General features: G+C 37.9%; 2 protein-coding genes across 2 annotated transcripts in view; one reads left to right on the forward strand and one right to left on the reverse strand.

Annotated features, from left to right (window-relative positions):
- Positions 1 to 10113: 10113 nt before the first annotated feature.
- On the reverse strand, positions 10114 to 36801 carry LOC133869736 (protein FRIGIDA-ESSENTIAL 1). Its single transcript, XM_062306816.1, has 5 exons — positions 36276 to 36801; positions 12477 to 13011; positions 12093 to 12319; positions 10447 to 12008; positions 10114 to 10349 (listed from the first exon to the last, which is right to left on the reverse strand). The coding sequence occupies exons 1-5, from the start codon at positions 36568 to 36570 to the stop codon at positions 10320 to 10322; spliced, it is 2649 nt and encodes an 882-aa protein (XP_062162800.1). The 5' UTR covers positions 36571 to 36801; the 3' UTR covers positions 10114 to 10319.
- A 30716-nt stretch (positions 36802 to 67517) lies between these two features.
- Positions 67518 to 72089, forward strand: part of LOC133869528 (receptor-like protein 4) — an 8453-nt gene continuing 3881 nt past the window's right edge. The window contains exons 1-3 of the mRNA XM_062306556.1: positions 67518 to 67722; positions 68809 to 69864; positions 70766 to 70913. Coding sequence (XP_062162540.1) covers positions 67632 to 67722; positions 68809 to 69864; positions 70766 to 70913 — 1295 coding nt within the window. The 5' untranslated portion in view covers positions 67518 to 67631. The remainder of the gene's footprint in view (positions 67723 to 68808; positions 69865 to 70765; positions 70914 to 72089) is intronic.

Below are 72089 nucleotides of genomic sequence, written 5' to 3' on the forward strand. Positions count from 1 at the left end.
TCTCTTTTTTCAAATAAAAAACTACTCTCATCCTAAACTTCCGGCCCCCCAAAAACTAAGCTAATTACGGCAAAAAGAACAAAAACAAACACAGCAGAACAAATATGTACATCCAAAAAGCAACATCCAGTTTTCTACATATAAAGCTTCCAGGAATCTGGCAAAAGAGTGCCACACAATCAATGGCAACCCACCTGCAAAACAAGATATCTGTGGATGTTGCAGCAGACAAGGGTTCAGCTGACTCGCTCTCCTTTGCTGGCCTCATATGCATTCAAGATCAGCAATCAAAATCACTCCTATTATCAGTACCAACCAAATCAAAGAGGATGACCCAGAATTTGAATTCAGTCATACTCGACCACACTTGACTGCCACTGATCCAATCAAATATTCCCCACCTGATCTGTTGGTCTCCAATGGTCGGAATGAATCTTGCGTCGTTACGCAGTCGTCTCGAGGCTCATTACCAACAACTCGTGGCCGCAGCAGGAGACCAGGTGACAACACAGGTGGCATGAGAGTCACGTTTAAACCAAATCACGAAGTGAAAATCCAGGCAAACAAGGAGCGCACTGCAGCAAGTTCAGGGTTTGGCCGGAAACTATTCCAGTCATTTGTCTCCCCTTGCAGCCAATGCCGTGCAATTACACCAACTACAAAAGCGCATACCGCGCCTCGAGAAAATCTTAAGTGGCATTAAACTGAGGCTCTCTCTTTTCATATGTTTTTTCAACATTTAGTTCCTTGAAAATTCATTTCATTTTGTTGAAATGAAGATTTTTTTTAGAAGGTTGTAGGCTTCAATTCAAATTTCATCCCAAAGAGTTTTGGCTTGTGAAAGGTTTCAATTCAACCTGAGGTATTAAAGTAAGCAGCAGCTTTAGTTATGGGTCTTCTTTCCTAAAATTGAATGACCAAAGCACAAATGACAAGAAAACTACATGATCAATCACCTAATTGTTGCACATTTCGGCATCTAAATTTCTCCTCAGTTTCACATAATTTCAGTTGCATTTCCATATATGGCCCCAGGATTGAACAGTCTAGTGAGAACATCCCCAGACTATAAATCTATATAAGCACTAATACAGGCTTTAGAACAATTCACTGGCACTACACCCTTCACTACCCATTCTTTATCTTACAACGTATTTTGAGTTTTTTCCCTCAAGGTCTTCTTTTTATCCAATCTCAGTTTCTTTTTGCAATACCAGTGGCTTTTTAAAAAGTTTTCATGGACTAAGACAGAGGATCCTTTCTCTCCTTTTCTTTTTTGTGGTTGTCACGGAGACCTTGAGTAGAATGTTGTCTGCAATTGGGGATTAAGGGCCCTTATCAGGATTTTTGGTAGGGTTAAGAATAATAACAAGCTCCTCGTGTCTCATCTCTTTTTTGCAAATAATGCCTTGATCTTTTATGGGTCAAATTCAGATCATCTCTGTCATTTGTGTTGTTTGTTCTAATTATTTGAAGTTGCTTCATGGTTGGAAATTAACTTGGCTAAATCTGAATTAGTCCCTACGGGCCCCATGGAAGATGTTGAAGGTTAAGCTTGTATCATTGGTTGTAGGGTGCCCTCTCTGCCTAAGAAGTATCTAGATCTTCTGTGGGTTGCTTTGTCCAAAGCAAAATCAATCTGGGATGATATTATTGAGAAGATTGAACGTCAGTCGGCAGGTTGGAAGCGGCTTTAGTTATCGAAGGGTGGTAGGATTACTTTGATTAAAAACACTCTTTCAAATTTGCCCACTAATTATTTGTCTCTTTTCTCCATCCTAGCTGGTGTAGCTGATCGAATAGAGAAACTTCTTCGAGATTTCTTATGAGACGGAGTTGGTGACGAATTTAAATTTCATCTTGTTAGTTGGTCTAAGGTTTGTACGGTGTGAGGATCATACTTTAAAGGCGGCCTTTCCAGAGTTGTATAGTATTTCTCGTTTTAAGGAGGTGTCGGTGGAAAGTCATATGCAGATTTCAAAAACAATTCTATACCGTAGAACATTAACTTTAACATATTAGTGCACAATTGGGAGGTGGATTTGATTACCTCATTCTTTGATATGTTGATTCCTTTAGATTGAAATGAGGCGGCGAGGAATCTGTTGGACTTCTTCCAAGAGGAGTGTTTTTTAGGTCAAATCTTTTTACCACGCGCTTAGTCCTCCCACTAGGCCTTCCTATTCTTGGAAGACCATATGGAGAAATAAGGCTCCTTCGAGGGTGACTTTTTTGTAAGGGCAACAACTTTATAAAAAATCTTAACTTTGGATTATCGAAGGAAGAGATAAGTCATGGTGTTGGATTGATGCTGTATGTACAAGAAAAATGGGGAATCTCTTGACCACTTCTTGCTCCATTGCAGAGTAGTCAAGGATTTGTTGGTTTTGATCTTCCGTCATTTTGGGATAAAGGGGGTCATGTCCCATTGTCCGATGGAGCTATTGGCTTGTTGGATAGGTCAGCTCAGTAGCCACTGAAATAAAGAAGTTTGGAGGTTGGTTCTTCTGTGCTTAATGTGGGGTATTTGGAGATAACAGAATGACCGAAACTTCGGTAATTGCAAGAGGATGGTGTTTGAATTAAAGGCTGTTTGGATGGCTGCCAACAATTTTCTAATGTCTATGTTTGGTTGGCTGCCTACGAGTTTCTAGAATTTTTGAATATATGTTCTTTTTCTTCTTCTATGTAGAATGTCTCTTGTATACCTCGAGTACTTGAGTTGAGCCCCTACACCTTTTTTTCACACACACACACACACACATATATAAAATAATAATAATAATAATAATAAAATAAAAATAAAAAATAAAAACCATATGTGCAATACCATCTCACTTGTCAATATGGCAATGGGAACTATAAAGCCTGCAGGCCTTGTAGGCACCATATAACATAATCTAGTTAGCTCTAATAGGTGCTCGTAGGTAACACTTCTCCACTTCATTTTATAGGCAATCCTCCCTTCTCAATCCAATGAATGACAGCTTATAGGTATATCCTAGAGATTGAGATCCAATCCATTGGATTGCACCGGATCCCAATCAACTGAATGACTGAATGATTCCCAGCTTTTATCTAAGCCACTCATTAAAAGTGAACCCCCCCAGATCACAACAGCACATAGGATAGAAAAAGAAGGGATGCACCAGGTGCAAACCACGAGTGGTTGGAGTTTGTCAAATTAGCCACTTTAGCCATAGGGGTGGATCCCCCACCCCCAATGACTGGTTTTGAAAAGGAGGGAGGGAAGGACTGTTCAGCCAACGCCAATGAGCGGGTTGGTGTTGGCCATGCTAACCCAGTAGCCAAAGGGGGCAGTTTGGCCACCCTGGTGACTTGTATTCCACTCTTGTGGCTTGCATTTGACCCAAGCTTGGCATGCAAGCTACTCTTCTTTCTCTGTTCTGTTGTCATGATCTGAACCGTTCATCTAAAGCTATTATAATCCATATCCTAAACATAATATACCCTATTTACCTCTTAACTAAGAGCCTGCTTGAGAATGCGTTAATGAGCTTAAAAAGTACTTTTAGTACCAAAAAAAAAAAAAAACATATACCAATAAAAAATGGGTCCGTTTGCTCTAAAAATGAAGCTTGAAAATGAAGCCTTTTCTATTGACAAAAGTTTTATTTTCCAATGCAATCCCAAACAAACTCTAAAAGATCATGCATCTTTCAATATGGTGTTTTCCCCACTAGTCTTGCATATAAAAGAAGGTGATAAAAAAAAAACAGACACTGCGGGACACAATCATGGATATGCTCAATCAACCATAAAAGGAAATTTTAGAAAGTAAAATCCACTAGACTAGGCTCCCGTTTTGGTTCTCTCGTGCAATCTAGAGAAAGTAATTCTCTAAGAAGTGTCCTTAAAGTACTTACTGTAAAGCGTTATGTTAACAACTAGTGTTTGGTATTATATTCTAGAAAAGAAGTCTGAAACTGAAAAGTAAACATGCTATCCGAAGTGGCATTTGGCTAGGGTATTAAAAGTAAACGGGATAAGGATGTGGCTAGAGAATGGACAAATGGAGGGACAAAAGGAAGTGTGTGTGTGGTGGCATTTGGCTAGGGTATTAAAAGTAAACGGGATAAGGATGTGGCTAGAGAATGGACAAAGGAAGTGTGTGTGTCCAATGGAGGGACAAAAGGAAGTGTGTGTGTGTGTGTGTGTGTGTGGTGGCATTTGGCTAGGGTATTAAAAGTAAACGGGATAAGGATGTGGCTAGAGAATGGACAAAGGAAGTGTGTGTGTGTGTCCAATGGAGGGACAAAAGTGAGTGTGTGTGTGTGGTGGCATTTGGCTAGGGTATTAAAAGTAAACAGGATAAGGATGTGGCTAGAGAATGGACAAAGGAAGTGTGTGTGTGTGTCCAATGGAGGGACAAAAGTGTGTGTGTGTGTGTGTGTGTGTGTGTGTGTGTGTGTGGACAAAGGAAGTGTGTGTGTGTGTCCAATGGAGGGACAAAAGAGTGTGTGTGTGTGTGTGTGTGTGTGTGTGTGTGTGTGTGTGGACAAAGGAAGTGTGTGTGTGTGTCCAATGGAGGGACAAAAGAGTGTGTGTGTGTGTGTGTGTGGACAAAGGAAGTGTGTGTGTGTGTCCAATGGAGGGACAAAAGAGTGTGTGTGTGTGTGTGTGTGTGTGTGTGTGTGTGTGTGTGTGTGAGAGAGAGAGAGAGAGAGAGAGAGAGAGAGAGAGAAACAAAAATACCTTTTTGTAGTAGAAGGCTGCTACGTTCAGAATTTTAGAGCTTACGTGGCAGCACACGTGACAATACCGGATCCCCCAAGACAGCAGTGAATAAGGAGTATAATCTCCATATATTATTTTTCCAAGTGTTTTAGCTAATAAGGAATGTATTTTCCATTAGTTTATTTCCTTTCTAATTATTTTCCTGCATGATATAATAACAGCTAGACCTAGTGGTTATGTCTTATGACCTAACCGTCTTCTATATAAGTGTAACTCTAATCAATAAAATATCATGCTGAATATTATGAAAACCTAGAACCTTTGTTGGTATCTTGGAGGTCACGGCTCTCTCGAAATAGAAACAAAAATACATTTTTGTAGTAGAAGGCTGCTATGTTCAGAATTTTAGGACTTACGTGGCAGCACACGTTGCAATATTGAATCCCCCAAGACATCAATGAATAAAGAGTATAATCTCTATATATTATTTCCCTAAGTGTTTTAGCTAATAAGAAATGTATTTTCCGTTAGTTTATTTCCTTTCTAATTATTTTCCTGCATGATATAATGACAGCTAGACTTAATGGTTATGTCTTATGACCTAACCGTCTTCTATATAAGTGTAACCCTAATCAATAAAATATCATGCTGAATATTATGAAAACCTAGAACTTTTGTTGGTATCTTTGAAGTCACGGCTCTCTCGAAATAGCCTTAATCCCTTTTCTTTTGTTCATTTTTACTATTTGATTGCATCAAGTGGTATCAGAGCCAAAGTTGATTGTTTTCTACAACAATCTCTGATCCACGCCATCACCATGTTTTTCTGGAATGAAGAGGAACGAGCAAGGCTAGACAAGACGCGGTTAGAATTCCTCACGTATAAAGAAGAAGCGAGCAAACGGATGGAGGAGATCAGGAAAAGAATTGAAAGCTTTTCTCCACCACGCACCTCTCCGACAAGCCAAGCCCCACCCATTCAACCTACCCCATCGGCAACAAGAAGTGATGCCAAAGCCCCAAGCAGTGTTAGAGACGCAAACCACAACACCTACCTCACCGGCTACCACCATCACAAAAAAGAGGAAGAGGAGCGATTGAAGCAACCAAAATCCATCCACACCGGCGCCTCACCAAACCACCCTCGATCGGCTTCAGATCAGCCCACCCCAGCCGCACATCCAGAAATCACTGGACCCAACCTTCCAAACGCGCAGTCATCAACTCACGCCGCGCTCCCATGCCTCTGGGAGTCACTCGTGTTCATTGTGGTGTGAGAGAGATAAAGAATGGAGCTTTTGTTTGGCTTTGGTTCGGGAAAAAAAAATATTGGTGGGAAAAGAAGATTGCATGATCCCAACCACTACAAGAAAGAGACACAAACCAAGAATAAGAAAGCTGAGCATTGGGATGCATCTCGCGATAAGAAGCGCCTGGAAAAATCAGTGACAATGGTAGCAAAAGTTGTTCTCAAAGAGCATCTCATTCTCTTGGCAAATAGCATGACGTGTGCTGGAAATTTGGTTGGATTCAATTATGGTGGTTATAAAGCATTGACGCACTCATATAATGTCGAAGCACCATTTACAGAAGCAACACTTTCTACACCAAGAAGATGTTTTGAGAGAGCTGCTGAAAAGCGTCATATGGACTCATTGTCCAGCATAGTTGCATCTTGTTCCTGGGGTAGACATGTGGCAGTGGGTACACCAAAATTCTTCCTTGGGGACAAGGAAGATGTTAAGGGAGAGGGATGATACGTTCAGAATTTTAGGGCTTATGTGGTAGCACACGTGGTAGTACCAAATCCCCCAAGACAATAGTGAATAAAGAGTATAATATCTTTTTTTTTTTTTTTTTGGTAAGTAAGTAGATTTTATTGAAAAGAAAGCATAAGGCACCCCTACGTACACAAGAAGTATACACAGGAACCACAATGACCCGAAAAACCCGAAAAAAAAAACCTAGAAAACAAAGAACCAACTAAAATACTACCTGCAAAAGAAACCAAACAGCACCCAAAAAACCAAGAAAACCTGAGAACCCACAAAAAAAAACCCTTAAAGCAACCAACCCTACGACCTATTGGCCTTGTCTCTCCTACACCTCGAAGAAGCTTTGATGTCTCCATAATTTACGGAACTTTGTAGATTCCGAAGCTCCCTCTTACTCTCGCATTTCTTGTTCTCAATCATCTCACCCCAAATCTCCCGATGCTTCTGTCTCTATTCTTTAGTCACCAACGGATACACCTCAAAGATCGTCCCCCAGAGCTTTGCCTCAATTCTCCAACAACCCTTCTCCTAATTCTGATCGCAAACAATAGGCTGATCCTTCTTCTCTTGAAGCTTTGATACCTCCTTCCTCCACCAATAGACTGCATCTCAGACTTTCTCTCCCAAAGTCGAACTAGTGGATGAAATCCGACTAGGACCTTCAGTAGACTTCTTCTCTTCTACTGGATCTGCAGAGACATGTAAAGAAGAAGCTGCGTGGGCTTGCACAGAAGGAACCGCAGGGACTAAAGAGGAGGACACCGGAGAAGAGTTCAACTCAGAATCGACCAACAAGGAGACAAAACCTAGAGAAGTTGCCGGAGCCACTAGAAGCAACAACTCCGGTGCCGGCAAAGGAGGATGACAGAACCCAAAAGAACTCGATGACACCATACCCATTACCCATACCCTCAGATGATTCTTTAGAGGCTAGAATCTGGCTTGAAAGCACTGTATGGACATTACTCGACTCACCCCTGGTGGAAGGCACAAACGACATCGTCCCTGTAACTACTGACGACGAGGGCTCCGACCTAATGGAACCCCCAACAGAAACCGATATTGTTGGACCCGCGCCCTCTGTGGCTATCGACGCAGCAACCTCCAAACCCTCAGGAGGAGGTCGAACTAGAATCAGCCCAGACGACACCTTCGACGTCGTCTCCGGCGGCGAACTCGACGAACGGGAGACTTTAGCTTTCGGCATGAGACAAGCCACGCGGAAGCCAGGAGATTTAAGACTTAGCCTTGACCCGGCAAAACGGTCCAGAAGATTCCTTACAACCAGGCCCAAAGCCAAAAAAAAAAAAAACCCGGTACCCAACTTACGCTATGTCCACAACCTCAAATGTTCGATTTTCAAATTTGAACAAGAGGGACGCTTCTTACCCTGCGGACGAAGAGGACGGTCTTTGTCCAACAGGTTGAGCTGATGCGACTCCACCGAGAAGCAATCCACTGTTGTTCTTTGTACAAACTTTGCATGCCACACCGTCGGAAGAAGATCAAGCTCACAAGGCTGCAACAACGAAGCCCTTGACCTGGAACGATCGCCACCCACGATGGACAACTCCCTCGCAACAATGGCCAGAACCGACCTCAACACCTCCTCAAAAGAGGGTCCCGTCCACTTTGGAGCCAAACCCAAACTTTGCTGAACAGCCATCACTTCCTTCTTCTCCGAAGAAGAAGAGGAACCACTCCCACTACACATAGGGCCAATGAGAAAATCAACAACCTTCTCAGCTCGTCAAAGAATTTGATCCAACCCCACCCTCCACGACCCTCGGGGATAACAATGAACCCTTTCCAACCACCCAACCCGAATTAAGAAACCTCTAAAAAGCGCCCATCTTTGTTCCCACCTCTTCGAGCAATCAAAAGTTTCGATCCCCCTCTGAATGACTTTACAATTTCTTGCTCTTCCAGTAAACCCAACAACACTTCCAACATCGACGCAAGCCATTCGGAGCTCTAAGAATTCAATATGACCACTCCTAGAAAAATTTTCCTCTTCTCCTCCACCCTCAGCGCCGACACCTCAGCCAAAACAGAGAAAGCAAAAGACTTCGATTGCACTAAAAATTTCTTATCCATCTCACAACACCCCCAGAGCACCGACAACCAAGCCAAGCCAAAATTACATCGCCGGAAAAAGAACCACCCAAACCAAAGAGCACATTGACAAACTCCCCTGCGAGAATCACACCCCAACAGACCAGCAAAACAGAAACTCGAAACCTGAGTACCAAACGAAAGACTAAGAAAGATAGAGGAAGTGGTAGGCGACGAGAAGAAACGAATCCCTAGCTAGACACGCTCCCACGTGCCAACGCTAGGGCAGAGGGGAGAGAGAGAGAGAGAGAGAGAGAGAGAGAGAGAGAGAGAGAGAGAGAGTGCAATGATAAGATAGTTATTCAGAGTATTCCCATAATCTCTATATATTATTTCCTAAAGTGTTTTAGCTAATAAGAAATGTATTTTTCATTAATTTATTTCCTTTCTATTTATTTTCTGGCATGATATAATGACGGCTAGACCTAATAGTTATGTCTTATGACCTAGCCGTCTTCTATATAAGTGTAACCCTAATCAATAAGATATCATGCTGAATATTATAAAAATCTAGAACCTTTGTTGGTATCTTGGAAGTCACGACTCCCTCGAAGTAGCCATTAGAGATCACGGTTCTCTCGAAGTAGCCTATATCATTTTTCTTTTGTTTTTTTTATTATTTGATTGCATCAAAGGCAGGATTTTCTTCTACTTAAAAGTAGAGAATAATGACAAGGCATTCACTATAGTACCTTCTTGGTAGAGTTAACAAACATATGGAAAAAACTGATAACCACTTTTTTTGTAGTCAAAAGCTAGAAATGTTGATTATTGATGAGCACCAGCTTCTACACTTCAAAAACAATATATATAACACTGCCACACAATACTATTATAGAGTTAAATCATTATTGATACTGTGAAATAATCTTATGGTTATCGATTTCAAACTTAGTAAACCAAAGGCGTGTCATAAGTAAAAATGAGATAAGTACCTCACTCCACAAATATCTCCAGATATGAGCGTGACAACTATGTAGCAAAACATGCACATATCATCCATAAACACAGGAATCTGAAAACGCAGAAACTATGATAAACAGAATCAGTGATGGAACAAAAGTAAACTTCATATACATTCCCTGCAATATTGTGATCCAATTGATTAAGAAGCCAAGTTTGAAATGACCAATAAATTTCAGACGTCTACACTTCTAAGGAACCAGTACAATCGCAACTTCTATCTATTTGCAAAACTAGTATACGGCAAATCTTGAGTTCAAGCCTAGCCTAAGGGCATCAAATAAAGTATTTATCTGTGAAGCCCATTAAATGAATGAATGAAAGACCACAGGGCATCAACTTGGTTGAAAAATAAGAAAAGTTTTTTGCATCATCATTCCTAAACACCAGGAAGTACAAGCAGTTACAGTGGCTCGAAATAGACAGGCTTAGAAAAGGGCCAAATGGGCATGTTAAGAAAGTAGCAGACACTGTTAAGCTGTGTTATAGAAGCCAACTAAATTTAACTTCTAGTATCATAACTTAGTCTTTTATTCCTAGTAACCTAATAAAAATTTGAAAGAGCCATAATCTGTACAATTTACTCCAAAGTAGATCAAATAAAAGGAAATAAAAATAACTAATGAAGCATAACACACAAAGAAAACTAAAACATCATGCTGTCTCAGTTTAAATTATGTAAAACATAGCCTCAGACAAACTGCTGATGAGTTCCAATTCAGTGCAAGCGTATGAAACTATACAAAGCAAAAGCACTCAGCCTAGGTCTCAAGATTTTCCATATTTATCGACATATCCCTGCAAATAAAAAATTAATTGTCAAATGCCAGGAACAAATTATTTTCCAATATTTGTCCTTCCTAGAATATATTTTCATTAGAATCAAGAGACTCACCTCAACAAGTTTTTCAATTTTTGGACGGTATGAAGAGAGATATTGCTTTACTGATTCCATGGTGGTTGGAACTTGATGGGACTGTATGGTGCTAAGAACCTTGTCAACAGCTTTTTTTACTATCACGTTATGTGCATCCTTGCTGAGATGACCATCACGCCAAGTTGGTTTCAACAATTCTTTAACTAGTTCTATAAGAGCAGCACGAATATGTCTCAGGGCTTTTGATTCTTTGTGCATATCCCCATCTATCTTATGTCCAGCATCCATTTCACTCTCTTGTCTAGCCCTACTTACTTTTATGTCCTTTTGGTGTCTTGACCCATCATTTTGATGATTGGAAGCATCACGATCATTGATCTTGCTCATTTTTCTAATATCTTTGCCATGAGATGGGCCCAAGCGATTCTCTTCTTTAGGCATTGTCCCATTTTGCCAGTCAACAACAGAAGTTCCTTCTGTCTCAGCTTCAGTTGTAATTGAATCTCTTTTATGTGTATGGCAATGTTTCTCCAACACATTCTCATAAAATTTATTATGAGAAGATACAGAAGTTGTATCATCATTACGTTCTGGGCCAAGGGACCCAGTTAATACCAAATCACCATATTTCTGCCGATGTGATTCATCCACAATTGATGCCCCATGACTATAGAGAGAAACTCTAAAGGACTGGTCTCCTATCTTGGGTGACTCAATGCTATCACGAAGAGGGTCATACAGGCTTCCTGATATATTCATAGGAGGAAGAAAAAAAGATGGTCGGAAAGGAACAGAAGGCTCCCAATCATTTGAAGAAAAATTTGTTTTGTGTTCAGCTGAGTGCAGTCGTACATTGGTTAGAGGTAGATTTTCTGATTCAGAACCAGAGAAGGGAGAAGAGCTTTGCAGCAGGGAATATGATCTAGAAGCACGACATTCTTTTTCTCTGTCCAACAGCTTTTGAGCACCCAGAGGACTTGTATTGAAAGTGGAAGAACTAAATGGCGATGAAAATGCCCTCCAGGCTGTGCTACAATGAGATGGCAACATACCAATAGTTGTATGAGAACTAATTGAGCCCGACTTCAGAGATTGGCTCCGAATACTAGCAATGTCCTCCATACTGCTTGAATGAGAAGAGAAGATCTCACTATGGTAATTGCGAGACAACAGCACAGAGCCATTTGAAGAAAACCCATGCTCAGGAAGCAAGCCATTCCTTACTGTAGAACTGCCTCTACTTTTTTTCAAAGCATGGTCGCTATAATTGTCAGCAGGCCAATTTTGTCTGTGACTATCTCTTCCTACATCCTCAAACAATGAGACAAAGCCAGGATCATCTTTAGATGAAGGCAATTGCTGGGGATCAGGGGTGATGCGTGAAGATAATTCCTCTTTCCCAAGCAATGGAAGCTTATATTTTTCATGAAATTGATGCCAACTTTGGGTTTCTCCAAGCTCTCTTAGCGGGATTGTTTCTGAAGAGACATGTGAAGAAAATACCAGACTATTTTCAACTGAAGAAGCCAGTGGCTCAGTAAAACCAGTCGACCTTGATCTCTCAGTAATGTCTCCCAAACCTGTTGCAGGAAATGGTGCTTATCAGAATCATCATAGCAGAGAAGAATCTTGGATCCATACTTCACAAGATACATGATATATACCTTCATCAAGCTGAACTTTTCTTTTCCTATTCGAAGCAGCTACATCTGCCTCAGGCTTTTCAGCAGTATTGTCCAAATCACCTTTTATATGAAGAAACATACATGAACTACCTCTGATGCACCACCCTTTTGCAAAAAAGTCACAAATAACCGCTGGGCGCTTGTTTCCATCCTTATTCTCAGCACCAGGGGACAGACTTCTAGTCCTTGCATCAGGAGCAGCCAATCTGGAAAAACCTAATGGTTAATAGGAACTGGCTCAAGTGTTATTTTAAAAATGGTGATAAAAAAGCCCACCACAAAAGAGATAATAAGCAGTTTAAGCCAACAAGGGGCTGTATGATAGGTAAAATTCAAGAATAAATTTCACCACTATCGCCAAACCTTGATTCCAGTCGCTTTTTGTTATCCATTAACTGCACTTCCATTTGCTTAATTTCTGCCTTAGAATTCAGAACACCATTGGCGTCCTCACCTGAGTGATCCCTCATTGGGATGGCATCAACCATCTCATTTCCAGTGATGCTAGAAGGAAAATTAGTTTTATCATCCATATTCTCCTTGCTACACAAATGAGAATTGCTACCACTTGGTGATTTACTATGGTCTTTAGAGGCCTTCTCTACTGGAAGGGCCTCAGCATCTTTCTCATCAACCACAACTTTTTGGCTTCCATTGTCCTCAGCAGTAACGAGATCGGTCCCTGATTTTATATACTTGGAATCCTTATAGTTAAAACCGGATTCCTCCTTTTCTGTTGTCAATGGCTCATTTGAAGGACTACAAAATTTGAAATTACCACTACTTCCTTCTACAGCAAGGGTGTCAGATGTGATCTTCACTTCAAATTTTTTTAGAGTAGACGAATCCGATCTCAATGGCCCATCATGCCCTTCAAAATCCATATCTTGACAAACATCTACATGTAAGAAAACTAAATCAAGAATGGAGCAAAACAATCATTCTCTCTAAAATAAAGGCTAGGAGCCAAAATATACTGGATGAGGTCCTAAAGGATGATTGTCAAGCTACGAGTGTTGATACAGAAACAGGATACGGGATACACACAAAACAATTTGGAAATATTATACGAAAAATCTTTAAAAAGTAGTAAAAAATCTCACAGGTGTGCTTCGAAGAAAAATTCATTTATAAGTAAATTTTTATTAATTTGTTAAAATGTTCCATAGCAGTATTGCGTACTAATATGATTATGCAAGTGAACTCTTTTTTTTCTGGATAAGTAATAAATTTATTAAAAGAAAAACAGAAAGGGCTTTTCCCTAGTACATGGGTAAGACACAAATGACACGCATGAAAAAAGTGAGAAGGAAAAAAGAAAGTTAAGGTCTAAAATTATGTAGATCCAAAAAAACAGACAAGTGAGCCCCTAATTGTAACCACCCAACCAAAAAATGGGCTCCAAAAAGTGACTTCAATTTAACCACTGCAAGCTCAATTCCACTAGAAGTCCTTATTAGATCAGATATATCTTTATCTCCTGATAAAGATAAATCTGTCAATAATTAGTTCTATTATGTTTCTACTACTAGAAGTTGTATAGTTCTACTACAAGTTGTATGGTTCTCTTATCTTTCTACTACTATAAGTTATATAGTTTTAGGTCTCTTATCTACAGGTTGTACAATCCTATTAAAGGACTTCTCTATGGTTTCACGATAGATTTGTACAGTCCTATCCAAGGACTAACTCTCTTCTTATAAATATAGTCTCTGACCTACGGTTGAAGTAGGCAGAATTATCCAATAAATCTCCAATTTCTACATGGTATCAGAGCTCTCTCAAGACTAACGTCCATGGCAATTTCATCTGAAACCAAATCCTCCACCCAAACCTCACCCCCTCTTTCGTCCCATACCCCTTCCGCAACCCCAATCCCTCTTCAGAATATTCATCACCATATCTCAGAAAAACTCAACCAAGACAACTACATCTTATGGCACTTTCCAATGGTCCCATTCCTAGAGGGCCAAAATCTCTTCGGTTATGTCGATGGAACACATCCACGACCTCCTCAGCTTGTTCCAGACTCAACATCCGGCCTCCTTGTTGCAAATCCAGCCTCTCAACTCTAGTATCATCAAGACAAAATGATCTTTAGCACCATCATCTCCACTCTCTCAGTTGAAGCTCTACCCCATGTCATTGGTCTTACCACTTCTCGGGAGGTATGGCTAACTTTAGAATCTCTTTTCTCTGCTCAATCTTAGTCCCGGATAATGCAACTCAAGCAACAATTGGCTACCTTAAAGAAAGGTGCTCTTACAATCTCCGCTTATTATCAAAAAGCGCAAGGATTCTCACATCTCTTGGCTGCAGTTGGCAAACCCATTGAAGCTTCAGAACTTGTCTCCGCTATACTTGCTGGTCTTGGTCCAAAATTTGATTCTCTTGTCACCTCTGTGACCACACGACAAGATTCCATCTCCCTCAATGAACTCTATGGGTTTATGCTCTCTTATGAGATGCGTTTGGAGCAACAAAAATCAGCCATTGATTTGAACATCTCCACTGTCAACACTGCCTAACACCAGAGCCAGTCATATTCCCGAAACAACCGTGGTTACAACACTGGTCCGCGCACCAACAATTATTTTCGCGGTAGAGGCCGTGGCCGTGGCAGAGGACCACCTTAGCAATTTTCTTCATCCAGGAACTCCCCCTCTCAGCGACCAACATGTCAAGTATGCCACAAACAAGGCCACACTGCAGCCACATGCTGGTTCAGGTATGAGCAAAGCAACCAGCATGACTCCTCCTCGATGCATGTCAACATGGCCTCAACAAAATCCTGCTCCTGACTCCTCCTGGTATCCGGATACTGGCTCCAATGTTCACCTCACCAATGACCTGTCAAATCTCAACTTGAATGCTACTGAATACACTGGACCTGACACAATTCAAGTCGGAAACGGCCAAAGTTTGAAAATCTTACATTCTAGTCGTGGTCTATTGCCTACACCCTCACACAATTTTTATTTATATTCACTCTTTCATGTTCCTCAAATCCAAAAGAATCTCATATCTGTAAACCAGTTTGCTCGTGACAATCACGTTTTTATTGAATTTCATCCTAATTTTTTCTGTGTTAAGGACCTTCACACCCACCAGTTGCTCCTCCAAGGCCCGAGTAGATCCGGCATCTATCCATGGCCTTCCTCTCATGCTCCTTCTTCCAAGAACTTTGCTGCCTATTTCGGTGAAAAAGTCCCTTTGGACCAATGGCATCTCCGGATGGGTCATCCAGCTTCTCCAATTATCACTCAAATCATCAAGTCCAATAAACTGCCCGTGACTTCCTCCAAGTTATCTTCTGTTTGTTCATCATGTCAACAGGGCAAGAGTCACCGTCTTCACTTTAGTTATAGTCCTTCTATTTCTAGTAATCCTTTGCAATTATTTTTCATTGATGTATGGGGCCCTGCTCCTATCACCTTTGTAAACAATAATCGTTTCTATCTAAGTATTGTGGATGATTTTAGTAAATATTCTTGGTTCTATCCTCTCAAATTAAAATCTGGTGTTTGTGCTATTTTTCTCCGTTTCAAGCAACTTGTTGAAACATATTTTGGTACCAAAATTATCTCCGTTCAAAGTGACAATGGAGGTGAATTCCGTCCTCTTCAAACCTCTCTCACTGACATGGGAGTGTCTTATCGTCTTAGTTGTCCACATACACATCATCAAATGGGGTCTGTTGAAAGAAAACATCACCATATTGTTGAAACTGGTCTTTCCCTTCTTGCTACTGCCTCTGTACCTTTCACTTTTTGGGACTCGGCTTTTGAGACTGCAGTCTATCTCATAAATCAACTCCCTTCCAAAGTTACCAAGCACAAATCTCCTCTTGAATCCTTATTCCAAATCTCACCTGATTACAAGTTCCTAAAAGTCTTTGGCTATGAGTGTTGGCCTTTCCTTCGCCCGTATAATTCAACCAAACTTGCCTTCCGGTCTCATTCATGTGTTTTCATTGGGTATAGCAAAAATCATCTTGGATACAAGTGTCTCCATATTCCATCTGGTAGAGTCTACATTGCTCGGCATGTCATCTTTAATGAGCAAAACTTTCCCTTCTCTACATCCATTCCAAACCAATCTTCCAATCCCCCTCCCATTCATCCCAGTATCTCTGTCCCTCTTATTCAACCATCAAACACCCAAGTTAATGCCACTAGCAGCTCCTCTCTTGAGCCAAATTCCCCTTGTATTCACTCATCCTTACCCTCCACAACCACAACCCCAGACACTTCACCTACTAATGCTCTAGTTCCTTTTGATTCTTCTCTTGCTTCCCAACCACTTCCCCAACCAAGAGTGCATGGCATGACTACCCGATCACAGAATCAGATTTTTAAACCTAAAAAATTTACAGATGGTCGAATTCGATATCCACCTCCTCAAGCACTCATGGCAGTAACTCAGGAACAGGAAATTGAGCCAACTTGCTACACTCAAGCCTCCAAGCATGCTGAATGGAGCAAGGCAATGAATGAGGAGTTTGATGCTCTCCTTATAAATGGTACTTGGTCTCTAGTTTCACCTTCTCCATCTATGAACATTGTTTGATGCAAATGGGTTTTCAGAATCAAGAAAAAGGTTGATGGTACAATTGAGCGGTATAAGGCTCGTTTAGTTGCTAAAGGGTTCCATCAACAACCCGGAATTGATTTTTCCGAAACTTATAGCCCAGTTATTAAACCTATAACTATTAGAACAGTGCTCTCCATTGCTGTTTCTGCAGGTTGGGCTATTCATCAAGTTGATGTAAGCAATGCTTTCCTCCATGGCAGCCTCCAAGAAACCGTGTATATGGTACAACCGCCCGGGTTCCAGCATCCTTCACATCCTACAACGGTTTGCAAATTACACAAAGCATTGTATGGCTTAAAACAAGCACCACGGGCATGGTTTTCAAGACTAAGTACACGGCTTCTAGAATTACATTTCACAAGCTCCAAGGCCGACTCATCTCTTTTTGTCTACAATGCTCATGGGATTAAAATTTTTGTCTTGATTTATGTTGATGATATAATCATCACAAGTTCACACAAAGATGCAATCTCTAGACTTATTTCTGATCTAAACTCATCATTTGCTCTCAAAGATCTTGGATCTCTACATTTCTTTTTAGGAGTTGAAGCTACTTGGTCATCGGATGGTCTTCATCTCTCTCAACAAAGATACATCCTTGATATTCTAAAAAAGACCAACATGCATCTTGCAAAACCGATTGCCACTCCAATGTCCTCCTCTACAATTCTAAGCAAGTTTGAAGGTTCTACAATTACAGATCCTACTCTCTATCGCAGTACTATTGGATCACTTCAATACTTGTCTCTCACTCGACCGGACATTGCCTTTGCTGTCAATAAGGTATCTCAGTTTATGCAAGATCCTAGAGACCCTCATTGGTCTACTGTCAAGCGTATCTTGCGCTACTTAAAGGTTACGGTTGACTACACCTTTTGCATCCACAAACTCTCCTCGCATTAGCTTGTTGCATTCTCGGATGCTGATTGGGCTGGTTGCCCAGATGACAGGAAATCAACGTCTGGCTATTGTGTGTTTCTCGGTAAAAACTTGATTTCATGGAGTTCCAAGAAGCAGCCCACGGTGTCACGTTCAAGCACGGAGTCTGAGTATAAAGCCCTTGCAAATGCTTCTGCTGAATTGATTTGGATCCAGTCTCTTCTCCGAGAACTTCGTGTTTCTCTTCCACGAGCACCACTCTTATATTGTGATAACATTGGTGCAACTTATCTCACTTCCAATCCAATCTATCATGCGCGTACAAAGCACATTGAGATAGACTATCATTTTGTTCGAGATAAAGTTGCAGACAAGTATCTAGAGGTCAAGTTTATCTCTGGCAAAGATCAGCTTGCCGATGTCCTGACAAAGGCTCTTCCCTCCAGCCGGTTTCTTCAGCTTAGTTTCAACCTCAACGTTAGACTTTCTACGTCAAGTTTGAGGGGGCGTATTAGACCAGATATATCTTTATCTCCTGATAAAGATAAATCTGTCAATAATTAGTTCTATTATGTTTCTACTACTACAAGTTGTATAGTTCTCTTATGTTTCTACTACTATAAGTTATATAGTTTTAGGTCTCTTATCTACAGGTTGTACAGTCCTATTAAAGGACTTCTCTATGGTTTCACGATAGATTTGTACAGTCCTATCCAAGGACTAACTCTCTTCTTATAAATATAGTCTCTGACCTACAGTTGAAGTAGGCAGAATTATCCAATAAATCTCCAATTTCTACAGTCCTCTTCCTCCAAATGCACCACATAAAGAATGAAGATATGACACTCCAGATTACCCTACTTCGGAGTCTATTGAATCAATCTTTATGACACTCCAGATTACCCTACTTCGGAGTCTATTGAATCAATCTTTCTGAAAAGCCAACAAATCCACCAATGATTATCCCAATAGTTCTCAAACAAAGAAAAGACTAGCTACCATATAAGTAGCTTACCAAAGTCCAACATTTCTGACAGATTGCATAATCACACACTGCTTCATGACAATAGTATCTGAAGGAAAGGAAAAGGGATTGGAATGGGTTTTTCTTTCAGATGGTTAGAAAGACATGGAAGGGAGGAAGAACACGTAAGGAATGGCTTGTATCCTGAAGACATGAATTTTTTGCCCAAACATGGGCAGAAAGGCATTTTACATCTGCATTGTAGAGGGGGAGGCTTGGTGCAGACACCGATCACATGTGTATGGATGCCGACATCGGAGAACAGCCCGACCAGTGACTTTGTGGTTGGGTGATTGAGAGCTGGAGATTATGTTCTTGCCATGTTTATTATTCAGCATTTTTATTGACATGTTAATTATTTAGCAAACTTTAGGCTTTATGTTATTTCTTTAGTGGGCTGTCAGCCCAAGTGTGACTAGGGCTTAGTTCCCTAGTCTATTTAAGCTACGGTTGTCCGACACTTTTGAAGAGAAAAATAATTTTGACAGCTATTTTTCCCTTGTTTTCTTCCTCTTCCCCGTTCCCTTTCTTCTTATCTCTCATTTCCACTTTTCCTTCTCCATTCAAACTCCTTTGTTTCTATTAATAGTACAAAATAAATTTGGTATCAGAGCCCTTGCGATTGTTTTCTATCAGCAATCTTGTGGTCCCAAACAAACCAACATTGATTCCTTGGCACAACACAACAGCACGCAAACACCCTTGCACAATGCCACCACTTCGAACCACTGCAACTGCACGGCTAACAATATCCTTTCACGCTGGATGCACAAGGTTGCATCGCACCATAGCACTGTTGAATCTCCAGGCACCATCGCACAACCCTTCAGAGCCGCTCACCACCACGCTAAACACCGCTACGCACAGTGTCCTTCCTTTGCAACCCCAAAACGCCGCAGATTGACGACCCACCGCGCCGCCATTATCTTGCCAACACCGTTCGCTTGTCATTGCTGCCGCCATAAATCCATCGTACCTTTGTCAATGTCTGTAGCACTGGCAAGCATACCAGGAATTGCCTCCCTCTCTGTCGTTTTTGCCGCCATCAGTCATTAGGAGCTGTGAATCCTCCCTATCCTCCACGCCCCTCACACCTCTCGCCCATCACGCCAACTCTGGGAAGTACGCCCCCAAATCTTGCACGATGTTTGTTATTGGTGTGTTTTGGTTGTCGGTACCATATGTGGCTGACAATGTTTATTTTATCTGGGTATGTTGGTAGAATAGATGTGGGTGCTCATGGTTGTTTCAATTAGTTGAAGGAGTCGTCAAGAAGTTCATAGCCTCTCGGTGTCGATGTGTTGTGAGGGAGATTTCCTCTGTTTGGTTACTGGCATTCACTTTCTGGAACAAAAAAAAAAATTGTCTTGGACGCTAGCTGCTAAGCCCAAACATCAGATCCACGATCCAGAAGATTTAAGCCAGCCCAGGTCAGGTTGTTTACCCACGGTCCAGGTCTGATCCCTTCCTTTTTCTTGGTGAATTCTGCATGCCATTCTAAATTGTCATCATATTTTCTGTTATGCTTTGTTGGCTTGTTCCAGATAACCCATTACCTTAGACACCATTGCCCTATATTTCTATTTCTATGAGTTATTTTAATTGTTGGTTGATTAATCAGTCAACAATTATTTATTGTTGAACCTGGGACTACTTGCTTGCAATTTTTTCTGTTTGAATTCTGAGTTGCTTCCTCCCCCTCCCTCCCTCCCCAGCACGTGTAGATGTGTGCGGCGTTTTTGTCTTGTCTATTGGTTTTCTGGTGTACCGGCGTCTCTCTAGTTTTAAGTATTTGGTTGTTCTATGATGGGGATTCAAGTCATTTTTTCATGGAAGCCAAGATGTTTGAGCTTTCGGTAGAGGAAGGGTTTTCAGAGTTAAGAATAGTCGAAAGGAGTAAGGGTGTATCTTGAGCAATTCATTTGGGAAAGGTGAGTGTGGCACGGTTGTTGAAGACAATGAAGGCTCTGCTTCTAGGGGGAGGGTTGAGGAAGTTTGTGAAATCCCAGAGGGGCAACATCGCTTTTATCGCACAAAAGATGCTCAAATCGTCACAGTCACCTTCTGGCATTGACAGAATACAGCAGTGGTAGGCAGTGAGGGTTCATTGTTCTACCGGAAGGCCGACAAAGGAAGGGGTGGATCAGTTGCGATTTTTAGCTGCGAAAGGTCTCAGCTTTCTTCGAGGAGTCCTTTGGTACTGGACGCAAAGGTTGACTAGGCCGTAAGGTTCACGGTGGCTTTCAGTCTATCAATATGGTAGGTCATTCATTGATGAGAGCGGGTAAGGTTTTGGATGTGGTGGTGGGCAGTTAGTGTTGTGGATGACTTGAAGTCATCAAGTCGGTGGGACCCACTCTTTGCTATTCATTTTCTCTTTTGGTTTCAAACTTGGAATAGGTTTCTCTCCACGTACTAGCCGACTCAAACTTGTATATAAAGGCACATAGCCTTTGTGTTTCACTGTAGGTTGGTAGCATCAGATTTAGGTGCCACACAATTGGGTCTTCTTCGGTTATGTAGTGCCGCGGCACAAGAGAGAAATCTAAGTGTGCCGCTCAACGGAAAAGCGAGTGCAAAGCAATCGAGAGAAAGAAGAAAGTGAGAGCACCAAAAGAAAGAGAGTTTTTTCTTTTTTGTTATTATTCTCCTTTCGGATACAAGTAAGAATTGGGGCTTAGGGTTTGAGTGGTTTTCTCACCCTGTTACTCTCTTGTACTCATTTTTTTATAGTGAATTTTTCCAGGATTGCCTCTGCCAGGAGACGTACCTCATATTGAGAGAGCCACTTAAATTTTGGTGTATGTTGTGATTGATTTAATTTTGTTTTCTTATTTTTCGCATCTCACAGGTCTTGGGAAATAGGATTAATTTCCTAATAGTAGGGTATATGAAGGCTTTGTTAGGGTCGGGACAATCTCTGACAATTGGTTCAACGAGAAGGAGCAAAATTGAAAGTTCAGGCAGTTCTGAGACAAGGGGTTTGCGATAGGGGTGCGTCCGCAGCTACCTAAACGAATCCCAATTTCTTTGTCAGTCCTAATGTCCTAATGTATCTTTGGGGGATCTGGAGGCAAACCTAGACCTTCGTTCTCTGAAGTGTACATTGGTCAAGCTAAAAGAGGAAATTGTGCGGCGCTTAGCATGTTTTGAGGTGGGTAAGGGTAATATTGGGCTTGAGAGTTTTGCATGCCATGGGAAGGAGGCTTAATCTGAGCCAAGGCCCACTACATATGGAATAGGCCATGTCATTTTGCGCGTGGGCTTGGGCGCACAAGATATTGACTTGTCCATGGTAGGCGCTAAGGAATAAGCCCGATTCTCCACTTTGAGCCCAACGTCTCAAGTCAAACAAGGCCTAGGAGCTCAGAAGTGGGGGTTTCTTTGGTAGGCTCGCTTGAGGGAGCCTACTGAAGAAACACCCACTTTTGGAGTCCAGGTCCAATCCTCTTGGAGCGTTTGGTGGTTTGGGTGATCTTAAGCCAGGTTTTGTTTTGGTGGCCCAATCCGCTAGGGTGAGAGCCAAGGGCTGAGGCCCACATTGTTTTAAGATATCTTGGGTCTCCCAGCCCAAATCCAGATCCACTTTTAAATGGAAACCAAAATCAGACAAGGGGGTTTACTTTCGGGTTCGGGGGAGGTAGAGGACCTGGGTCATGCTCAACCCAACAGCATCCCGGTAGTTTCACCACCTCTACCATCTCCGTCAAGGTTCGTCATACTGGAGATCAAAAGGGTAGTCGAGGTGGTTTGAAGGGTGCTTTAGAGTACTTTGTCAGTGATTATGTTTCAAGGGAGTTAGTCACAACCTCCCTCCAGATGTCGTCGCAACCTGTTAGAGCTCCTTTTCTTAGCTCAGACAATGTTGGTGGTGATCTAGGTGAGAGAACTTCAAAGGTAGATGGGTCACTAGAGTTGCGTAAACCCCATTAGGCAAATCCTCAGTCAAGACAGTGGTTGTAGTTTCTCATCATGGTGATGCATATCTGGCGAGCATATCGAGGACCTTGGGGTGGACATTTGCTTTGAGAGATGAGAAGAGTTCACCTGTTCAAAGTTTTATTTCTCGGGTCCTGTTCCCTCCTCTTGGTAAGAGCTTCAAAGAAGGCTATTGTATAGGAAAAGAGCTTGACTTTTTGTGGACATCCCCTTCAGTATATCATGTTGCTGGATCTTTCCCGCTCAGTGGCAAAGGGTAAGATGCCCTCTTCCTCAAAGTTGGTTCCTTTCCTTCTTCTTTTTTGTTGGGGGGGGAGACCTCTGAATGTTCATCCCCTAGCTATAATTGAGGAGCCAGTGTTGCCTATATCAGATTATTCAAATTGGGTGGTTCAGAAGGCCAAGAGTTTCCATAAATTTGTGGGGCTGTCTTGTGAGGGGTTTGAGGAGGATTTGATGGCGTTGCTCAGCGCCATTGAATCGAGTCAGCATCAGAGGGGCCCAGCTAGTACTTCTAGTTCTCTTTCTAAGTCAATAAGCAGTGGGCACCAGGAATTGAAGAGCTTAGCATCTTCTATCAACAATGATCTTAAGAGTAGTCATTCTAGCAGAGTAAAGGCAAGGGGAGGGACTCTACTTGTTCATAAAGAAGCCTAAGATTTTGTCTTGGACCGTGAGAGGGTTGAAGGATAAGGTGAAAAGATGGAGGATTAGGAATCTTCTTAAAAAAATAGAAGATTGATATCGTTTGTCTTCAAGAAACAAAACTAAATTTTGTGTCTAGGGCTGTTGTGCATAGTTTATGCGCTTGTCATCATGTACATTGGTGTTTTCTAGGTTTGAGCGTCCAGAAAGATCTTGTTAATGTGAGATAGGATAGTGGTAGAGAAAATTGAGTGTGTTGGAATATTCGGTTGCTCTCTCAAGAATGTAGATAATAATTTTGAATGGGCCTTCTTTTGCGAATGTTTATTGTCCTAATGATGACAATGAAAGAAGAGTGCTTTGGGATGAATTGGTTCGGTTATGTAGTTGGTGGGATCTTTCGCGGTGTATTGGGGGCAACTTTAATATTATCCGCTATTCGAGTGAGATATCAAGTGAAACTCGTTCTTCCCCAGCTATTTTTGAGTTTACCAAACTCATCTTTGATCAAGGCCTCATGAATATCCCTCTTGTTGGTGGTAACTTCACCTGGTCTAATAATGAAGACCCCCCATCATGGTCCAAAATCAATAGGTTCCTTCTCTCTCTTGAATGGAAAGCCCAATTTCCTAAAGTTTCTCAAAGGAGGGGCTCCCTAGGTTGTTATCAGATCACTTTCCATTATTGCTTGATTGTGGTGATGTATTTCAAGTTCAAGAATATGTGGTTAAAATCAAAGGGATTTGGGGATAGGGTAAAACAGTGGTGGGTGTCTTACAGTTTTCAAGGTTGCCCTAGTTTCATCTTGGCGTGAAAACTGAAAGCTGTGCAAAGTTTTTTTTTTTTTTGATAAGTAAAGTATATTCAAAAGGTGCAAAGGGGCACAACAAGCTGTGAAAAGTGACCAGAAAAAATGGAATGAAGATGTGTTCGGCAATGTTGAGAAGCAAAATAAGGTTCCTCCTGACAAACTACGGGTCCTTGATGTCAATGCAAAGGAAAGAAACTTATCTGATGTTGAAAGTGTGAAACAAGATGCGATTCCTAGTTACCTGGAGAGGATTTCTCTTTTGGAAGAAGTAAACTAGAGACAAAAATCAAAGGCTATTTAGTTGAGAAAGGGTGCAAGAATACAAAATTTTTCTATTGTGTGGCTAATTTGAATAGAAGGAACAACATCGTGGAATCACTAGTTAATGGCATTGTATCTTCATATGCTTCAAAAATTAGGGAGCAAATTCTGCAGTTTTACACCCATTCATATTCAGAAAAATTCAGTTGGCAGCCTAAATTGGACGGTCTTTCTTTTAATGCTATCAATACAGAGACTGTGGATGTAAAAGCCTTTGAGGAGAGTGAGATCTTTGCGGTGATGAAAGCTCTTAATGGAGATAAGGCCCTAGGCCCTGATGGGTTTTCTTTGGTCTTCTTTCAATCTTGTTGGGAGATCCTTAAAGAAGATATCGTGAATGTCTTTCATGAGTTTCATCCTAGAAGGAAGTTTGAGAGGAGCCTTCAATGCTACTTTTATCTTCTTTACCCCAAGAAAGCTAGGACGGTGGATATCAACAATTTTAGCCTTATCAGCCTTGTGGAGGACGTTTATAAAATTATTTCTGTAGTCCTAGCTAACACACTAAAAGCGGTGTTGGAGAAAGTAATCTCCAAGTCTCATAATGCTTTTATTAGGAGGAGAAATTCTAGATTCAGTCTTTATTGCATATAAATGTCTTGACAATAGAATTAGATTAGGGGATCCAGATGTCCTACATAAGTTGGAGCTTGAAAGGAGTACGTCGTACGGTGCATTTTTCTATTTTGATTAAAACATAACTCTCTTCGGCTTCTTTACCAACTTTTGTGGCTTGCGATAGGGGAATCTATTATCCCCTTTGCTTTCCATTGTTGTTATGGAGGCGTTGAGTAGAATATTGTCTGCCACTGTGGATAGGGGGCTATTATCAATTTTTTTCAGTAGGATCCAGGAATAATAACGAGCTCCTAGTGTCAAATCTATTATTTGCAAATGATACTTTGATTTTTCGCGAGGCAAACCCAAAATATCTTTGTCATTTGTGTTGCCTTTTCTTATGCTTTGAAGTTGCCTCGGGATTGAAATTAACTTGACTAAATCAGAGTTTGTTCCTGTTGCCGCCATTGATGATGTTGGAGGATTGGCTAGTATCAAGGGTTGTAGGGCGTCCTCTCTGCCCATGAAGTACCTGGGTCTCCCGTTGGGGGCTTCATTTAAGGCAAAATCAATTTGGGATGGCATTATTAAAAAGATGGAACGTTGCTTGGTGGGTTGGAAGCGGTTGTATTTGTCTAGTGGTGATAGGCTCACAGTGATTAAAAGCTCTCTTTCTACTTTGCCTACTTATTTTTTATCCATCTTCCTCATCCCTGTTGGAGTTACAAACTGTATTGAGAAACTTCAACGTGATTTCTTGTAGGGCGGAGTCGATGAGGAGTTTAAAGTCCATCTGGTCAGTTGGTCTAAGATTTGTACCCCAATTTCTTCAGGCGGTTTAGGGGGGTTCAAAAACCTACTTTTATTAAACCGAGCTCTATTAGAGAAGTGGTTATGGCGCAATGCCATGGGGAGAGCGGATTTGTGGAGATCAATGGTGGAAGTTAAATGCTACAGCTTGTTGAGCAGGTGGTGCTCCAATGCGGTATATAGGTCCAATGGGGTCAAGGTGTGGAAAAACATTATGAGGTGATAGGGGGAGTTCTCCAAATTTGTGAGGTTTGAGGTTGATAGGTCTAGGATAAGGTTTTGGCATGATGTGTGCTGTAGAGATTAAGCCTTGAAAGAAGCTTTTCCGGTATTATTTTCAGTTGCTCGCCATATGGAGGCCTTAATGGCGAATCATGTGCAATTTTCTACCAACTTGTTGCAGTGGAATGTCACCTTTATCAGATTAGTGCATGACTGGGAAGTGGAGTTGGTCACTTCATTTTTTAATTTATTGTAGTCTCTAAAGTTGAGTCGAAGTGGCGAGGATAGAATGTGTTGGATCCCTTGTAGAAGGCATACATTCGAGGTCAAATCTTTTTATCAGGCGCTTAGCCCTCCGACTAGCTCTCCTTTCCCTGGAAGGGCATTTGGAAAAATAAGGCTCCTACGAGAGTAGTGTATCTTTGTTGGGACGGCTGCGTTAAGAAAGATATTGGCTTTGGATAACTTGAGAAAAAGCCATGTTATTATTATGGATTGGTGTTGTATGTGCAATAAGAGCGGTGAATCCATTGATCACCTTCTGCTCCATTGCAAGGTGGCTAGAAACTTGTGGGTTTCGGTTTTTCGTCTTTTTGGGATAGAGTAGGTCATGCTCCAACTAGTGGTGAAGTTATTGGCTAGTTAAAGAGGTCAGTTTGGAAGCCACCACAATATAGAAGCTCAGAGAATGTCTCTCATGTGCTTAATATGAAGTATTTGGTGGGAACGCAATGCCCGGAACTTTGAAGATTTTGAGAGTTCGGTAAAAGAGTTCAAAGCTATTTTGTTCAAATCCCTCTATGTTTGGATGGATGCTCACAATAGTCCTCTATTTTCTAATTCCCTAGAGCTGTTGGATTTGTGTTCTCCTTCTCCCTAGTTGGGTTTCTCTTATTTATACTTCTTGTTTACTTGGATTGTGCCTCTACGCTTTCTAATAAGATTGATTTACTTATCAAAAAATTGTTTGGACTTTGTCTGATTTCCTTAAAAAAAATGGAATTAGTTTGCAATCATAGAGCACTTGTTGCAATCATAGAAAAATGAACTTTCTCTATGCCTCTCTACGCTTTAATTTCATATTGGAATTCAATTTGCGAGGATTCTTGTTGATCTCATTTGCAATCATGGAACACTTGGTGCATGCATATGCATAGTGGTCGTTTAGTTCCTAGTTCTAAATCTCTACTTAATATGGACCCCAATCAATTCGACACCTTTAGATAATAAGCACAAGACCAAGTGAAAGCCATACAAGACAATTGCAAGACCTCCACTACCAAATGAGAGCCTCCCAAGACCAGAAGAGAGACTTGTTTGCGATGGTTGAGTCAATCGAGATTTTCCATCAAAGGATGGATTGTAACAATGAAGACAAGGACTCCCACATTGGAGGCAATAACGCTGGAGGTTAGGGCATGATACCAACCAAGTGTGTCTCTCAGAATCAAGGTCGTGGTATAAGACACGGTTACGAAAATCAAGGACATGGTATGGGGCAAGGCAATTACAATCAAGGTTATCAATATCCAAGCCACGATTATCAAAACCAAGGCTATCCAAATCAAGGTCCCCAAAATTATGTAGATCTTGATGAGAGAGTTATGGGACATTAAAGTGGAAGCCCTTACTTTTGATGGTAGTCTAGACCCATGTGTCTTCACCAACTAGGTTAGGTGACATGGACCACTTCTTTGAGTGGTACAACTTGTCAGTAAATAAAATGGTCAAATTTGCCAAAATGAAGCTCACAATTATGGGACACTTTTCTAGGAGAGTGTTGAAGAACTCCCCATTAGGAGCAACGAGCCTGCTATAACTAATTGAGTAGAAATGAAGCACAAACTTCAAGAGAAGTATCTACCTCGATCTTGTCAACACAACCTTTTAGATCAGTGTAATAATTAAAGGCAAGACAATATACTTGACACTAAGTATGTGGCACAGTTTGACGAGTATAAGATGAGGTGTAGTGTAGTCGAAGATAAGACTATGACCTTGAGTAGGTTTAGGAGAGGTCTCAATGATGACCTCAAGAAGGAACTTCGTCTCCGTGAGATTACCACCCTTGACAAAGCGTATACCCTAACCCAAGATTATGAGTTGACCACCAAATCACAATTTACGAGGCTCACAGACACCTAGAACACAACAAACAAGACTCAACCTTTATCAAGTAGTTTCTTGCTAGGATCCCCCCATCTGAAACCCAATCCTAGTGGTGCACCTCTTGTTAAGGATAACAAAGGTATGTAAGTGGCTAGTGAACCCCTTAAGCTGAATTCTCGGTTTCATTGCTTTAAGTGCCAAGGATTTGGTCGTGTTGCCTGAAACTATGCCAATAAGGCCCTTGTCATCGATTAGCAAGAGTATGCAAGCAAAGAACAGAACCATGAAAAATAGATCTACGAGCCAAACCTTGATGAGTTTGAGGACTTAGATGATGATTGCGCAGGCGATCCAAACCATTTAGGCTGGATTCAAGCCACCTCAATACAGATAGATCAGCAAGGGAGCAGTCTTGAAACACCTAGGGTGGGTGTGGTCAGGTGTGTTTTTGCACAACCTAAAGAGTCCAATAACTAGCAAAGGAGTGCAAACTTCCACACCTACATCAAGTGTGGAGACAAGAGTTGCAAGGTTATATAGGTAGCGAGAGTTGCATTAACACGGCCTCATCAAGTATTGTCACCTTTCTAGGTTTGTCAGACCCCACCCCAACCAAAAAAGCGTATCGTGGGTTGATACGTCCTCTATAACTGTGAAGGAGAAATGTCTTGTCCCCATTCAGTTTTTCAATTACAAGGATAAAATATGGTGTGATGTTGTCCCCACGGATGTGGAACATATCATCTTGGGTAGGCCATGACTTTTTTATTTGCATGTCATGATTTATGGTTGCTCAAACTCCTGTTCCCTTAAGTTTAAAGAAGATCCAACTTAATCCTTTACCCCCGATGCCTACTAACAAGAGCAAGGAGGGGATGAAAGAAAATGGTTTGAAAGCCCTAGAGAGTTTGAAATGAAGCTAACAAAGAGTCTGTCATGTTTGTTTTGGTCGCTAAAGAGGTTTCCATGGACTCTCAGGAACAGCTTGAAGAGGAAGGTTCTATGCTTAAGGAGTTCCAAGATATCTTCCTTGAAGATCTCCCAAAGCACTTATCACCTCACACCATAGATTCTTACACACCATAGATTTTGTTCCATGAGCAACTCTCCCAAATTTAACTTGCTACATGATGAATTCCATTAAGCACGCTCAATTGAAGAGGCAGTAGATGAACTCCTTCAAAAGAGGTTTGTCAAAGAACACCAAAGTCCCTATGTAGTGTCCACCCTCCTAACCCCTAAGGAGGACAGTTCCTAAAGGATGTATGTGGACAATCGAGTCTAGGGTTGTAAATAAACAAAGCTACTTGTGAGCTCGCTCAAGCTCAAGCTCAGCTTGGTTAAGCTCGACTCGTGCTCGACTCGGTTATTAACTGAGTTGTTCATGAACACGAAACTATCATGGATTATTTAACGATTCCTACCCGTGTAAAACTCGGCTCGCTCGGTTAAAGTTCGTGAACAAACTCATATAAGGCTCAGCCCGCTTGTTAGCTCGAAGCGTATATATTTATTAATATGTACATATATAATAATATATATGTATATATATTAATAAAAATAGCTTATATAGTACATTAATTATTAAGTAAAAATTGTCAATATATATTAATTGTATATAGTTTATTATTATTTTATCTTTTGGGTTAAATAGTGAACACCCCCTGTAGTTTGACTCTTTTATTTTTTGCTCCCTGTGGTTCATTTTGTATCACAAATAATAACTTGGTTTTGGCAAAAAACGGAGATGGTACCTTCGTCCAAAAACTAACCGTTGTACACGTCAGCATCACTAACGTCTCTTAAAAAGTCGACACCTGTCACAAATGCCACGTAAGTCGCCACATCAGCACTATATCACTACCATATTTTTTTTATTTTTTTTTTTAAAAGCTTTAAAAAAAAAGGTGGCTCAGCCTCCCTCTTGGCTGGTCTGGGGGTGGCCGAACCACCCTCATAGCCCTTGGGGGTCGTTCGGCCACCCCCAAGGGCCAACCCATATATATATATGGGTTGGCCCCAGCCACCCCCAGACCGAGCCACCCTCTTCTATTGTCTTTTTCATTTTTTAAAGTTTTTAATATATATATGGCAGTGACATGGCACTGATGTAGTGACTTACGTGACATCTGGGACATGTGTCGACTTTTTAAGGGTGTTTAGTGGCGCTGACGTGAACAACCTTTAGTTTTTGGACAGAAATTTGGACAAAGGTACCATCTCCGTCTTTAGCCAAAACTAAGGTACCACCTGCGATATGAAATAAACTATCGGGGGCAAAAAATAAAGGAGTTAAACCACAAGGGGCAAAAAGGTGTTTAACCCTTCTTCTTTTTTTTAAGTTATATAATTTATTTAACATACAACATAAATATATATTGTTTATATGTTATATAATGTAATATTAATTTTTAAAAAAGAGGGGTGGGGCATGAACTGATGCGTGGGGGGTGGGGGGAGTGGATGACTCATCCTCCATTGAAAGCCCCCTTTACCCTTGTTGAGAGGGGTTTGGGTTCTCCTGGAGTTGGACTAGTGTGGCAAATATTGGCTCTAACGACATGGGTAGGCAACCATTTTGTGACATGCTTGGAGTGAAGAAAGAGTAATGGACGGTTGAGGAGGACAAGAAATTAGTCAGTTTCATCCTCACCCATGGCCAATGTTGTTGGCGTACCACGCCCAAGCTGGCTAGGCTTAGGCGTTGTGGCAACTTCATCCTCACCTACGGCCGGACTTGAAGCGTGGCCTTCTTACTGAAGTTGACGAACAACTTGTTATTGATCTTCATGCCCATCCTTCCCTGCTACTTCTCTTGTGATAATTGATATCATTCTTTGTTGTACTATACTTTACAATTTAAATGTCGTAAATAACTTCTACCAGAGTTTCTGAAGGGTCTACCATTAACAATGGCTTCTTGGGCTCTTCTGACTTTAGCAGTAGCAACAATCTTCATAGCCACAGTGATCTTCTAGGTGTTCTTTACGGAATCAATAGGGTCTCGGAGCTCACAAAGCTTGTTGGCTTGTCCCACATTGATAACTACAAGAGGTTTTCAAGTTGCTTCCATTGGCTTGTCTGTCCCACATCGAAAAGAAGCCAACAAATTCCACCTTCACTCCTCCATATAAAGCGCATGGCCCTCCCTTTCAAAGTCAAATGTATGCCACTCTTTTAATGAGTCAAGCTTTATCCTCTATCGTATTGAAATTTTTCAATGGTTAGAAGTTAAATATTTTTTTAATAACATGACTTGGATACTTTAATGAATTTGAACCATCTAATTAAATTTTTTTTATTACATTCGAGCTGAGCTGAGTGCCCAATAAGGCACTCGGCTCGGTTAGAAAGTGAGTTTGAGTTCGCACAAAATTTTCTTCTTGACGAGTCGAGCCAAGTTTAGTTTTTAATGCTCATCACGAGCTTGAGCTCATATAAAAGTTAATGAGCCAAGCTCCCACAGGCACTACTCGCCCGAGCTCGACTAATTTACAGCCCTAGTCGAGTCATCAACAAAATCAAGGTAAAGTATTGTTTTCCCATCCCTAGGCTTGATAACATGTTGGAACATAATGGCAGGAGCCACGATCTTTTCAAATATTGATTTGAGGAGTGGCTACCACCAAATCAAAATCCGTCTGGGAGACAAGTGAAAGACCGCCTTCAAGACGAAGGATGGTTTATATGAATGGTTGGTCATGCCTTTTGGCCTATCAAACGCTCTGAGTACCTTTATGAAAGTAATGACATCCTTATATACAGTAAGTCGAAGGAGCAACACTTGGACCACTCACACAAGTTTGTGCCACCCTGAGAAGGGAAAACCTTTATGCCACCTTAAGAAGTGCTCCTCCTTTACCGATAGAGTCATCTTCTTAGGGTTCATAAATTCCTCCTAGGGAACATTCGCTGACCCACAGAAAATTCAAACTATAGTAGACTGGCCTGAGCCCAAGAACATCCATGACATTCAAAGTTTTCACAGGCTCACTACCTTTTATCCCCGGCTCATTCAAGGGTTTAGCACAATGTCTCTTATCATGGACTACATGAAATAAGACGATTTCAAGTGGACAAACACTTTTGCCAAATTGTTTGGGGAGATTAAAAAGAGAATGACTGAAGCACCGATCATGCGACTCCCAACTTTCACGAAGTTATTCGAAGTGGAGTGTAATGCATCGGGTATTGGCATAGGTGGAGTACTTAGTCAAGACTCAAGAGCGTCGCCCAATAGCCTATTTTAGCGACAAATTGAATGAGGTTAAACAAAAGTATTCAACTTCTGATAAAGAGTGTATGCAGTAGTGCAAGCTTTATGACACTGGCGAAATTATTTACAAGCGCAAGTCTTTATCCTCTATTCTGACCATGAAGCCCTAAGCTATCTCAACACTCAGATCAAACTCAACCATAGGCAGGGTCGTTCTGTCGAGTTCTTGCAAGCCTATTCCCTTGTGTTGAAGCATAGGTCAAGAGTTGAGAACAAAGCGGCCGACACACTTAGTCGCTGAGTAGCTTTGCTCTCCATGACGAGTGGAAAGGTCACAGGGGCTGAAAGGCTCAAAGAGGATTATGACATGTGCTCTAATTTTGAAGAGGTATATATAGCGTGACTATATGGGCAGTGCCCTGTTTTAGACGACAATTATCTTCAAGATGGATATCTATTCCGGGCCAACAAGCTCTGCATCCCACGGACTTCAGTGAGAGAGTTCTTAATTCGGGACACTTTTGGCGTGATAAGACTATACATAAAGTAGAACGCCAATTTTATTGGTCGAGTCTGAAGAAAAACGTTGCCAAGCTAATTAGTCATTGTTGAACATGCCAGTTGACCAAGCATAAAAGCTAAACATCGGCCTCTACACTCCACTCCCTATCGGAATGCCCTTGGCAGGATGTGAGTATGTACTTTGTGCTTGGGCACCCACGTACCCTAAACAAGCACTATCCCATCTTTGTGGTAGTGGACTGCCTTTTCAAGATGGCCCATTTCATTCAATGCACCAAGACCTAATACATCTATAAGATTGTGAAGCTCTATTTCAATGAGGTTGTCAAGTTATATGGTCCTCCCAAGACCATAGTGTCTGATGGGGACTTAGGTTTATAAGCTATTTCTGGAAAACCCTATGGCACATGGTCGGCATTAAGTTGAAATTCTCCACATACCATCCCCAGACAAATGGCCAGACTAAAGTGGTCAATTGAAGTCTAGGAAACCTTCTGCAACGTCTGGTGGGTGACAACAATAGGAATTGGAACTTGACTCTCCCTACAACACAATTTGCATACAATAGCTTTGTCAATTGGTCTATAGGCAAGAGTCCATTTGAAATTGAGCATGATTATGCCTACGAAACCTTTAGACCTCCTCATGATGTCTCAGGCTCTCAGCATGCTAGAGTTTCTAAGTCAACCAAAACATTTGCATGACATGTTCTTGACTTGCATCACAACGTCAGTAAACAAATCCAAGCAAGTAATGCCCAATATAAAATTCAAACCGATTCACGTAGGGGTCACATTGAGACTAACATTGGGGATTATGTAATGCTCCATATTAGACCTGAACAGTTCCACCTTGATTCATCCAAACTTTGAAAGCTCGTAGTGCCGGGCCTTTCAAAGTGTTGCAATGGGTCAGACCAAATGCGTATTTCATTTACATTCCGCCCGACCATGGTATTAGCTCTACATTTAATGTAGAGGATCTAGTTGCTTATAAGGGTCACACAGTTATCCCATACGACTCTTTTGAGAAACCTTCCCCTAAACCCGATACCAATCCTATACCTGATCCCGTACAACTACCTATTCCACAACATGCTATTTTGGATGATCAGATTGTTTTCACCAGGAATGGAGAATTTCGACACTTTCTAGTTCGTTGGGGGGAAAACCAGAATCAGACCACAGACACCATATACATGCAGGCCACCGATCACACGTGTATGGATGCCGACGCCAGAGGACGGCCCAACCAATGACTTTGTGGCTGGGTGATTAGAGCCGGAGATTATGTTATTACCACATTTATTATTCAGCTTCTTTATTTTATTGTCATGTTAATTATTTACCAAACTTTGGGCTTTATGTTATTATTTTTAGTTGGAGCTTTATGTTATTTCTTTAGAGGGCTGTTAGCCCAAGTGTGACTAGGATTTAGTTCCCTAGTCTATTTAAGCATATTTTTGTACTGTTATCAAACACTTTTGATTAATAAAATAATTTTAACAGCTATTTTTCCCCTTCATTTTCTTACGTTCTTCTCCCGCTTTCTCACTTTTCCCTTCTCCTTTCAAATTCCTTCTTCGTTTCTACTGATAGTACGGCATCAAGGCTCCCACACCCAATTATTTTGCTTTTATATATATGCTTTTTTGTCTCTTCTCTAACTTTTTCATTTCCCTCCTACATTCTCCTTCATCTCTCTCATTTCCTTCCCTCCCAACAAAAAGAGTGTCAAGAGGCTTGAGCTAAGTAAACAATTAATACATCATCCAACATTAAGTTACAACTCTTTTCATAACCTCTACTCTCCCATCTCACATTGGATATGTAGCTTACAAAATCATTCTCTCTTTTGACAATTTGTAAATTTTGAGAGGTTTTATGGAGTGGGTTTAATGACCACTTCAACTATCATCTAACAAAATATCTACAGAAGCCCCATATCTTATACCATGGATATTATAGATTATAGATTGCTCCTACCATCCCCAACAAATAAACAGCTACATGGACCTCAACGAACAAACAAAGAAACAAATAGAAGCTACATGGACTTATGTTTGTTTCCATAACAAATGCTTTCATTATCCTACTTTAAAAGAATGTCTTTAAATCCTACCGTACTGGAATCAACAGTCAATCTAGCAATAAGCATTTGCATGAAGGAACATCATCTACACTGAAAAGGCATAATAAATAAAGTGCTAACAGATTAACAAAATTTTAAAACATACAAGGTCAACTTGACAAAAACCAACCACAACATACTGCAGGTGCAAAGTAATCATGCTTTTATAAGTCAGTCACTTCCCAAGAAACTGGGAAATTTTCAAAAGAAAAAAATAATAATAATTGCAGACACAAACAGACAAGAAACCATTCCGCACACTATCAAAGATTTTAAATTTCCCACAAATCCCTCAAGTCATTCTACAATCATCAATCATCTCAAATTCGCATTGAACTTAATGTCCACTAAACTAAAGATCGTGTGGCAAAAACTTCAGCTTGAAAACAAGTAACTTGGAGTTTTCAGAGGTCTTCCTTTGGCCTTGCCATCAAATTCATCAATCTGATACAAGGAAAAGCTTCTCTATAACAAATAATCCTCTCCTACCAAAAAAATAAAAAGACCTTATTTCAGCCCAAGGATGTTCTCCCAATTAGCCTCCTCGAGAAACTTATGTATCTATCACCAAAATAAAGAAAGAAGTAACACAGGCGACCCTTCTTGAAGCACTCAAAATTCCAAACAAAATGCAGAGCAACAAATCCCGGATAAGAAATGATAGAGATAAATGCCAAACTTCTCCGTACAGATCTACACCTTATTCCTCCGATTGTTAAAATGAAGGCCAAACTTAAACAAATAAAACTTTCTTTCCACATCCTGCTTATGTAGGACTTGCAAAATGTCACCTATGCTAGAATCCACACATTCAATGACAATAAGAGCTCTTTCTTGGGAAGTATTCTACTTTCTGCAACCATTTTCTCAACAACATCCTTCAATTTTTGAGCTAAACTTTCTCATATTTGAAATGAAACTTCAAAGTGCAGATTAGATTGCACCAAGAAGTAAAAATTCCACTCAAATACAAAATCTAGGTAAACATTGCTAATAAATCAAATTAGAACAGAGATAGTACCATCTCTACCTAATTTGGTTCTAGTAGCTAGTTATGCTTACCAAACGGCTACAAATTTAAGTTACTATATAGCGTTTCTCCATAAGCCCCCAGCACTTTCTCTCTTCTCTCAACCAAAACGTAAATCACAAAATCTCCAATACATAAAAAAATCAATATTTCACCACATTAACAAGATTTTCTCAAAAAATAAAATGCACAAAACTAAAATTTCTAGAATAAATCTACGAAGGGAGGAAAAAAAAAAATAAACAACGCAAAAATAACAAGAAGATCACGCATAATCAACGTGTAAAAACAACAATATCAATATCATTACCATAATGCGTTATAAAAATTATTCAATTGCAGATTAAACTAACCGTTACGATCATCATCAGCCTTGATCGGCGAATCTGACAGGTCCCCCTCGTCCTTCTCTTCCACCTCCACATCCACCTCCTCCACTTCCTCTACTTCTTCTTCTTCGTATTCTTCTACTTCTTCTTCTTCTTCGTATTCTTCATATTCCTCAACGTCCTCATCGTCGTTTTCTTCTTCCTCTTGTTCTACCTCCTCTTCTACTTCCTCGTATTCCGATTCTTCTTGCTCAGCGTTATCGACATCGGAATCGGAAGCTTCGGCTGGCGCGCCGTCGTCGGAACAAGTGGGAGGCATCGGGGTTGGGAGCCCCTGTGGGGTGCGGCGGTGTGGTTTTAACTTTTAATTCCTGCAATGGTTTCGGCAGAGCTTTGGAGAGGTACGAACGCTGAGATGTGCTTGAGTCACCTCGGTTGGGTTGGGCAATGGGTACTGGATGGGGTACGGCCCCGTCTCTGGATACCTACGCGCTCTGTTTCGCGTGGAGGATCCTTGCTGGGTTCTGGTTGGTCTTTTGGGTTGGGTAATAGCGGGTTGGGGCAAGCAGATAGTATTAAACCCGGACTTGTAAAGCGATGAGAGCTTTTCTTTACAATTTACTACATGACTCCAGCCCATTTGAGAAGATCTCATATGGAAAGAACCTTCTTTTTTTTTTTTTTTTTTTTTTGGAACATAAATTCCCATACTCTTCATTCGGCACAAAAACGAAACACTTGACCCTCAAAAAGAATCTAGGGAGAAATAGCTTCCCTAAGAACAATACTGGAAATACTAGTAGGAGTATCCTCCAGCAAACACAAATTACTCATAATACTAGCAGCCTCTTTAGCGAAATAATGTGCTACACAATTGGACTCTTGAAAAACAATTTTGAAACTGCATGCACGTAAACTTTGCCGCTCAACATGAATACTTTCCAAAATATGGCACGAACGCAGCAGGTAAGGAAGGTCTGAATTAATCTTCGTAATAACATGGGTTGCATCTCCTTCAAAAATAGCATATAAAAAACCAGTTTCTTTGGCAAATTGAACGGCCTCCAACGCGGCTAGAGATTCTGCAATCTTAGCATTCACTTGTAAAAATTTTGTGAGACAACGGGTTCCCAAGCAATTTCCCAAATAATCCCTGGCTATGATACTCAAACCAATCTAGCCCTTTGTTTTATTGATAGCAGCGTTCCAGTTAATTTTTATGAAGCCATCCGGGGGAGGACTCCACATTGCTGTGTCTCTGCTAGCACCAAGATCCGTTTCAGGTTGCACCAATGGCTTGTCCTTTATCAAGTTCTCCTTGTATTCCCGAATAAAGCTAAGAGCAGCTGAGAAAATATCATCTGGATGGGAAAAGGTTCCTTCAAGAACTAGTTTATTTCTCCTGAACCAAATTCCACGGGCCAAGACTACCAACAACTCCAAAACGTCCTTACTGTAACGCTAAATTCCATCTTCGAACACATCGTTGAAAGACACCCCTGAAGCACAACACTTTTAGAAGGGAGACGATTTGCTTCCCCAAACATCCTAGGCTGCTGGACAGGTCCAAAGGGCATAAATTCAAGTCTCATATGGAAAGAACCTACTTTATAGTCAAAATTTAATTTTTTTATACATTTTTTTAAAAGTGATGGAATATCGGGAGTTATAAGTAAAGTTTTTCCTATATATTATATATGCACTTATGAGTGAGTCTAACCAATGCTTCTATATGAGATATATATTATATACGCAAGGATGAGTTCACCGTTTTCAATGCGTAATAGGGTTATATTTTTATTTTATATATATATATATATATGCACATGTAATTATGATTCATGAGATACTATAATACAATTGTGATTGGTAAAGTAGAAATGCATTTTCGTACTTTAAAAATAACAAGTACCCATTTGTTAGGCCACATGCATTCCAAGCGAGTCATCCATGGGTCTCCCACAAAAGTTTTTTTTTAATAACTTCGTTGCTTTTTATTAATTGCTTCAAGGTTGAATTTCTGCTTAGATTTTAATTAATTTCACTATAAAAAAAAAAAAAAAAAAAAAAAAAAAAAAAAAAAAAAAAACAAAAAATTATGCAAGCATATGTTTGTGAATTCAACCCAAGTATTGAAAATTTTGTCCCAAGGATAAGATTTAATGATCCCCTTTCTCTCTACACCCTTTTTGCATGCATTTTGAAGCATATCTTTTATTATTATTAAATGAGAACGCTACATCAGAGTACATGTAACTCCAAACTTTATTGCAACAAAATCATAACAGGTGGCCAATCAAGATTGCCTTATGAAGAGCCATCAATATAAGTGTTGGATCGCAAAGAACACCAACTGAGGACTAAAACCATCCCATTAGTGAAGGTTTTGTGACGGAATCATGGCGTTGAGGATATCACATGGGGGCTTGAACAACAAATGTGGGAGCGATTTCTTCATTTGTTCAAGTAAACACAGGTATGATCACTTGTTCATACCATTTTCGTATTTTTCTTTGAGTAAAATACATGTTGGTACGTGTATAAAACGACTTCGAATCTAAATTTCGAAGACAAAATTTTTATAAGAATGAATGGATGTAATGTCCAAGACATTAATTAGATGTTTAAAATGTGAATTAGATTAAGTAAATTATTAGAGCTAGTAAAATGGCAAGAAAATACCTTGAAAACGCTTAGAAAACACTCAAAAAATAAGTTTCAGAAAGTCGTGTCCGGACGTACATAGGACAGGGACAGGATGAGAGTTTCAGAGGGTGAAAACTCACTCCCTGGAAGTCGTGTCCGGACAAGCTATACCCCTGTCCAGACACCCAATGCAAAATGCTAATTCTGTTAATCAAAACCCGCGTGTCCGAACAGCCACTAACCGTGTCTGAACACCACACGATATAAAATGGAAATGAGCTCATTTTGGCTCATTTTTTTTGGATCTCTCTCGCCCCCTCACGATCTCTCTTAGGTTGTTCACCAAAAACCTTAGATCCTTGAAGATCCAAGCCTCCAAACTTAAATCTAACTTTAGAAACATGATCTACGAATCCCGATCTACGTTTTGACCGATCGATTTGAGGTAATTTCGAATCTCTGATCTCTCTAAATTTTGAGTAGATTCCTGAGATATTAAGCTTATATTCTAATATTCTTTAAATTTTGAGTGTTTTGGAGCCTCCTAAACAATCCCTAAGCTACAGGTTGCATTTGGGTGAATTTTGGTAAGTTTTCCAAAACCCTAGCTTTTGGGTTATTGTTTAAAGTGTAATTTTAAGCACCTAACCCAAAGATTATCTTATGGATTAGTGTTATTTGTGTTTGGGTAGTTGAATGGAACCTTAGAAATTATATGGGTATTCCATGGATATAGCCCTTGAACAATTCAAGAGCTTTTGGGAAGTTTAGTGTTAGAAAATGATAATATGTCGTGAAATGTGTTGATGCAGAAGATACATTACAAGTCGTTGTCTAGGAATCCTTAAGTTGAGCCCAATATCCTCATAGCCAAAAGTGAGTATTCTACTCATTGAGAAAAAGATACTATATTTTACATATTTTATAGAAATGCAAATTATATGCTTGTTTGGATTCGAACCGACAATATGTTGATTATTTGTGTTGAGTGTTTTTAATACTTTCAATTATGTTAAGATATGATGATAAGTGATTTGAGATACGAATATGAAAGTATGATTGGAAGTGAGTTTTGATGAAGTTTTATGTGTTTTAAATGACAAGTATGAAAGCATGAATTGAGCTATGTTTTGATTGAGTTTTAAAGTATAATGAGAATAAAATGCGATTCATGTGATTTGTATTGTGAAAATGACCTGATGAAATGTTTATGATGTAGAAAAGAAGTATGTGTGAAAGCATGAACACGAAAGTAAATGTATATTGATTTGAGCATGATAGCATGTATTGTGAAAGACCACTGCGCCGGCATCCCCTTTGGCACTGCATTGTGAAAGTCCACTAGGCCTGCATCCCCTTTGGCACCACCATCATCATACCAAAGTGACATGAAAACATGAATAATTTACATGAGTATGCATGATGCTTTATGTAATGTTTTAAGTTGTTTCATTGCTAGATGTCTCAGTATGCCTATGAGGTTGAATAGAACAACACATATGCATATAGTTACAAGTAGAATGCATTGAAAAGTTTTCATGCTAGATGTATCGATATGCCTATGAGGTTGAATGGAACAACACATATGTATATATTTACGTCTAGACTGCATAAGATGTTTTAAAGGCACTACGCTTGACTGTGCTTAGATACTATTGTTTCACAAAGAAAGGTTTGGGAAATGCATGTAAGTATATCTATATAGCTATGTAGCCTATGTTTGATGCCTTTTGTTTTTTGCTTAAACGTACTTGTATGCTAGCATTTCCCTAAGATAGGAATGTATGTATACGTGTATGGCTGAGCTACTAGTATAAAAGTAAAATTATGTAGATGAGCTTGTATATATGTAGTTCCAAGCTGTAGATTGGAATGCATATATATATATATATATATATATATATACATATTTCTGAAATATCAATGTTTACATTATCAACTACGATATGTTTTCAAGGGACGGATTTTTATACCTATAAATGGTAGTTATTCTTGTAAACAAATGATAAAATGAAATGTTAGTTCTTTGCGAAAACTTAGTGGGTATTATACTGTTGAGGTGGTGAACTCTTACCTTCACCTATACAAACGTGACTAACACTATGACCGTATAGATGTTAATGCTTTGGCTGCAAGTACCGCGGATGTAGAAGATGACATAGTTGCCTTGTATTTGGACTATTACGACTGAAGCTCATTGCAACAATTGTAATTATCGAACTTGTGGGTAGTCTGCATCTTGTAGACTTTTGTTCATGGCACCTGTTGCCTGTGAGTTCAATATTTAAAATTTGCTAGACTCTCAATTGGATAAAACAACCCAGGCATATTTTCTTCTTCTTCTTTTTTTTTTTTTTTTTTTTATTCTTATTCTTATTCTTATTTTTATTTTATTTATTTTTTATATGTAGGTTGTAGAATGCTTAGCTTCTTTAAGCTTTCTAATTGACCCATTTATCGAGCTTTGAGCCAATGACTCACAAATCATATGGTTTTAGGGCATTAGGTGTAAAAACATCCCTATGGGCTTACTAACTCGAGTCAAAAAGGTTACGAAACTAAACTAGTCATGGCATTAATCAATCCAAACTTCTCACATTTTGACGTGAACATTCATTGCTTAATAAGACAAGAAGTCCGGTTACTCAGTTAAAAACTCAAAGTGATCAATATTATTATCATATAACTTTTTTTAAAAAAAATTTAATTTTATATATATATAATGCCAAGGTATCCATCCAATAAGTCATCCAACTTCACTCAAGACATTGAAAACATACACAATCAGGTTCACATGTCATAACTCACAAGCTATGTGCTAATGTGCTCTTGGTAAATCAAATTGAAACAAGTGATTCTCAATTACCAAAAGTAAGTAACAAGACTCAGAATCTTAGTCATATGATAATGTGTTCAGCATTCTAAGCTCGCCAATGAAATTTAAATAACAGTTTCAGATCAACCAAATTCTTAAAGATAACTAGAATATGCATTTTCAAAATTTTTCGACAAAGTGTGTGTGTGTATGTTTTTTTTATACCCCCAAACTTAAATTACACATTGTCCTCAATGTGTAGATAAAATTGAAAGATCATACCAAGGACATAGGAAATCTGAATGGGGAGGCATGACTCATAGCATATTCCCAAACTTGAATGTAATAACAATTATCCCTGAAAAACCAAATACTAAACAAAATAAATGAAAAACTAAAAATATGAAAACATACTAAAAACAACCAATAGAAAATGAAACAAAAACAAAAAAAAGAAAAGGTTCAAAGGTTACGGCCCATGCAGGACATGAAGTAGCTTCAATACCACTGTCCTGGAAGATGTTGCTCGAGCATAGCATCCCGTGGCTCGAGCACCAGTTTTTTGTGCAATAGGCGAACCTGAAACTAAAACAAAGAAGAAAACACACAACAAAATTGAAATATGCATGCAGTGGCATCAGTACTACTGCATGCAGTGTTCAAACAAAACAATACAAAATAAAGAAAAGTATATGGTATTGTATTCAGCAGCATTAGTACTGCTATTTGAGATGTGGTGCTCGTGACCAATTCTCTTTTTGGGCTACTCCCAAGTAGTGCTAAGTTTATAGTCTTCAACCAAACAAAATAGATGTGATAAGTGCTGAATTTTTTTTTATGTTTTTTAGATAAACATAAACACAAATAACTAAAATAAAAGGAAAAACTTTAAAAACACAATTTAACACAATCCCCGGCAACAGCGCCAAAAACTTGTTGTGCATATATCTACCTAAATAAATAGGTAAATAAATGTACGTTTTACTCACAAGTCCACAAGATCAAACTGATAGTATAGAGAGCAAGTGCGAGATTATTCCCACGAAGATTGATAAATTGTGTTTAAAGAAAATTTCCTAAGATATATATTTAGAAAAATTACACGTTATCCCCTGAAGTTGACACCAACTTGCAATTTTACCTCAAAAGTGAAAAAAACAAAAAAAAAAAAAAAAAACGTCAATTGCAACCAATAAAGTTGAATTTTTTTTCAATTAAGTCATTCCGTTAATAATTTCCATCCCAACTCATGGAAGTCGAAATGGGAGAAAATCAGACGAGAATGCCCTCAAAATTAACCCGTTCATTTCTAAAATACAAAAAAAGCCCTCGCTGGTTTTTCTCTCACTCCCAGACTTTTTATTAAAAATGGATGAAGAAAGACCAACCCATCAGAAAAGTTAGAACCGAAAAACACAAAGAAAGACTGAAGCTTCGTCCTTTTTGATTTCATCGTCCTTTGTGGATTATCTTCAATAACCAAAAGGAAATCAATTTTTGTGGATGTTGCCATGAGTAAACCCAAGTGGGTGTCTTGTTTCAAGGTATGTTAAAAAGACTCCTCTTTTAAAATTAAGGTTCTGTGCAAAAGTAGGTTCCGTCATTTTTTGTTATTAAATCTTAAATTCCTTCTGTAGTTTGTTTATTTTGACTTCAATGAAGCCAAAGAACTAAAAAATATGTGCTTAGGGCTTCACCTGTGACGTTGTAAAGTTGGGTAGGTCTTTGTTTTATTGAAAAGTTGTTTTCAATGATTGAGTATGTCTTTGTTTTTTAAAAAGTTGCTTTCACTTACTGGGTCTGTGTGTTTTGTTGAATTTTTACAATTACTGCTTTGTGTGATGTTGCGTCCATGTGCATGATTAGGTCTGTGTGTTTTGTTTTTGTTAGACATGTTCTACTTTGTGTGAAGTTGGTTGGTGCCATGTGCATTTTAAAAACATCAATGGTCCCTAGATGAATTAGGTATTTAATTACTTCAGATCATGATGTGTTTTTCTTGTCTGCTTGCCATACTGGGCATGTCATTTTAGAATTATACATTGTGTCTTTTGGGGATAGAGGAGGTGATTAAGAGGATAGTGAAGAAGATGATGAACACGGAGGTAAGGTTGATTTGGATGATAATCTTAGGGTTGAATGTGGTGGGGAACAAGGTAATGAAGAGGGTAATGAATGGGGTAATAATGAGGGTAATGAAGAGGGTAGTAGTGAAGATGATGTGGACCACAATGAAGCTGGTCATGATGGTAGGTCTAAAAGTGGTCAAAAGTTCAAAAGAACATTTGAAGATGTTGATGATAATGACACTAACTCTGAGATGGGTAGAAGTGACATACTTGTCTCACCAGTAGCTAGTGATGAAGAAGGTGAACTATCCTTTGCCAGAAGGTCTGAGTTCCATGCAGTTGACCTTGGGGATCCAGTCTTGGAGCTTGAGATGAAATTCTCAAATATACAGACCTTCAGGGAGGCTGTTAGGGTGTCTAATATGAAAAAAGGGGAAGGAGATTATCTTTAAAAAAGAAATTGAGAGAAGAAAATGTATAATTGTATGTAAAGAACCAAAATGTAGTTATAGAGTATATGCCAGACGGATGGCTGATGAAGACATATTTCAGATACGATCTTTACAAAGTACACGTGTGTGGCAAGCAATTTACTCAATTGTCAACTATACTTGGATAGCCGACGAACTCCTTGAAAAGTTTAGAGTTCAGCCCCAACATGCCTTTGGAGGTGATACAAAATGAAGTTAAAGATAGATGGAGGATAGATGTAAATCCAAGCATAATGTATAGGGCAAGAAAAAAGGCTAATAGAAAGATTTATGGCAAGCAAGAGGGTCAGTACACGAGGTTGTGGGACTATTGTGAGACTTTGAGAAGAACCAACACGGGAAGTTGTGTTATGATGAAAGTGGAGAGACCAAGTCTCGAGGTGAATCCAATGTTTCAAAGATTGTATTGTTCCCTGACAACCATAAAGAAGGGTTTTTTTCAGAAGGTTGCAGGCCTATGGTAATATGTATCCAATTGTATATGTCATAGTCGAAGCTAAGACTAAGGACAACTGGGTGTGGTTTTTGGAAACCCTAGTGTCCGATCTTAGATCACATGAGCGGCATGCCCGGCCAACATTTATTTCAGATCGACAGAAGGTAAGTTATGTTACATGCTCCAAGTGCATTCATTTTTCTTTACAATGTTTTACAATCTTAATGTAATATGGTTGTCCTTTGTTGCAGGGTCTTATGTCAGCGTTTGAAGTGGTCATACCAATGGCCGATCACAAAATTTGTGTAAGGAACTTATATGTCAACTTCAAGGACATTGGGAGGCATCGAGGAGTGGCTCTAAAGGAAAAGTTATGGGCTGCAGCTTCTGCATACACTGAAGGGGAATTTACAAGGCATATAGATGAGATGAAGAAAATGAACAGTGATGCCCATGAGTACCTGGCCAAAATTGATCCTAGTACATGGTCCAGAGCATGGTTTAGTGAGTATCCAAAGTGTGACCTTTTGGTCAACAACATATATGAGTGTTTTAACTCTTACATTCTAAAGGCTCGTTATAAGCTTATCTTGATCATGCTAAAGATGATAAGAAAAAAGCTGATGAGGAGATATCATGCTAAGAGGGAGGGCATTCAAAATCTGACTGGGAAGATAACTCCTAAAATTGCAAAGAAGTTCGAGGCAATAAGGTTAGAAGCAATGGACTGTATTGCCTTATATGCTGGTGATGACATGTTTGAAATGACTGGTTGTGGTGGACTTGAGGAGAAATAGTTGTGGTTGTAGGGTGTAGGAAATGACTGGAATCCCCTGTTTGCATGCAGTTGCTGCTACATGACATAATTGTGGAATGCAGAGGATTATATGGATAAGTAATATACTCTGGAGATGTACAAGAAAGCATACGATCATGTCATATACTTAATGCCCAGTAAAAAGCAATGGATAACAACCCAGCATGACATGTTGGAACCTCCAATAGCAAGAGTAGCCCCGGGTAGACCCAAGAAGTTAAGAAAAATGGGAGTTGATGAAAGTAGAGATCCGAAAAATCCACATAAAATGAGGAAATTAGAAGCAAAGATAAAATGCTCCAAGTGTAGGGTCAGAGGGCATAATAAAAGGGTATGTCCAATGAATAGTGGTCAAGTAAGTGTTGAGTTGTCTACCCCACCTCCAGCAAGTGTGAGTTTTTTATTAGTCTTATTATCCTTGATTTTATCATGTACTATATGCAAACTGATGGACCACCTTATTTGTTTTATTTGTGTAAACGCAAAGTATTGGTTCCAACACTCCTACATTGACCAAATCCAAACATAGGGCCACTTAAAAGGTACTATCTCATAATTTTTTTTAGGCTTTGTTTTCTTTGTATTATTCTTATGTGAGTGCTATTGTGTTTTGTTATTGGAATAAGGGTATAAAGACAAATCAGCCCATTGGATCAAGTGGACTCACACCACCTACTATACTTGCTGTAAGGACTTTCCCACCTTAGGGATGGGGCAGAGTGGTACAAGTGCCAAAGATAACCAAGGCGGACTTGTATTAAGGACCCGACAGTCAGCTAGGGTCAAGGGTATATTTCGGAGTGGTCCATCCAAACCCGGTCCCATTATTCACATTAATCTAACTGAAGGGGATTCAGCAAGTCATGTTGGTACTTCTACAAGAGGAGGTGCAACAACTAGAGGTGGCCACGTAATCAAGGTGTTCCTACAACCAGATGTGGCCCAGCTACTGATGTGATATCCAAAATGAAGGGAATTGAAATTGTTGAAGCTATAAGAGGAGAATGAAGCCAGATTGGAAGCGTTAATTTGATAGACAGTACTTATGATGTTTTTTGCTGTGTAGTTTATAAACAGTGCTTGTATTTAATGCACATGTGCAGAATTCGGTTGTAGTGTATTTGATATACAGTTGATATGCATGGTTTGGTAGACAATTGGTTAAAGTTGATATGCATGGTATGGACACAAACTGTATATGGACAGGAAATGATAACATGTTTTTATGGATATTTGAGTTGAAATGATTTTTGTTGTGTATTTGAATTGTTATGGATATTTGAATTCTTGGCAAGTTTCATTATGTGCTGCACAATCCAGGTTGCAATCAAGTGTTATGGAAATTTTAGTTGTTTTGGGATTGTCGTGTATTTTAATTCTTCCCTTGACAGGTTTTGTTATGTGTTAAAAATCCACATAAAAATGCCTTACTGCATTTGTATCCATACATGTTTGTTTGTACATGCTTTGTTGTGTGATTGTAGTTTTTGGTAATGAGTATGGTTTGCAAGAATTCGGTTAACCTAAATGGAAGCCGGAAATGATGCCAAGTATTATGTCAATGGTGTTTATCAAAAACTTGTCCCAAAACTCTCCTACCACAACAACACATTCGAGCATCAAACACAACAATATGTATATAGAAACCACCATTTTACAAACAAAACATCTTAATACATACAACAGTTTACTTACAAATCACCAACTTCTACTTCAACCACCAAATACACTTTGGGTGTTTAAATACCACAACTATGGCCAAAAAAACATGCACAACATAAAGCATGTACTAATCCACCCATAATCACAACTTAGGGCAACCTCATATGACCAATTCTACTATCTTGCTGGTTTTTGGAAGCATATTTGAAGAAGAAAAAATACAGTGCAAAAAAAAATCTATGAACATAAGCATTGTATGGTAATTCTTCTTCATTGCTTTAAATTTGATCCCTCAAATCTTGATTTTTTTACAATACTGTGCAATTTTTGCCTTCATCTCATTGTCAATTTATCTTAGCACAATGGAGTTTATATGATACTTTTTACAAATAAGCAGCCTACGAGCCTCTTTAAATCGGCTTCCGAAATCATAATTTTACTTAAACTCGGATTTGCATAGACGGCGTCCGAACTTGGCTTTTGGCATCCGAACCTGCAACTAAAACTTAGAGTAAACGCTGAAGCCCGTCCAGACTAGCAACACTAGCGTCCTGACGGTTGCATAAAGTACTTCCAGAGTCCGCAGTCAACGCATTTGCATCCGGACCTTCATGCAGACTTTTGCTCTATGTGGCTCGTGTCTGCTGAGCCATTGAACTCCTTCCGGACTTTTGCTCTCGGACTTTAATGTCTGCTGGACAGTTCGGACCTTCATAGGGCTTTTACTCTCGGTGTTGAGCTTCTAGGCTCTAGCACCTGGGTGTTCGAACGAGCTGTAGGAAAAACCGACTTTTTGAGTTGTAAAGTCTTCAGAATATTTCCTTTAATAGGAAATTGCATTCTTATGAATATTCTGTTGATGAGTGTCAAATATTGAATATTTAAACCCCTTAATTTACATTAATTAATTCTTTAGCTGTGTCTTAATTTAATGTTTTGTGTTAGATTTGTGTTTTTAGTGTTTTGTAGGTTGTTAAAGGAAAACGACAGCTTTAAGGTGAAAAATGAAAAGCTTGGAAGAAAAAGCACACTTTAAGAAGACCTAGATGATGTGGTTATGTTTAATCAAATCAATGAAATGATTAAATCTGAATTTCTTTAATTGGAGTTAAAATCGGATGGGATTAAATTTCAGATTCTGCATATGTCATAGTATTTTGACCATAATTTTTTTCTCAAGTATTAGATTAAGTTGAAATTAGAAGCGTTGAAAGATAACTCAAAATACTACAAATCATTGTGAAATAAGATTTTCCTAATTCAGAGTCTGCTATGCCAAAAGTATCCCATAATATAAGAACGCAAAATCTGAATGAATCTTATTCCGATTTGTACTAGGATTGCTTCCAAATTTCACTAGGAGATTGAAGTACGATTTTTCTAGAATTTCTATGGCTTCTAGGGTTTGTTTGCTCCCTATAAATAGACTGCTAAGCCTCAAGAAAAAGGAGGGGAGAATTTAGAGACCATAAATATTTGCTTTTTAGTTTAGTTTTTCTTTAGGTATAGGTTTTATTTTCATAATCATGTGTAGCTAATTTCTCAACTAAGGTTTTAGAATCCACATCCATCGAATCATAACAACATACTCCATGTTCATCAATATTAATCCGAATTTCTCACAATTAAAATCTTAGGTATGTTTTACTATGCTTCAAATATTTAATCAAAATCATCCCATGTATCCATTCTTTACACAAATCACAAAAAGAAATTCAATTTAAATCAAATCATCAAGTGTATCCGTAAATCACAACAAGATATCCAATTTAAATCAAAACATTAATTGTATCCGTAGAATAAATTATAAGGGATGTCCAATTGCTTTATAAATAAAAACCAAGCAATCAATTATGTGAAATTATCTCAAATCATCAAATATATCATTGAATCACAAAAGATATCAAAGAATCATTACACACATTAAAAAGAAGTAAAACATTGAAAAAATTAAACCAAATAAAATCGGATAATAAAGACTTACATGGAAGTATTGTTGTTCTTCATCGATGAGGCTTCATCTTCAACCTTAGTTGAGAAATTAGCTATACATGATTATGAAAATAAAACCTACACCTAAAGAAAAACTAAACTAAAAAATAAAGAAATATATTTATGGTCTCTAGCTTCCCCGCTCCTTTTTCTTGAGGCTTAGCAGTCTATTTATAGGAAGCAAATAAACCCTAGAAGCCCTAGAAATTTCAGAAAAATCGCACTTTAATTTCCTAATCAAATTTGGAAGCAATCCTAGTACAAATCATAATAGGATTCATCCAGATTTGCATTCTTATATTGTGGGACACTTTTGGTATAACAGACATCTGAATCAGGAAAATCCTATTTCACAATGATTTTTACTATTTTGAGTTAGCTTTCCAACAATGTTAGTTTCAACTTAATCCGATATTTGAACAAAAAGTTATGGCCAAAATAATATGATATATGCAGAATCTGAAATTTAATCCAATCCGATTTTGACTCCAATTAGAGAAATTCTGATTTAATCATTTCATTGATTTGGTTAAACATAACCACATCATTTAGGTCTTCTCAAATTGTGCTTTCTTCCAAGCTTTGCATTTTTTACCTTAAAGTTGTTGTTTTCCTTTAGCAACCTACAAAACACTAAAAACACAAATCTAACACAAAACATTAGATTAAGACACAGTTAAAGAATTAACTTAAATATTAAATATTTGGCACTCATCAAATACCCCCCAAACTTACATTTTGCTAGTCCTTTAGCAAAATAAAACAAAAAATAAAATGAATGCATGAAACATAAATCTTCTTTCGTGGGAGAGATGATTGCATTTAGCATATGCAACAAGCCTTTGTAAACCCCTAGGACTCCCTAGTGGACGAATGAAGTCTCGTGAGGGTTTGATAAGAATGATACCCACAAACATTTTAAAGCACTATGTTATTTTCAAACAATAACTTCCACACAAACACACAGTTCATATATCATGAGCAAGCTTAATAAGATGAACATCACAATTACATTATCAGGACATCATAAATCATTTAACTCATAATTGAAAAATTGTGACAACTCATGCTCAAATGAGTGCAAAGTGAGATTAACATAAACTCATGAAGTTTCAATTTTTCTCAAAGTTTGTTTACCCCAAAATTTATAGGAATCCTATTAGACGAAAATAACCAAGGCTTAAATCAAAAAGTTCTCTTTTTTTTTTTTTTTTTTTTTTTTTTTTTTTGTGTGTAGGCTATGTAATGCCTGACTCCCTTAAGCTTTTTAATTGACCTATGTAATGAGTGTTGGGCCAATGACTCCCAAACTAGATGGTTTTAGGGTACTAGATATAGAAACATCCCGAAGGACTTAATTACTCAAGTCAAAAAGACTACGAAGTCAAATTAGCCATATGATCAACCAAATTGAATTTCTCATCTTTTTATGCAAATACTCAATGCTTAGTGAGGCAAGAGGCTCGGTTACTCAATGAGAACTCAAACTGATGATATTATTATTATTATTATTGTTATTTTTTTTTTTTTTAATCTAAGCCAATGTTTCATCAACAAATCATCCTACAAATCTCAAGATATACATTCCTCAATTCAAATATCATACCTCACAAAACCAATGCTAATGTGCTTGTGAAAATCAATTCAAACAAGTAAAGTCTCTCTAATCTAACAGATGAGTCAAAAGATTTAGATTTCTAAAGACGCATAATATTCAATATGTTAAACAAACCAATGATATGCAAACTACAGTTGCAATGTAATCATGCTCAACATAACACAATTTTTTTTTTTTGAAAAATTTTCTTGAACAAATAAACAAACAAACAAATAGATAGTGTTTTTTCATACCCCAAAACTTGAATTACACATTGCCCTCAATGTGTAGTTTAGAAATACATTACCAGGAGTAAGGAAAGATCAAGGTGTGAAAAAGGCTAGGGCGTCCTCCAAACTTAAACACCAAAACACCTGTCATCAACACTAACAACAATATTTTCTAATAGAAACAAACATCAAAAGATTAATTGCTATTAGAAACAAAAATAAAATAATAAGAAATAAAATGAAAAAGGAAAAAGAACTCATAAATTAAATGCAAAAAATAAAAATAAAAAATTATCATATCTTCCCCGATCATTTGGATGTCCAACTAATCCCTTCCACCATTTCTTCTTTAAAATTTGATAGCACTTTGGAAGGATTGCCATCTTAGGTAGCCAACTTGCTTGCTAGGAAAGATTTTCTTAGGAGGATGATTCCTAGATTTGCGCACTTGCGTGCATAAATCCTTGAGAATTTTGGCATAAGATGGCTCTTTGAGACATTGAAGAACTGAAGCTTTGGGTTCATGATATGTCTCAAGAGGGACAATGATGAAGGAATGAACTTCAGTACTCACTTCCTTGTCATTGGACAAACTTGTATATGCCGGGGGCTCAAGTGGCTCTGTGTGCTCAACTTGCTCCTCTTTTTCTTCCTCCTCATTATCATCCACAATTTCCTCACTCGCATGTATGGTGGTGGCATGGACGTGCTCATGACAAGAATTGCTGGATTCATCCTCATCAATCATGTAGTGCCCTCTAGCCATCAGCTGACTTTAAAACTCTTCTTCCTCTATTCTATTGAATTCAGCAACCAGATAATCGATTTTTCCTTCCATCTTGGCAATAGCTTGATGCGTAAATTGACTTGAATCCCTAATCTCATTTGTAAGCTCTTGTATAGCCTAGCTATTGTTCATGGCGACGTTCTTAAGCTCTTGTATAGCTTGGCTATTGCTTATAGTGGCGGTCTTAAGCTCTTGTATATTCTGGCTATTCCATGTAAGTCTCTATTATCCGATTTTATTTGGTTTAATTTTTTCAATGTTTTACTTCTTTTCAATGTGTGGAATGATTCATGGATATCTTTTGTGATTCAATGATACATTTGATGATTTGAGATAATTTCACATAATTGATTGCTTAGTTTTTTTTATTTATAAAACAATTAGATATCCATTGTGATTTATTCTACGGATACAATTGATGTTTTGATTTAAATTAGATATCTTGTTGTGATTTACGGATACACTTGATGATTTGATTTAAATTGGATTTCTTTTGTGATTTATATAAAGAATGGATACATGAGATGATTTTGATTAAATATTTGAAGCATAGTAAAACATACCTAAGATTTTAATTGTGAGAACTTCGGATTAATATTGATGAACATGGAATATGTTGTTATGATTCGGTGGGTGTGGGTTCCAAAACCTTAGTATATTTTCTTTTGTTTTATTTTATTTATATTTTCTTTTATTCACCAAACTCTTTTTTTGGAACTAAGTTAAGATTTAATTAGTTTAGACACAAATTTTGTTTTCAAAAACACAATTTCCTGTGGGATGATTGACCTCGCACTTGCAACATTTTAACTGCAAACGATTCGTGCACTTACGTGTACAATTAAAATTCACATTATCTGTGCAGATATCATGTCTTTTAATCAGTCCATTCCATATTTGGAATTAATATTCTGCAATATTTTTCTAGAAGACTCTGAATTACGGAGTCCCTGTTATAGCAGTTCTTAAAATGGAAGTCCATGTTATGGAAGCGTTTTTGTCAACCAGAATGTAGCCAATAAAAATAAACCAACAAACTTTGAATGGATCATCAGTACAATCAAAAACATTCAACCACAACCAACAATCGACAACCTACAACAACATTGGATAAATGATCAATACAACCATGAATGCTTAACCCATAACCAACAGACAAACTGCAACGGCCGAAAACCAACAACGACCAACCAGCAACAATATTGGATTGATGATTAATACAAGTAAAAATGTTAATCACAACCAACAACATTGGATTGATCATTGGAATGAATGGATCCTCACACTAATTCATGTTGGCCCACAGCTGTGGCCCAAAGGAATAGGGAACTACTAGAATGAATGGATCCTCACTCTAATACCCATTGGCCAACACATGTGGCCCTAGAGAATGAGGGACTGTTGGAATGGAAATATCGTCTCTCTAATTCTCATTGGCCCACACCTGTGTCCCTAGGGAATGTGGAACTACGGTAATGGAGGGCCTCAAACCCCAACGGCTCACGCCCAAGTACGACGTGGAAGACAACAACAATCCAACGGCTCAATCGGCTCATATCCAAGTGTGATGACCACGCCAAAGCAGCCCCCATCAACCTAGGAATCTTGCCAGGACCGTGAAGTGCAATGCAAGCCACTAGGAGATGGTGTTGCTGCCATCCCCCCCTACACAGCAAACCACATAAGATTTCTTGGTTGTCTTGTAGGATCTCTAGACTACCAGCCGCCTAGTGTGACAACAGCATCAACAATCATCAATACAGCCGACAACCGAAAACCAACAATGGTCAAGCAACAACATTTGATTAGTCATCAATACAATAAAAACACGCTCAGCCACTACCAAGAACGTTTGATTGACCATCTGTATAACTAACGACTGAAAACCAACAACAGACAACTAGCAACAATGCTTGATTGATGATCGATACAAACAACAACGTTCACCACAACAAAAAAAGACAATGAACAACAACAACAACGTTCGATTGGTCACTGATAAGCGTTGAATGTTTACATTCAAAGCCCCTTAATTTGCATATGTTAAACCCTAAATTGTGTTGTTAAATAAGGTGCTAGTATGTTTTAGTGTTTCATCTCTTTTTTAGGTCCTAATTGGAAACAAGAGCAAAATCAGCAAGTTAAACCAAATGAAGACATTTGAGGTTAAAATGCTACTACCAAGAAAAGAAATCGATCGATCGAAATTTCCTTGAGTGAAAAATCGATTGATCGATTCTTCAGTCGAATTTAAATCGATCGATCTACATTCGATCGATCGAAATCTCCAAGGCAAAATAAATCGATCGATCGACTTCTGATATTTCAGAAAGATCTTCAGATGTCAGTAGCTTTTTGTGTGGTCTAAAATCATCCTCAAGTTATGCGGTCTTAATCAAAAGTTGTCACCATCATTTTGTGTGGCTGAGAGTGATTGTTTGAGCTAGGTTTGTTGTACCAAATCCTCTATAAATAGAGGATGGACGTGAGAGTTAAATATATAGATAGTTTTTAGTTGATAATCTTATTTTTTAGTTTATGTGCATTCAAGTGATGCATCATTTTCTTCATGTTTTCCAGAGAGCTTAGTTTTAAAGGTATGTTGATGTTGTAACTTATTTTAAATTCGTTTTTAGTAAAGTGAAGTTGAAATCTAGTTGATGCAAGTGTTCTTTACATTTTCCAGCACTTCTTTCTTCTTCTTTCTCTTGTTTGTGTTATTTTATGTTGAATACAACTCTGGAATCCTTAGATTCCAGAGCCCGTAGTTTGTTCTTTAATGTTTCTCTTAGATTTTCTTTCCTTTAAAGCTTGTTTTTTAGTATTTTTAGTTGTTAAGTTAGATTCCTTTATTAAAGTTAGTTGTTTTACTTCTTGTTAGTGTGGGTTATAGTTTTTATACCTCTTAGAGAAATGGGTTCTTCTTCTTCTATAAGAGAATCCCATATCTCCATGAGTAGCTAATTTAGTTGTAGGGTGTTGATGAACTCTTTCTAAGTGCCATGGGTTGATTGTGTTGTTCTTGGATTTCCATACAATTGTAATGATTACATAGCCTAAAGATGGTTGTGTAATGGTGCTTATGACACAATTTATGTGAATTTGATAACTCATGCTAGGGAACACATATTACTCCACACTCTTTTTAGTTTAATTATTGCTTAAATGTTTTTCCATTCTAGTGTAATTTTATGTGGAGATTATGTGTTAACTAAGATGGTTTATGGTTTTTACATAGATGTGTATGCTTATTAAAAGATCTTATAGTCCATACTAGGGAGCGTGAATCATTCAACCCCAGATATAAGTTGAATGACTTTTGTATAAATAGATGGATTATCATTGTCTTTAACTAAAGTAATTTCATGTTGAGATCGTCGTGTGATTGACAATCATTACGCGCTCGTATTACATTTGTGAAGGAAATCTGGGAAGAATATAGTATGCCATGTGTATAAGGATTGAGTGAAATCAATGCCCTATACTTCTCTTGTTCTTAAATCTCTCCATTTCACTTGTCTTAGCTTAGTGATAAAACTAAACAAATCATATTTTTCATAATTGAATTAGGCAACGTCTTAAGCATTTCATTACTAAAACAACCCCCCAATCCTTGTGGTACGATACCCTCCTTAGTTCTATATTGCAAAGTCTCGTACTATTGCGAGTGGTTAAATATATTAAAATCCACGTAGTTATGAAAACCGATAAATTGCAAAACCAAAATTCTTATTTTTAATTATCGATTGGATCGCTACTAATTTTTGGCGCCGTTGCCAGAGATTGCAAACGGTTGTTAATGAAGTATTTAGGATTTTCTCTAGTTTGATTCTGTTTATATTGTTCTGTGCATGAGCGGTTTCGGTTATATCTAAAACTGTTTTTGGGTGTATAAACTATTTTGATTCTGTTTCTGCAGAATAGAAATCGATCAATCTATTTTTCAAAACCAAAAGTATTCGATCGATCGACCCATCTCAGTAGCATCCCAGCAATTGTTTCAAGGCATAAACTAAATTTTCTTTTTATTTTTGTCAATATTTGTCAATATTTCATGTTTTTATGCAAATAGGATTCTTTTAGGATTTAGTAGAATTTGTTTTCTGTAGAGAAGATTCGATCGTGCGATACTTGACTCGATCGATCGAAAATTGATCGATCCATTTTGAAATCGATCGAGCGACTTGAGTGGAGCAACAGAAACTATTGCAACAACTGGAACTTTGCTGAAACCGTTTTGCTTTTCAGGTTAACTGTTTCCACCCTCTAAGTTTGGGGCTATGCTCTGAGCCATACTTTTTCCAATCAGGTTTTCTTCTATACCTGATCTTGTGCTTACCTTTGATTTACACATTGAAGACCATGTGTCCTTTAAGTTTGGGGGTATGGAGACACTTTTCAGATTTTGTCCATAATTTTTGTTTTAACATGTACATATTTTTATGATACTCCTTAGAATACGGTTGATTTATAATTGTGAATTGCGTTTCATTGGCAAATTTAAACGTTTGAACACATGATCATACAAGTAGAGACTCTAAGTGTGTTCACTCACCTTTGGCTATGAGAATGCATGTGTTGAAACATTTGAAAATCACAAAATACATTGGCATTTCGCTTGTGGGGTATGATTTTAAGTTGTAAACCATACATAGTTGTTTTGAGTGTCTTAAATGGAATTTGAATGTCTTGTGGGATGGATGACTTGGGCATTATAATAGCATAGTAAATCTAAAAAAAAAAAAAAAAAAGAGCTTCATTGAGTAACCGGACATCTTGCCTCATTAAGTATTGAGTGTTTGCGTCAAAATATGTAAGTAAATAAATATAATGGTTAGTTTGACTTCGTAGTTCTTTTTTACTTAAGTTATTAAGCCATTTGAGATGTTTTACATCTAGTGCTCTAAAGTCGTCTGGTTTGGGAGTCACTGGCTTAACACTTGTACATAGGTTAATTAGACGCTTAATGGAGTTAAGCATTGCACAACCATATTAATATTGTAAATAAAATTAAAACATTGCCTATGCCTTGGTTATTCCATCTTGTGAGGAATTTGAAGAAATTTGAGACATTACAAGCACATATATGTAGGAAATACTTTGAAGCCCCATAGCTATATGTTAATATCTGAGTGCATCGATTTGAACATATGATATCTTGTCCAGCCATTTGTGAGTGAGTAGACATGAATTCTCTAAATTGTGCGAGATGGGTTTATTAGTTTAAGATTGTTCATGAATAGGAGTCCATTATTGTGAAGATACTTCATTCTTAGGGTTAACATATATATTTTGTAAAAAAATGTTTGTAGGTAGCATTTTTTTTGCTAAACCTTCACGAGACTTCACTCGTCCACTAGGGTAGCCTAGGGGTTTAAAATGCTTATTGCATGTGCTAAGTGCAATCGTGTTTCCCACGAAAGAGGATTTATAATAGTTATTTAAATTTAATTTTTAAATTATAATGCTAGGGACTAGCATTATGTAAGTTTGGGGGTGTGATAAGCGTTGAATGTTTACATTCAAAGCCCCTTAATTTGCATATGTTAAACCCTAAATTGTGTTATTAAATAATGTGTTAGTATGTTTTAGTGTTTCATCTCCTTTTTAGGTCCTAATTGGAAACAAGAGCAAAATCAGCAAGTTAAACCAAATGAAAACATTTGAGGTTAAAATGCTCATACCAAGAAGAAGAAATCGATCAAGTACATTCGATTGATCGAAATTTCCTTGAGTGAAAAATCGATCGATCGATTCTTCAGTCGTATTTAAATCGATCGTTCGAATGTAGATCGATCGAAATCTCTAAGGCAAAATAAATCGATCGATCGACTTCGGATATTTCAGAAAGATCTTCAGATGTCGGCAGCTTTTTGTATGGTCTAAAATCATCCTCAAGTTGTGCGGTCTTAATCAGAAGTTGTCACCATCATTTTGTGCGGCTGAGACTGATTGTTTGAGCTAGGTTTGTTGTACCAAATCCTCTATAAATAGAGGATGTACGTGAGAGTAAAATATATAGATAGTTTTTAGTTGATAATCTTATTTTTTAGTTTATGTGCATTCAAGTGATGCACCCTTTTCTTCATGTTTTCCAGAGAGCTTAGTTTTAAAGGTATGTTGATGTTGTAACTTATTTTAAATTCGGTTTTAGTAAAGTGAAGTTGAAATCTAGTTGAAGCGAGTGCTCTTTACATTTTCCAGCACTTCTTTCTTCTTCTTTCTCTTGTTTGTGTTATTTTATGTTGAATACTACTCTGGAATCTTTAGATTCCAGAGCCCGTAGTTTGTTCTTTAATGTTCCTCTTAGATTTTCTTTCCTTTAAAGCTTGTTTTTGAGTATTTTTAATTGTTAAGTTAGATTTCTTTATTAAAGTTAGTTGTTTTACATCTTGTTAGTGTGGGTTAAGTCATCCCTAGACATGCTTGTGCTTCCAGTTCGGCCCCTCTCAACCATATTTCCATTATAGAATCATCTTCTAAAGACCCTTCCAACAATACAAATATGTATTAGGATGAGGACAACAATCCTCTTCTGTTGAAGATCATGCGTTTTTGTTCTGGTGTATACACACACACACACACACACACACACACACACACACACACACACACACACACACACACACACACACACACACACACAAACACCACAGATAACTAAGTACGACCAGTTCGGCCCCTTTCAACCATAGTTCCATTAGAGAATCCTCTTCAAAAGACCCTTCCAACAATACAAATATATATTAGGACAAGGACAACAATCCTCTTCTGTTGAAGATCATGCGTTTTTGTCTTGGTCTTACTTAGTTATTTGATTCAAGACCTCTTAATTTGCATTTGTTAGACCTAGTTTGTGTTGTATATATAATGTTTTGTGTAGTTTTGTGTTTTGTCTTATTTTCAGGTCTTAGTTGAAATCTAATTCAAAACTCTTGAATTAGACCTAAAAATACATCAAAGGTATTTTAGTCATTTTCAGAGTTCGAGATTGAATTGACCAAGGCAATTCGATCGATCGACTTTATAATCAATCGATCGAAGTTCATCAGTCGAAGAAAAGTCGATCGTGCGAGATGCGATCAATCGAATTCTCCGTCTTCCAGAATATCAGATATTTCAAGATCTTTTGAATTCTTTATGTAATTCAAATCATAAGTTGGATTTTGTGGACATAAATGGACGTCGACCGGCTCTGTTTGTGCGGCTAGAATTAACTCTTGATGGTCTTTTGTAAATCCAATTCTCTATATATATGAGATTAGGGATTTAGGTTTAGACATGCATTTTTTGGGGATTTCGGATTTGCTCAGGTGTATCAACTTAATTTTTAGTGTTTTTCATTTACTTTGATGCTACTCTCTAGACCGAAATCCAGGGAGCTTGTTTCCTTTGTTGTTTTTCCTTTAAATTTCATGTTCTAGCTTAGGTTTATTTTCTTTCCTTGTAATCCGAATTGTAGAAGTTTTAATCTATTGTTTTAGTTTATTTTCATCTTGTTTCTTTACTGTTTTTCATATATTTCATGCTTAGATTATATTCAATTATGTCTAGCTAAATTAGTTCTTAGGGTTTGATCAAAACCTATCCAAACACCATGAAGTGTTCTTGAGGTTCTTAGGATTTTCTTGAGATGTTTGATGATTGTTAAGGGCTAGAGGATCTCAAAACCCATGCTAAAAGTTTTGTTTTCAATATTCCAATCTAATTATTCATGAAAAAGAGTTAAACTTGTCTATGAGTTTTCTTAGATTTATTGAGTAAAACCAACGTTCTTGGAAACAAGAACGATGTCTTTTGCAATGGTTCTCTACTTTGACATGATTCATGTTTACCTATTAGAGTCACCTTATAGGGTATACTAGGGAATACAAGTCGTTTCACACCTTTGGTAGTTTAAACCGTTTTTCAATTATAGTGTAACTTTTACGAGATGCGATCGGTGTGAAATTAGATACCTTATCATTGTGGCTTAATTAGGGTTTTCATATTTGTGTATGCTTATTAGGATGTGTTATAGAGTAGTAAAGCTAGGGAGCATTAATCACTCCACACCTTTGGTAGGGTAAACGTTTTTCAATTGTAGTTTAAATCTTTACGTGGAGTTGTTTAATGTAAAACTAGGTGCTTTATGATTACGTCTTAATTAAAGTATTTTCATGACGACGTCGTCGTAATGGTTGATGCCCATTACGCGCTCATATCATGTATGTTAGGAAGATCCATATAGACTTTAAACATTTTATCGGTTGAGGAGTGGATAAGATCAACACCCTAAGTTTTCGTTTAAGTTTGTTTTCATTTTCCGCATGTCTTCACTTTATTGTTGTAGCTTCAATTCTACAACCTTTGCTTTTATTTTTATTTTTAAGTTAAGTTAAATACACTCTTTAGATATCCTATTACGCAAAACAACCCATAATCTCTGTGGTTCGATCACCCTTACTATAGTACAATTGATTTGTACTATTGCGAAGTGGTAAAACTTATAAATTTAAAATCCGCGTAGCCAAGTGAGCTACCAATCAACAGTACAACCAACTGTTAATAACTAGCAACAACGCTTGATTGATGATTGAAATGACAAACAACGTTCAACCACAACCAACAACAAACAATGTTGAATTGATCAACAATACACCCAACAACGTTCAACTACAACTAATAATGGACAGCCTAAAACAACATTGAGTGTATCATCAATACAACCATGGACGCTAAACCATAACCAACAACAGACAACCATCAACGATCAAAAACTGACAAGGCCAATGGGCAACAATGATGATTACTACAATTTTTAAATAATATGACACTTTATACACTATTAAATGCACAAAAACAAAATTTTAAATGTAAAATAAATAATATTTGTTTCACTCGTCCTAAAATTTTAAGCTCATCATAAGTATTAGACCTGACCAAAACAAATCGTCAGTTAAGTATGTGTTGTTGTAAAGTGATATTGAGTTAGCTAAACTCGCCTGGAATCAGCCAATGCATGTATGCAAGCGACACCTAACATTGGAAGATCAGAATAAATCATTTGATGCATGTTTAATTTTTTTTTTTTTTTTTTATATTTTGAAATATATACATGTTTAATTAATTAAATAATCATGTAGACCCAACTATGTTGCTGCCAAAATTGATGCTATTATGCATCCTTAAAAAAAATAGGGGAAACTTCACAAAAGGGTATCAAACTATAGCGCTTTTTCACTTAAGGGTACCGATGTAGCAAAACGTTTAATTGAGTGTATGCATTTATCAAAACTATTCAATGTCAGGTATTCCGTCGACCTCCGTTCTAAATCGATAACAGAACCCACAACACGTGTGTTTCATGTGATTTTTAAGGGGCGAAGTACCCGTTTTGCCCCTCATTTAAACAAAGAAAGGACTTGTCATTTTCCCTGTGATTTTCTTGGCAGCCAACCAGTGCGTTGAAGGTTCAAATTCTTGTTTTAGTTTCTGATTTTGGATGAACAACAATCACAATCACAACAACAACAACACAAACCAGGCGAACCTAAATCCATCGACCTTTTTTGCCCAATCTTTTAATTGCAAGATAACACCAATCGTGATGATTTTATTATCCTCTTCGTGTATGTGGGGCATATGTATATATACCTGCTTTCGGGATGACGATGAGAGGACGCTGATTGCTGGGTTTCTCTTCAAGCCAAGGGATAAGGATGGTGATGAGTCAGGATGATCTTAACCCAAAAACTCACGGAATTAAATGCCCACATCTCACCCTGAAACACATTTCACCTTGAAATAGCTGACAAATGCCTCTACCAATCATTTCATTTCAGAGCAAAATCAATTGGATCACCAATTTAAATTTCCACACATTTTCATGAATTCCAGCTAATTAAAAAACTCAAAAATCTATTTTATAAAAGCTAAAACAGAGGAAGATCGGAGCTACTTGAGCAAGCGACGAAACACCGGAGGTCCAATCCGGTGCTTTAATCGGCTCTGCTCAACGCTTTAATCGGTTCTGCTCAGCACTTTAATCGCGATCGCCTTCTTCGGGAGCTACTTGAGCAAGCGACAATCGGAGATCGGAGTCGTTGGCCGGAGGTTTTGACAACAAAAATCCCTAATAAACCACTACCCATTTCCTAAACGGCAAAATCTCTAATCCCTAAACGGCCCAAAAAAAAAAAAAAAAAAAAAAACCCAGATATTTTGACTGCAAAAATCACGATCACAATCGATTCCATGAAGACGGCAAAAATCCCTTGTAAGGAAGGATCCCGCGATTTTGAACTCACTTCCATAGAATCCGTCGTGCTTGACGTTAATGGGATTGGTTTTTCTGTATTGAGTGACTTTCCTTATCTGTTATAGCCATCGCCTGAGGAGCAATTTCATTCTGGTGGTGAACAGAAGGATTCAGGGATGGCGGACAAGAATCACGTTTCCCTTCCAAAAAGTCAAGACCTTTTGACAGCAAAATCCCTAATCACGGTATGTTTTGTTCAGTTTTTTTTTTTTTTTTAGATGATCATTTTTTAATAGATTAATAAAAGATTAATGAATATATTTTTTAATAGATTTAAATGAATATTTTTTTAATAGAGGGGCATAATGGGAAGATTTGCTTAAAAAATCACATGAAACACACGTGTTGTGGGTTCCGTTATCGATTTAGAACGGAGGTTGACGGAATACCTGACATTGAATAGTTTTGATAAATGCATACACTCAATTGAACATTTTGCTACATCGGTACCTTTAAGTGAAAAAGCGCTATAGTTTGATACCCTTTTGTGAAGTTTCCCCAAAAAAATAAGACTGTCCTTTTTGAAGGTGGATCCTTTTTGTATATTGTGCAAATCGGAATATGAAACTGTTATGCATATTTTGTAGGAATGTCCTTCGACTATTGATGTGTGGGGGTCGCTCGAGAGCAACATGCAAAAGTGCTCTAGTGCAGGTACGACTTTTGATGCACTTTTGGTGTTTATGTTTGAGAGATGTTCCATTGTAGAGGTTGAGCTTAATGCGGAGATTGCTCGAAGAATATGGTTCAGACGTAATACGGTCTTTCATGGAGGAGATTTTTTGCCTCCTACTTTGGTACTTAAAGCAGCTATTGACTCTATTGCTGCGTACCGTTCAGTTATGGAAAAGAATGATGATGATGGTGTCTCTGGCACTGTATCAGCTGCTTCTGTGAGTATTCCTTGGAACCCTCCTCCTAGTGGCAGGCTGAAAGTGAATTGGGATGCTGCTCTAGATCATCAAAATGGTATGATGGGATATGGATATATTGTGAGGGATTCCTATGGAATGGTGGTGGCTGCGGCTTGTCATTTGGTAAGGTTTTTGACTGAGCCTGTTATTGCAGAGTCTCTTGCGGCATTAAAGGCGGTAGAATTTTGTAGAAATAGAGGTTTTCCTCATATCATATTGGAGGGAGATTCTTTGATTGTAGTGAATGCCCTTAATAATGGGAATGAAAATTGGCTAAGGTATGAGAAAATTATGCTTGATATTGATGCGGTTCTTCATGATTTTCAAAGTTGGAGTTGTTGTCACACAAAGCGGGGGGCTAACATGCAGCTCATCTCTTGGCAAAGGAGGGTATCTTGCACAACATTGATCGAGTATGGCTTAATTTTATTCCAAATTTTATTTTTAATATTGTGAATTCAGAGAAGATGTCTCTGGTTTTTTAGGGCTTCAGGTCCTAGTTTGTATGTTTTTTTTTTATGCAATGGAATATCAATGATATTTTCTTCAAAAAAAAAAGAAAAAAGACTATCTTAAAGCTTAACACGGTGCATGACAGTAACAAACAAATAAATATATCTTTAAATTATGTTATATTATACTGTCTTATAAGTTATAACATGAGTGTTCTACCTAACCGATTGCTAAAAATATGCATCAAATTTCATATCTATCCATTGTATTGAATCGTAATCATGAAATATGCACTTCATTTCAAGATTAAAATAGTATAAGACCCTATAAACACTACACAAGCAAATGTGTACAAATAGCATTATTCGTGATTTTACTCACATGCTTCAACGATGCATTGTACGGATTTCAGCAATTTTATTGTTCGAGTTGTTAGCAATTTGGACAATAATTGTGAGATAGTCTCTATAGAATCTATTTATTCGGGTAAGTGGCTGGACAGTCCAAAATTTATTTGGACATGTGAGTTCCATATGAATTTTCTCACAATTCCTACCCAAATTACTAGTAAATTAGACAAAAAAAAAAAAAAAAAAAAAAAAAAAAAATTGTTGAAAATCCCAATCATTGTACTAAATAATAAGGTAAAACTTCACTTTCATCACTTTTATAATTAAGTGTTCAAACTTTAAAAAGTGTTAATTTACGGATTACTCAAATTTTAAAAAGTGTCAATTTATGGTATTCATCTTTCAATTTTAACCATTCGTAGAATTTTCCGTTATATCCGGTCAAAATTTTCAAAGATTCAGACATGACAATTTTCAAAAATTCCGTTAAATTCTAACCAACACTTAAGTCTTTAGTATTTTTTTTTCCTAAAAAAAAAAAGGTATTTTGAGAATTTTGACTGGATTTAACGGAAAATTCTAATGGAGGGTTGAAATTGAAAAAAATTGAAAGATGAATATCCTAAATTGATTCTTTTTAAAATTTGAATACTTAATTGCAAAAATGAATAAAAAATCAAGAGTTATAAATAAATTTTTCCCGAATAATAAAATTATGACATAGAATGCTTAACACATCTCAATACTCTCTTCAAATCACATCGACCCATTTAATCCAACCTATTTATTTCTTGCCACCACGTGATGGCCATTTCAAAGGAGTTGGTCTTGAAATTATGGTTTTGAGTTTGACACCCACGTGAGACTCTTCATAGACTAGTTTGGTGGTTGCCGCATGAATCATCAATGTATCATACATGCAGGGACCGTATCGGGGGCCGAGGGGGCACATGACCTTTCCTGCTTGATTTTGAATGTTTTTCTTATTTGTTTCTAAAGTTTTACTTGTTTACTACATGTGTTAGCACAGTTGACTGACCGCACACAAATAGATCAGTCAAGAACGCTGGCAAAATAGATAGAATGAGCAAGAAGACTTGTCGAGTGTCTTGACATGAGATAGAATACTTCCGATGTTTAAAAGAAGCTTAGAATTACCCCTATAATGGCTAGCTCCTGGTGGAAAATTCTTACACTGGGCTTAAACTTTAAAGTTGAGTAGGGCATGGAAGCATATTTGTTGTGTTTCTACACTGGTGACTGGTCAACACCACTTATACCATCAATGCTTTCAATAAAAAGCAGCAACAAACAGAGGAGCGAAGTAAATGTCTAAAAAGAAAAATGAAAAACTCTCCTACTAAATATTATTAACTAGAAATAAGGGCACGTTACTGCAGAGACAGATGCATCAGTTAAGTAAACAGTTACGTCTTTATTGTCCAATCTTTAATGTTTATCAAAATTGACTTCATAGTTTGGGATAGCTTGAGTTTGAAGTTGGTGTATTTAACGGTGTATATGAAGTTAATATCGACATGTCTTTTAAAAATTTGGGGTAATTACTTTTTTCCCCATGAACTACCAAAAAATGCGCAATGCCCCCATGAACTACCAACTCAATCCAAATAGAGCATTCAATTACCAAAGACAACCATTTTCCCCCCTTCCGTCAGTCAAAGGGGTTAAAACAAACGGTCAACGGGTCATGTGCCGTTTTATATGGGGACATGTTGGAAGATGATGGTAGTTCATGGAGAGAAAAGAGGAAGATGGTGGTAGTTCATAAGAGGAAAAGAGGAAGAAAATGAGGGTAAAACGGCGTGTGACTGACGGAAGGGGGGAAAATGGTTATCTTTGGTAGTTGAATGCTCTATTTTGGTCGAGTTGGTAGTTCATGGGGGCGTCGCGCATTTTTTGGTAGTTCATGGGAGAAAAGGTAATTACCCCTAAAAATTTAAATAATGTGAAATCATGCATACTATTAGATGCATCAACTTTAAACTCTGACCATAAAATAAAAAAATATCAATTTTATTTTAAAGGGAGATAATGCTATTTCTCGTAATTCATAATGTGAATGATTATCTTTCAACGCAAGTATATATGGTGCTTCTACGGCCCTATGAACTATGAAGCCAATTTCGGTGAACAACGAACGCTGGACACTAAAAATCCAAGTGTTTCCTTAATTGGTGCACATGGTCACAATTTACCAGTTCTATAGATGCGAGCTCTTAGGCCACTGGCCGGCGGGCCATTCCTACAGGTAGTTGTGGTGAAAGATTGATAGTGTGGTACGGTAGTGGCCATGAAGGTGACAATGACTGTAGTCACCAAGAAGATAGGGGTTGAAGACTCTGAAAAGGAAAAAATGATTATGTTTTTAACCAACATGACGTGGTCGAATCTAGGCTGTTCATTTAAACTGAACAACTCAAATTATAGCTATTGTACGTAACGCAATTTAAGATGAATGTTTGGGTGTACATGTTTTCAAAAAAGAAATGCTAAAACCTTTTTTTTGTTTTTTTTTTTTAATGTTCATCTGAAATGATATAAATGTAATAAAAAAAATTAAAAAAATTGTATCAATGTCATCTAGAAAGACATAGATATAATTTTTTTTATTACATTTATGTCCTTCCAGATAGACACTAAAAGAACACTATAAGAAACTCTAGCATTTCACTTTTCAAAAACAAATTCTATTGGCATTCGCGACTTTTCAAAAACAAATAAAATTTTATTTAATTTTTTCTAATTTTATCTTAGGAAGTCAAACCATCTAAACATTTTTTTCAATTTTATTTTGCATTGAAATTTGCACAGTAAATTATAATTAAATTTAAATTTAAAAAAAATTAAATACCCAAACATATTTCAGGCAAGACCATGATGTCAAAGATTGTTTTAGCTTTTAGGTAGATTAGCTTAATCTACCTAAAACAATCTTTGACAGCATTAAACCAATCCATTTTCAGTCGCGGCCTACAGTCCTATTGAGTATTGGCCGCTTTTAAAGCATGCTGCTTTGGCGCAGGGTTCGGTCCGATGATTGCGCACTAAACCAAGCCATAAAGATTAAAGAGGTCAAAAGTCAAAACGTCCCCAAAGTCCGATCATATGAATTTTACGACTATCCTGGACCGTCCGATTTACGAATAAAATAAGACAATATGGCATACCTGATCCGGTTTATCCCCCGTGAGCCTTCCCCGTCCTCCTTGTCACGTGGCTTTTGTCTTGAAACAACCAAAGGCATTTTCCTACGTGGAAATAGCATTAAAATACTTGAGAATAGTAACGACTAACCAAACCAGGCCCAAAGTGTCACTGTAAATGCCAGTCGCCAGATACTCTTGCCCTACGCTGCACCCTCCCTAATCACCTTACATTAGTCACTAATGGGTCCCACTATTCAACCAGCTGTACAATCAACAGGTAAACGAAACTGATGTGGACGCCAGTTCCAAATTCCAATACTATTAAGTGCTGAATACTTATCGATAAAAAAAAGAAAAGAAAAGAAAGTGTTGAATACTTAATCTGGTTCAGTGACTTAAATGAGAAACCTGCACCGTTAGATATAAAATCCATCAACCTTCGTAAAGCTCACCAGTACATTAATATCCTCTCCTTCCGGGTCAACAAATCGAAGAAATTAGAAAATTTATACAATTTCCAACTTAATTAACCGTATAGTGCATTCACGTCTCGGCTCCCACACACACTCCCCCTCTCTCTCTAAAAAGCAAGGAAGCTGAAAAAGGAAGAGATAGGCTGTGAGAGTAGAGAGAGAGAGAGAAAAAAAATCAAAGATGGAAATGCATTTTGGAGCTATGGTCAGATTTCATCTGCTATGGCTGTTCATTTTCTGCTCAGCTTTCTCTTTGTCTTCAGCTGGACCTGGTGAGCTTCCACTGCTCTCTTTCTCTTTCTCTGTTATTCAATTTCTTGGAAAATTAGAGTTTTGGAATGCTAAATAATTTGAATTAGGGTAATCGGAAGTGAATTATAATCGCATTTTGATTTGTTTAGTGAAAATTGCTTTGGACTTTGGTTCGAGGTAGATCTTATGTTGTGCTTTATTTGCTAGCGTTCGTGTTGGTAAGTGATTGAAAATTATGTAATCTGAAAGCAGAGAAGAATATCAGTGTACATTTTTTCTTTTCTTCTGTTTTTGTTTGGATTAAAAGGAAAAAAAACACTCAGTTTGAATCTGTTTGGTTGCTGTGAAATTCGTTGTAAAAGAAGGTAGTCAAGATTCTGAATTTGTAAGGAATTTTCACTATTTTTGGATATCAGAAAGCAAGACTTCGCTTAAGCTGCGCCCGGTACTAGTATTTGGCTATTGAGTTGAATTTCAAATCTGGATACAAAAAGAAACTATGAAAAAATCCGAAGTTTTATTTTCTTCCTCTTTTTTTTTTTTTTTTTTTTTTTTTGCTAACAAAGCTGAGAGTATATGAGCGAGTTACTGGAGTGTGTATATATATGCACATGCATGTTTGTATGCTTCAGATTCTATAGCTACAGCCTATAGACTATTACTGGTTGCTTCTTAACATTTTGATTTTTTTTTTAATTCCTTGAACCAAGCTATTACAAGGTGATAATGAGTTAAAAGGATGTACAACTTAAACAAATGAAGAACTTTCAGTAAAGTGGCATCTGCATTTCACATCAATTAGCTACATGTGAGCTGCATCTTAAGTATGAGAGTGGATTATCTTTGTTAGAATATTAATTTAAATGATTAAATTTACTATTTCTTATTCGCTTAAGCTTTTGAGATAACTGATGATTTAAAAATCTTTACACATGATTACTAGGTTTTTTTTTTTTTTTTTATTTTGAGTATTTGTGAACCACCATGACTGGTAGCATATTCTTAGGGGTTAGAGATTTATCATTAGTTCTTGTGCTTTAGCCATTTATTCTCCTCTTGATTCTAACATTGTGCTTGAACTTATTGAATATTTCCTTTCACTACAGCACCATTTGTCATGCGCATAAGCTGTGGAGCTCGTGAAGATGTTCATACACCGGCATTCAATACATTTTGGAATAAGGATTTTGCATATACAGGAGGAGTTCCTACTAATGCAACACGTACAAGCTATATCAGTCCTCCTCTTAAAACACTTCGCTACTTTCCACTATCTGAAGGTCCTGAAAATTGCTACAACATTAACAATGTGCCAATTGGACACTATTCTGTCAGGGTGTTCTTTGGACTGGTTGCACAACCTAATTTTGATAATGAACCTCTATATGATGTTTCTGTCGAAGGCACTCAAATATGTTCTTTGCAGTCAGGTTGGAGTGGCCAAGATGACCAAGCATTTGCTGAAGCCCTTGTGTTTCTTCTAGATCACACTGCCTCTATCTGCTTCCATAGTACCGGTCATGGAGATCCAGCAATTCTTTCAATTGAAATTCTTCAAGTCGATGATATGGCATACTATTCCGGTCCAATGTGGAGTCAAGGAACAATCCTTAGAACAGCCAAAAGACTGAGTTGTGGTACAGGAAAGTCAAAGTTTGATGTAGATTATAGTGGTGATCGCTGGGGTGGAGATAGATATTGGCAAGCCATACCAACTTTTGGTCAGAATTCTGACACACCAAGATCTACTGAAAGTAGCATTAAACAGGCTTCAGTTTCACCAAACTTTTATCCAGGAGCTCTTTACCAGTCAGCACTTACTAGTACCGATACTCAGCCCGATTTAACATATACAATGGATGTGGAGCCCAATAGAAACTACTCAATTTGGTTACACTTTGCTGAGATTGTTTCTTCCATCACTGATGTCGGGCAAAGGATATTCGACATCTTGATAAATGGCAATGTTGAATTTAATGATGTTGACATTATCAAAATGAGTGGCGGTCGTTATACCGCTCTTGTTCTTAACAAAACTGTTGTTATTAATGGAAGGACTTTGACAATAACATTGCATCCTAAAGAAGGCAGTCTTGCCATTATCAATGCTATTGAGGTGTTTGAGGTTATTGCAGCAGAATCCAAAACTTCGCTAGAAGAAGGTATACATGCTACCAATTGATTTTATTATTATCATAACATTAGTTTCTTTTTCAGGTTTAAGGTTTTGGGGGTGTTTTCATGTTTTTTTGGGTGGGGGTATCTTCTGGGATGTATTTTGTAGTTTGGGCTTTATGGGAGTTTCTTCTGGATTTTGGGTTATTGGGGCCTTCGGGATTTGTGTGTGCGTAGGTTCTTGTGGGTTTTCTTCTGTGGGCTAACTGGGTGTTCCTGTGTATACTTCATGTGTACTTAGGAGCGCTTTTTGCTTATTTTAATAAAGTTTTCTTACTTATCAAAAAAAAAAAAAAATGAAATTGTAGGAATAAGCTATATTAAATGTGCAGAGAAAAAACCTTGTACCCCTCACCAAAGGAGATTGAATGGAACCAAAATCAGATCCAATAGAATAATACACTTTGATAAGGCAAAAACGGAGCCTTACTAAAGATTTCCTTCTTAATCTTATAAAAAGCCTTAAGGATCTTATTGTCAATATAAAAGAATGAGTCTGTTTAAATGTTTTTTGGAGTTATCTTTTATCTGATTATCCCAAAGCATGTGTTCCAAAATGCTTTGTATGGGTCACATGTTGATCAAGATGTTATGGGGCATTGATAGAGTTTCTATCTAGTGTTGTGCTAGACTGCTAGTGTTTATGAGTCTTAGATGGAGTTATCAAGTGTTAGGAACCCAGCTTTCAGATATTCTCGTCTAACATCACTTAATGATGTCTTTGCTTTGTAATATTAACTAAATATTGATAAACTTTACAAACTTCTAGATGTATTTGGAAGGAGATAGCATGGGAGATTGTTTTTGTGCTTACTTAAAGAATGTACTTTTTGGAAGTTGGAGTCAATAAAGGTTGTCACTAATTTGATTATCCTTATTCTATTCTAGTTGGCGCTCTACAGACATTGAAGAAAGTGTTGGGGCTTCCTCTTCGGCTTGGATGGAATGGTGATCCATGTGTTCCCCAACAACACCCATGGAGTGGGGCAGATTGCCAATTTAACAGTACTGGCAACAAATGGGTCATCGATGGACTGTATTTTCTTGATCTATACCTCAAATTCAATGTCTTTTGCACTTTTAATTTTCTGATCCTAGTGATTGCCTTCTATGCGATGTCATATGGTTTGTCTTTTTTCCTATGAACTGGAAAACTACCAACCACCAACTTTCGAAATTGTGTAAGAATGACTGAGCCAATGCTACAGCTACCCTATGTCCTTCCAAGAAAACATATCCATTGCAAATGCTCAAATTTCCTAAAAGGCTTATAATAGTACTGTCCTTCTAACCTCTTTGCAGTAAGCTTTATTTCCCCACAGTTGCCAATTCCTTTTACTCCATTGTTGCCAAGCTGAGATCTATACAACTAAGGGTTCTTGGTTCTGCTATTGGAACTGTGTTCCTTTGATTTGGATTAGCCATCCCATGAAAAGCTTTCTACACTAGTCCCATATTGTTAATTGTGTTGCTACTTTCTCTCTGACCAAACTGTCAACATTGATACTTAAGAGTTTATATCAAATCAGTTGATATGCTCTGGATAACATAGGGCTTAACCCCAAAAAGAAGAATCGATTTCTATGATTCTTAATGATTTGGTGAAAAAAATTACTTACAAAAAAAAAAAATGTTCTGGTGAAAAAAAGAAAAAGAAATCCATGACCTTTCTGTGATGTTACAATTATTCCTTTTAATTTTCAACTATTCAAAGAAATTGTGTGATCCATATTTTATTCCCTTCAGAATGTTGCCTTCATATTTTATAAATGTGTCTCACAATCCTCCAAATTTACTGTTGATGCTCTCATGGAAATAGCATATGTTTCAAAAGTACCAGACTAAGAAAGGTTATCCCTAGTTTCGGCGAAGTAGGCTTCTACGTCTATTAAAGTATAAAGTTTTTACTTTTTGGCTTTGTGCTTTAAGTCATATGCATTTCAAGTTTTGGTAATTAATAGAATGTGATACCTCAATAATTAGCTCTATGGATGGACTGGACCGCTTAAACTACTTACGTATTTTTTCCAAAAAAATAAAAAATTAAACACAACTCATACCTTTTACTTTTTGTTTATTCTGCATGCAACTAACCTGGATTTTGGCACTCTTTTTTGGTCTTCTAAGTTCAAATTCCAAGTGACAAAGTCAAATATCTAATTTTTACATAAACAAAAACAAGTAAATTCATGGGGTAAAATACATGGCAGAT

Source organism: Alnus glutinosa, chromosome 5 (assembly GCF_958979055.1).
Source record: "Alnus glutinosa chromosome 5, dhAlnGlut1.1, whole genome shotgun sequence".
Classification (NCBI taxonomy): domain Eukaryota; kingdom Viridiplantae; phylum Streptophyta; class Magnoliopsida; order Fagales; family Betulaceae; genus Alnus; species Alnus glutinosa.

What these genes read in the sequence shown, in the direction of transcription:
- LOC133869736 (XM_062306816.1), bottom strand. Translation starts at nt 36,570, where the DNA reads ATGCCTCCCACTTGTTCCGACGACGGCGCGCCAGCCGAAGCTTCCGAT. An exon ending in GGCTGATGATGATCGTAACG is followed by an intron (nt 13,012 to 36,275) that starts GTTAGTTTAATC and finishes TCTTACATGTAG; the next exon opens with ATGTTTGTCAAGATATGGAT. An exon ending in AAATTGAAAAACTTGTTGAG is followed by an intron (nt 10,350 to 10,446) that starts GTGAGTCTCTTG and finishes TTTTATTTGCAG; the next exon opens with GGATATGTCGATAAATATGG.